The sequence below is a fragment of the Phaethon aethereus genome (assembly GCF_964289735.1).
Source record: "Phaethon aethereus genome assembly, chromosome: 16".
NCBI classification, from domain to species: Eukaryota; Metazoa; Chordata; class Aves; order Phaethontiformes; family Phaethontidae; genus Phaethon; species Phaethon aethereus.
The window spans coordinates 17480116-17541063 of record NC_138592.1 but is presented as its reverse complement, the minus strand read 5'-3'; the positions used below and the strand labels follow the sequence as shown (position 1 = coordinate 17541063).

Genomic DNA, 60948 nt, shown 5'->3' with positions numbered 1-60948 from the left:
TGCTGTTCTCGTGGGTTTTACCAGCGAACCAGCCGCCCCGGGGTCCTGTTTAAGATTGTGGCATCCCCAGGCAGCAGGAGCTTGTGGGGCGAGGCAGGTTTGCTTTATCTCAGGGGCTGATCCTGCGAGCTCTGCCCTGCCCGTGCAGCCCACCCGTGCACCACGGTCTGGCACGGACCCCCTCGCACCAGCCCCGCCATGCTCCCCGGCACGGAGAGGGGGATAGCTAGTGACTTAATTAAATGCTTTGGGGAATGATCCTTTCAAATGCTCCATCTCAACTTTTTCTCTTAGGGGAGCTTTCCTGCTGCGGCCAGAGCTGTCGCAGCTGCCTGCGACCTGCCTGCGCTCTGCCCCAGCCCTCCCGGCGCGCCGTGGGTCTGCGCTGGAGCAGGACGGCCCCTGACAGCCCGTTACCATGGGGCTGGCTGTGCATGATGGGGCTGTGGTTACCTCAGGGCCTTTGATTGTAGAGATGGGAAAATGAAGCTAAATTTGGGAGAGTAGGCAACTGAAACTATTAGTGCCCGTTGTGTCTTGTGCCTTGAGGAAAGGAAAGTTATCTCTGGATTAGGGTGGGCGCCTGTGGAGGCCAGACACTTCAGCTCCTGACTTTCCCGTTGATGCACCCCGTGATTTTCTGGGGACTGGTCTCTAAGCAGGCGGGTGCTGGCGGAATGAGCACTGAGCTCCCGTGGCGGCAGAGGTTGAGACTGGTTTTGCTACTGTCCAGTGAAAGCTGCTGCCAAGTTTTAACAAAATAAAAAGAGGTTTTCCGCTCTCTGTTTTGACTGTGTAATTTATCATTTAATTTAATTTATCCTCACTCGAGGATGAACTCCTTGCGAGGGGCTCTCCGACAAGCCCGCAGAGCGGAGGGGAGCGCTCGGGGCCGGCCGGGCAAGGCGCTTCGCAGGGCTGTGCGTGCTGAGCCAGCCCGCGGTGCGGCAGCAAGCCCCTTCTGGGCGCTGGGGAAATCTCTGCCTGCCTCAGTCCTCAGCCCGGGGTAGCTGCCTGGGTGCTTTGCTGGGTGACGCTCCCCTTGCAGCCGGGCTGGGGCCACCGGCCTCCCCCCACCTGCCGTGTGCCAGCTTGCGGCATGGCATGCGGGTCCCGGGGCGGGGAAAGATGGCCAAGGGCCACCGAGAGCACCTCCAGCGTCCTCCCCGGAGAGGCCGGCTCGGGGTACAGCGCAGGGTGCGTCACCCTGAGAAGCTGCGCGGTGATGCCGGGGTCAGCCTTGGCTCAGCGCTTCTGCCGGCCTGGGAATGCTGCAGGCAGAGCTGCCCCAGCTCAAAAAGCACATGAACCCGCTCCTGGCCTTGCACCCGGCCAGGGCCGTGGTGGCCTTGGGGGACCGGAGCCCCCCATGCCTGCCACAGGCTGCTGGGTGCTTCCTGCCCCTCTCCCTCCCGCCTGGGGAAGAGCAAACAGCAGGAAGCCCTGAGGCATCACCAGCGGGTGCCTGGCAGCAGCGGGGTTTCATGCTGCATAATAAACTTCCTAAATAGATAGATATCTTTTGATATTATATTAATAAATGGGCAAGCGCTCCAGGCAGCTGCCAGCTTTCAGACTGCAGGCAGGGAGAATTGGCGCGTAATGACACCATGGCTCTGTGCTGCGGCACTCAGGGCTGTCCTGGGCGCCCTTTGCCAGCCTGGCCCGGGGAGGATGGATGCGCACGCGGGTCCCGCGGGAGGGAAATCCCCACCGCGCTCAGCACGGAGCAGAGGAGAGAGCTCGATGGGCCAGTTGCCATTCATTGCCCAGCTGGGTGTCAGCCCCTCTTCATTGTTGTTTCCCTAACTTACACTGTTATGCTTTAATGCTCCAGGAAAGTGGGGTGTCTGGATAATTTAATTGTGAGTGCACTGGAGTGTAACAGAAAGGCCGTGGCTTTGCTATGGTTGCAGCAGTGACAGGGTCTGGGAGGCAAGAGCTGCCTTCGCTGAGCCTGCAGCTCTCGCTGCAGTCGGAGGAAACGACTCTGTCACGTCTCAGTGCCCCGAAACCCTCCGCTCGGTGCTTCCAGGGGAAGCCAGGAGCCCTCTTAGGACACAGAGTGGGCAATCCTCGCCGACCTCGGATTCATCGTGGCGAGAGGCTCCTTGAGTCTCAGCCAAGTCCGTTTTGAACAGGCTGTCCCAGCTGGGACCCAGCTGGTTTAGCTGCAGCCTCTCCCCCCGGATGGATCTGGGCGCAGGGTGCGCGTGGAAGGGATGGACCATAGCGGTGGGGGCTGCCATCCCTTCTGCATCCGGGGCTGGCAGAGAGCAGGCTGAGCCCACAAACTCCAGGGGATCCCACCCATGGGGAAAGGCTCCCCTTGGTTTTTCATTTTCTGCCTTGTGGAGCAGATGATGTACCTCCCAAGGCACCTAAGAGGAAGCAAAAGGCACGGCGGTCCCACAGTGCACCGATACGGGCATGCCTGAGCCGCAGAACCGCGGCAGGCGCCCGGGCCAGCCGCCCTTCCCAGCAGCATTGAGGCTGGAGAGGCTGCTTCGTTATGGGGGAGGTCTCAGCTAGAACTTGAGCTGTTGGAGAACTGGCACATGCACGGACCAAGGCTCAGACCCGTCGTGCCTCCCTGCACCCTTCCCATGCCATATTGCCCAGAGTGGACGGGGCTTCACCGGGGTCCGGGACCACTCGCAGGCTCTATGCCACCTTGGTCAACAGAGCCATGAACTTGGCGCTTGCCCTCGAAGTGCACCCACGGCAATGTGCCAAGCAAGGCAGCACACAGCTGTCCCCTCTCCCTGCATCTAGCTCTTGATGGCGTTTTAATGCCCTTTAATGTCTCTGGACCAAAAAGCATTTTCTCCGCATGAATAATATCACTCTGCACCTTGTGGCTGCCATCTGTCTGCGCCTCTCTGAGAGCTTTGCAGTCATTAATAAAATTAGTGAGTCCTAACCTTCCTCCTGAGCTTGGGAGGAATGTGTTTCCCCAGGGGCAAAGCAGTGATGAGCGTAGATGTAGCAGAGACTCACTCAGAGCTGGGATAATGCTGTCCTCGTGCTGCCCCGCTGATGCCTCAGTGCTCGGGGCCAAGACACAGCCCGTAGCCAAGCGCTTTGTCCCCCGGCTCCTTGTTAAGGTCCTTGTAAAGGAGCAGTGGTGACATGTGTGACTGTCATCTTCTGGGGCTGGAGGGTGGCAATGGACCGCAGCTGCATCAGAAGAGCATCCCTGCAGAGGTACACACGTGCAGAATGACAAGAACAGTAACGACTTTCAGATTTAAACCAACCTCAAGCAGGTATTGGCACAGGCAGGGCTCGAGCAAAACGCTAGCAAGGGCTTCTTGGGACCCCGCTCGAGGAGGGGAGGGCGGCCACGGCCGTCAGTGGGTTGGTGGTGGGTGTTAGGGATGGCTCGTGCCACCGGTCCTCGGAAAGGACAGCAGCATCACACCCTTCGCCCTGCCCTTCCCACGCAGCGTGGTGCCGCCAGCCACCCTCGGTGCCCGTTCGGTGCCAGGGGAGGCAGGTCCCAGCCTGACCTGGGGACAGTGTTTGGTTCAGCCCCCGCCAGCTCCGGCAGATGGACCCCCCCGGACACGCTGCCCGTGAGGAAGGGGACGTGATGTGGGGCTCGGTGCAGGCGGGGGGCCGCAGGGCGCAGGCACACAGCCTTCACTGCTGCTTTCAGACCTGGTGTGTGATGCCCTTGGAGATGCCAGCAGCCCACGGCACAGACCTAGTGCCAGAGCCGCTGTTTCGCCGTCCCCTCCGGCCCGCCTGAGCCCCCGGGAAGCAGGAGGGCCACGCCGCCAACCAGTCCCAATGCATTACTCCTTTTTCTTTCCCTTTTACAGGCCGTTGCACTGAAGCCAAGTGAAGAACCTCAGAACAGCACTACACACCATTTAACTCGGCTACGCTTTTGCTAGCAGCAAAGAATCTCCGCCGCCACTGAGACCTCGAGTGCTGTTTTTTCCCTCCCTGCCCATCACGCCCATCTCCTCACCTGGAAGCCGGTGCTCAGCAGTAGCTCTAACACCGTCCATCTCGCTGCACCGCTCCCCACCATGTTTCAGCGTCTCACCAGCCTCTTCTTCAGTGACAGCAACACGCCGGAAGGCCTGGAGGAGCCCAAACCCTTTGTCGAGGAGGAGGAGGAGGAGGATGGCTGGCTCATCATTGATCTTGCAGGTGAGAAAAGCAGGGAGGACTGGTTTCCCGCAGCCTCGGCTGCACCTTGTCTCGCTGGAGCTGGGCAAACCCCTTGAGTTGACAACAGATGAGCGTGATCGTCTCTGCCCTTCATCCCTCCTCCCCTGCCCGCCCCCCCACCGGCAGTGCCCAGCCCTGTGGTCCTCCAGCAGCCCCCAACCTGCTCCTTCCTTTTTCCCTTTCCCAGTGGTGGTTCCCGACTTTCCACCAGCGTGGGCGCAGCAGCAGCGGCACTGGTCACTCAGGGTTTCGGTGCGATCCTGCCCGACGGGGGCTTGCTGGGGGACCCCAGCCCACGCGGGCTGTCTGCCCACGAGCGGCGGCAGTGCCGTGGCCTCCGCTAAGCTGTGCCGTGGGCAGCCTGGAGGAGCTGGGCTCGGCCGCTCCCCACAGCGCCGCTGCCGAAAGCAAACCAGGAGCCCATTTCCCTGGGGGAAGCGCCAGTGCTGGGTGCTGGTGGGGGGCCGGGGTTTTCCCCAGGCGAGGGCTGGCGGCGGCGGCGATGCCTGCCTGTCCCAGCCGGCGATCTGGCCGTGCTTGGGTCATTTCAGTCCGTTGGGGAGCAAATCTCAACTCCAAGGGGCTTATCTTCCCAACTCGTTCCCGGTGCCTGTGCCAACAGCACTCGGACAAGGGCTGTTTGGCGCAAGGTACCTCCAGATCCCTCAAGGGTTCCCTGTTCCCGGGGACGGTGACAACCCCCTGGAGCCCTGTTTGACACCAACCAGGCGGGGCAAACTCCTTGTGTGCCCAGAGCCTCTCCAGCTCCATTAAGACCTTGGCGTTGCTATTGTAGGGTTGATGACTCAACCAACTGCAATTATAATTTGCTTGCAATCGAGCAGCGACCTTAGCCAAACAAGCCAGCCTGTGCGGGACCTCCTCAGTGGCCGCGGTCTGCTTTCGCAGCCTCTGGTTAGTTGTGGTGCCCCAGCCCAGGGGATCACAAATGTATCCTGCCGGTTTAGGAGCAGGGTTTTGTCTTCCCTCTTGCAGGCATCTGTCCTCCAAGCAGATGCTCCCTGCCTGTCCGTGCACCGAGCAGAGCTCGTTTTCATGATGCAAGTTGTTCGTTAGGGTTTTCCCCCCATGCAGTGAGCTGGAGAGGGGACCTGAGCATGGACAAGCCTGGGATGGGGGACAGGGACAGCCCCGTGCCTGGTGGGAGCACTATGGGGAGCTGGTGGAGGTGGATGGGTGGCATGGGCACGGGCAGCCATGGGGGATTCCCCGTCCTCTGGGCTCTCTGGTGACTGTCCGGGGGGGTCACAGCGGTGATATGGGAGGGGGCTGGTCATGAGGAGGTCCCTGGAGCAACGTGCAGCAGCTGCCACGTGTTGGGGCCAGCTGGCAGTGGCTGCAGCACGCCCAAAGCGTGCCAGGAGGAGCCAGGAGTTTCCCCAGACACAGAAATGCTGGGCTGTGCCCTGATCCCCTGGGTCTGGGACTGCAGCCGGCTCAGCGGGGACCCAGGGATGACTTTGATGCAACAGGCTCCCACGTTTTTTCCAATCAAGCGGCCAGGCTGTCGGTGCAGAGCCGGCTTTCAGCAGTGTGTCTGCCTGGGACCTGCCACCCCACTGCTAATCCCCACTGGCACCGCCGCTGCCTTTTCCCATAGCATTCCCCGGCCGGTCAGGGACCTATTTATTTCAGCCCTATTTCTGAGGCTGGAGTTATGCAAAGCACGTTAAAAACTAAACCCGCTGGCTCCAGCCCCCCTCCTTCACCTTTGAGCCACGGTGGCTGGGAAGCACCTCACGGTCTGGCTCCCTCCCAGCAGCGGGGCAGGCTAACAAGCCTCCGAATTTGTTCCCTCTCAGCCACGTCTTTGACCCACATGTTGCAAAATGCATCCAAGTGAACCAGACCTCCCAGGAGCGTTTCAGATGCCCCAACACCCAGCCTGGCTCCGCTCAGCATCCAGGGAGGGCGCAAAGGGCATTTCCCGGTGCTGAGTGATACAGCTGTAGGTCACCCAGGGATTTGGGGACCACGAAATACTCCTTGTGACATCAGAACGCACCTTGGCAATGGATGGGGACAGGTAGCCGTGAACGGCTGGGGCAGGGTTCAGCTGCACTGGGTCCCCTGCTCCCCGCACCCGCAGCCCCCCGTTGCGGGAGCACTGCCGGACCGGGAGCGTTCCGGCAGGGCTCGATGGCCGTCCCCGGGCTGAGAAACAATCTCCCGGCCGGCACGCCAACAACTATTAATAACTGGATATGCACTGACCTGAAGAAAGACACTCTCATGTTCACAAGGCTAATTGTGGCCTGCCCTAAGCCCGGGGCTGGGGCATCGTCTGCGGGGGGAGCCGGTGACGTGCCGGGTGGCGAACATCGGCCCCACGCTTCATGTGCTGTATTCCTCCACCGCAAGAACATGTTCACCTCTGATTTCTCCTGCAGCCTCACCCAGCCACAGGGTCACACGTGCCCACATAGGTACTGCACCGAAACCGCCCTGGGACCAGTTCCCTCAAAGCCCCCCGATGAGGCTGGGAGCGGGTCTGGGCATCCCGATGAGCCCGACATTAGGCACGGGCTCCCTTCCCATAACACAACCAGTAATTCTGAGCACGGGCACATAAAGCACCAGCCCAAGTGCTTTTGCCAGGCGGAGGTGAGGAAAGGAAAGCGAGGAAGGCTGGGGGTGTCCGCGGGGTGTGGGGTGGCAGCTCCTGGCTCAACCACCCAAAACTTAGCCTCTAATGGACTGAAGCTGAAGGTGCAGCGAAAACCTTGGCTGAAGAATTTATTCCCCTGATTTCTTCCAGAAAAAAGGTGTGAACTGTTTTTTTCCTCTGTGTGTGCTTGATCTCAATGTTTGCAAAGCACCGGGCGGCGTTTGCAACCGCAGGCGGGCTGGCGTTCCTCCGGAGCGGCGCAGTGTGGCTCGGGTGCCGTAAGAACAGGCAAAAGCAGCGTTTCTTTGCGGCTGAATTTCTTCCTTCATTTTGAGAGGGGAAAAAAAACCCACTGCGGTAAACCCGGCTGTTTTCCTGCATTTTTTGGTTGAACTGCCTGACCAGAACCGTTTCCATTGCGTGCTGGCTTAGCAAAGCCAGACCCCGCAGCACCGGCAGCCGCCCCGATGCGGAGGGTGCTGGTTGGGGTGCGGTGCGGGGCACCGCTGGCGTCTCCCTCCCCACGAGGTCCCGTTGACGCCGTGCCTGTCTCTAGCAGTGATGATGGTGGTGGGGTGTCTCTTGCACTAACGATGCCCCTTTCTCTCCCCCCTCCCCTCCCCACTGTACATGGTATGTGTGTGTGTCCCTGCTGCGCCCCGCATGGCTCTGCACCCCCGCCACCCCCAGGCAGCCGTGCCCGCCCCGGCACAGCCCGGCGAGTGGGTGCTGGCGGTACTGGGCGCTCGGCGCGATCCCGCCCGGCACCCCCCGGTCCGCCACCACTGCCAGCCGCTTCCCCGGCCCCGGCCGGTCCCTGCTTGATGGACGAGAGTTGGTTTGTCACCCCTCCCCCCTGTTTTACTGCAGAGGGGCCCGGCCCCGACGGCGTGGGGAGCAGCCCCATGGAGGACCTGCTCATCGAGCACCCCAGCATGTCTGTCTACGTCACCAGCACCCTCGAGGTGGACGTGGAGGGCCCCGAGGACGATGCCGCCGGGTGAGTGTTGGCATAGGGGTGCTCTCCGGGGGCTGCTGGCCCCAGCACCCGCTGGGGGACCGGGGTGGACGGTCAGTCCCGGCATCCCAAATCACCGTGTATGCCCGGGAGCGTTTTGCCCAGGCTGCCCACGGACGGAGTGGGGCTGTAGGGGACCTCGGTGTCCCCACATCCCGCTCAGGGAGCACCCTGCACACCGGGCAGGGTGACCTGGCCGGCGCCACGCAAGGATGGCAGCCTCTGTGTCCTGAAACACTCTGCCTAAGGGGATCTCAGCGCCATGTTGAGACGGCCATGGGTGCCACTGGGCTGCGGCGGGAGAGGCTGCGTCCGCCCCCCCTGCCCCAGCAGGGTCTCCTGGCGCGGCCGCCTGTCACCCCACCGCCCTTCCAGGGGCGTTTGCCAGGCGGGGCTTCAACATGGGGTTTTGCACGGGTACAGCGCAAGCCAGGCAAACCTAAGGGGACAAGGTGGCCTTTGGGCACAGCCCCTCCAAGGCACCTGGCTCCCTCAGGCAGGGGGGTGCTGCAGCCCCCCCGATCCCTCTCTTGGCTCCGTACGGGCCCGGCACAGGGGTGTCCCGCCGCCGTGGGGGAGCGGGATGCCACCAGCCGTGGATGCGGACGTTTCTCCCCGCCCCAAAGTCCATCTTAGCCGGGGTGGGGGGGAAGATTAAACAGAAATGCCCCAAATGGCCGCACTGCCCTCTCCCCCCCCAGGATCTGTGGGCTGGAGCCCCCACCCTCCTGCCGTGGGGCCACAGCCTTGCTGCAGGCACTGGGGAGCTCTGCCCTCTCCCCATGGCTGCCCTCCGCTGCCCCGTGGCACCGGGAAAGCCCTGGCCATGCGCACACGCAGAGCTGCCGCCGGCCGAGCCCCGGGTCCCACTGTGCCGCAGCATCCCCGCTGCCCCCAGCCCCAGCCCTCCAGCATCATCCCCCGGATCCCCTCACCGGGGCCGGGGAGGAGGCAGCGTCCCCCGTGCCGCAGCGTGGTTATTTACCCGCCGCACAAGAGTTTGGGGTGAGCCTCCACCCGGGGCTGGGGACACCGTTCCTTCCAGGGCTTCTCTCCTTGCAAAGTCTCCCTGAGGGCCACGGCTCGATCCCAAGGGCTTCAGAGGAACCTCAGCGCTGGAGGGCGCAGGAAGGGGGCCGGAGGGAGCTCGAAACGGGGCAGGAGACCAAACGGGTCACAAGCGGGATGGAAATGGGATGGGGCTTGGCTCCCCTCCCCTGGGCTGAGGGGCTTCGCCCCTGTGGGGATGGCCCCGTTCCCGGCGGTGTCTGAATTTATCCCGGGTGTCCCAGAGCCCGCCTGTGCCGCGGCTCGGCAGGCTGCTGGGGCGGGAGGAGCCCGGGCCCATCCTGGGGGGGTTGGAGACCTCGGTCCCCTTCTTGCCCGGGTGGTGGGGGCCGGGGGCCGGCGGCCACTGATGGCCCCTTTCTCTGCAGGGAGGTGCCGGAGCCCCGGCTGGAGCGACACGTGCCGCACCACAGCCGGTCCCTCTCGGTGAAGGCTGCCATCTTGGAGAAGGTCGGGCAGGTGCGGCGGGTGCAGCGGGCCAAGCAGCTGGCGGAGAAGCACTGGCTCAGCCAGAAGGCGCTGCAGCGGCAGAACCGGGCCCACCAGCGCCCGCTGCGCCACGCCAAGCAGCACGCCGGGACCTTCGTCCACCAGCCCGGCCAGCGCCACTGCAACTACTGACCTCGCCGGGCCGCCACTCCCCCGCCGCCGCTCCCCCGGCGGAGGGAGGCCCCTGCCCCTGCGCCAGCCGCCCCAGGGAGCGCCGGCCCCCACGGACACCGGTGACGCTGGGCTGCGGTTTCACTCCGCTTCCCCCGCACACCTGCATGCCCAGCCCCCCCCACTCCTCGTCTTCCTCCCCCCGCCCTCCGCTGCTCCCCTCGCCCTTCGCCCCCGTCGCCGGCCGCACCGGCAGCCCCTGCAGCTCCCCCTTCCCCGCCCTTGCAGCCACGCCAGCCTTCACGCGGGAAATCGGTATTCCCAGTGAAATCACCCGTTTCCAAAATCCGCGGCGAAGCCTCTTTGTCCTGACGAGCCTGTGACATCAGTGCCTTTCTTCATGACGTCATGACTCCACGTATAGCCAGACTGGGATGTCACAAGCAGAGACACCGAGCGGAAGTGGAAAGAGCAACGAAGCGACAAGATTTGGGACTTTTAGGAAAATCTCATCGACGACACTAAATAATGCTTCCTCCCCCCAAAACCAGCAAACGCCTCTCTCCCTCCTTGATTTCTTCATTACGTTTTTACTGCGATAAGACAAAATCCCCACGGAAGAGGCTTGTCATGGGGAAGAGCTGGTGGAAACCTTCGTGGCAGGGTCAGCCGGGCGACTCATGGTGCCTCGTGGTGTTTTTTTAAAGACAACCTTAAAAGCAATCTCAGGAAACAAAGCACCGTCCCAGCGCCTCGCCGGAGCCCGTGGCTGCCGCGCCAGGAGGGGGGGCCAGCCCGGGGCCAGCAGCAGCACCCCCGTGCCTGGTGGTCCCGCCGAGCGGCTGGCTGCCTCGCCCGAGCGAGCCCCCTCCTCCTGGAGCCACTCATCTGCCCACGCTGCACCTATATACCTACGTAAAGTACATACGTGTGTGTGTGTGTGTGTGTGTGTGTGTGTGTGTGTCTCTACACCCGTAGACTTGGAAGAGGCACCGTTTAAGCCCAGGAGCATCGGCTGCCCGGCGCTAGCCCCCGGGCGGGGCGCGGAGGCAGGGAGCCGCGCAGCTTCCCCGAGGTGGTGGCACAAGCACGTCGAAGCTGGTGGTGAAGGGATGCCGAAGAGGAGGCTGGCAGGAAAAGGCTGAAGTAAGGGCACAGGTGGACTGGGAGCAGCTGCAAAGGAACAGGCTGGGGCGGCCCCGGCCAGCGGGGCCAGGCCAGAGGGTTGCTGCCGAGGAGCCGCAACGGGAACGCCTTCTTCCCCCACTAAAAATGGCATCCTTTCCCGTGAAGGGCCAAACTCCATTGTGAGCAGCGCTGATTTTTAATGCAAATCCCTCCCCTCCCCATGATGGGCTCGTTCTGCCTCTCGAAGGACGCGGTCCAGCCTTTTCACCAGCTCCAGCACCGGCTGGGATGGCTCCAAACCCAGCAGAAACTTGCTGGTCCCCCCTCAGCTCCCTCCCTGCAGGGACTGGTTTTGCGCCCCGTGCCCCGTCGCATCCTGCTTGTGGCCAGCTCACAGCCTGGCTTCCCACCCTCTGCGACAAGAAATACCCCCAGCCACCCCCACAAAAAAAGCTGATTTTACAAGAGTTTCTTCCATGCACCATGCTATATCTCTCAGTATCAGCTTGGGACCTGGGTTGAAGGAATCGTGGTAAGCCCAACCTCGGACAGCTGATATTTATGAATTTTTAAATGAGATTAAAACCAAAACAAACCTTCTTAGGAGCACCAGCCACCCTGCTCTGTGCCTGGGACCGCGGGGGAGCCGGCTGGTGATGCTCACCTGCAGCATTTATCTTTTGCTCCGATGAGACGGCGTTCCCAAAAGCACAGAAATGACAAAAAACCCAATGTCAACTATCTCGTTCCCGTCTTTCCATTCTTCCAGGCTAGTTTCTTGTTTCAAGTCCTCCTGAGACCCAGTGCCCTCCTCCCTTGAATGATGTGATACATCCACGGGGGTGAGCGTGGCACTGGCTTACCGCGCCGGTGGAGACACCGGGCTGTATTCTGCACCTCCCACACTGGTGTGATCTGCTGCTTTTTCAGCCTTTCTGGTAAGCGTGGTGGCACCGGAGCTGATTTTTCACAGCCAGTGGTTTATCAGCAGAGAAAGAGTGGGCTTGGGAACCCGGCGTTGCCTCCCGCTCCTTTGGCCTTGCCACAATCGCCGTCCCTGGCCGCCGAGCTCGAGATCACCCCATTTCACCTCTGGTGTCTTCTTGGTGAAGAGACTGACAACTCCTTGACTCGAGAGGAATGTTTACATCCTTTGGCTTCCTGAGCTTCACATTAAATGCCTTTTTTTTTTTCCCTGAAGTGATGCCTGGTGAGAGCCGGGCGCATGGCTTTTGTAGGGATGCCGGCTCAGGTGCTTGTGAGGACAAGCAGGGGCTGAGCCCGCGCTGGCGGGTGTCCCGTGGGTGTCCGATGAGGCGCTGCCTTCCCCGTGCCGCTCCTCCTGTGCGGCTGGACGATGTGCCCTGTGGCCACCGGGCAATGGCGTTAGAGGAAGCATTTTCTCTCTAGCCCAAGTATGCATCAAGAAGCGGACAAGCCAAGCAATGTCCTGCCTCCCAGCCCATTCTCCATTTTAAGTTCTCCTCCTGCGCATCCGAGATGCCGCCAGCCCCTGCGGAGCACTGCCGCAGTCGGAGGCTGGCTGCGACACCGCCGCCCCGCTGCCGCTTCCAGGGCAGGAGGGGCCGGAGGGCGGCGAGGCTGGCTGCGAGCCGTGGCCCCGGGGCGGGTCCTGCCATGTCTCACCTGCCAGGCCCTCCCGTGCCCACCCGTCTGGCTGCAAACGGTACCCCGGTAGGAGAAGCCCCTCATCAAAATCCTCCTCTGTGTCTCGCTCGTCCATAGCCCTGGGCCGTGTTCCTGGGGGGCTCGGCGCAGCCGTGGTGTCAGCGCCGGCTCCCGGCGCCCGTTTCAAATGGCTGATGCTGTTACTCCGTCCTGGTTTTCAGAAGCGAATGCAAACTCTTTTCTTTTCCTTTTTTCTTTCCGTGCCAGTCTGAGACACCTCTCATCATGCTGTGCCCAGCCAGCACAGGACATGAAGCAGAACTATTATCACACTTTATATCAAGAGTATGTTTATAAAGGATTAATAAATTATTAATAATGTTTTCATGAAGAGGTTAATCCAGAGTCCCTGCATCCCGCAGGTCAATGGGGCACGCTTCCCGCAGCGCGTACGGCTCCTGCAGTCCCCCTCCCTGTCGTTTTCACACTTGCTCGCGTATTAACGTCTGCTGACCACCCGTTGACCCCTGCAAGGCGACTGTCGATCCACCAGTGTGACTTCGCTGCGGCGAAGGTCTGTTTCCAGCTCGGCTTCGCGGAAGCCCTGCAATGCGCCTGTCCTGCCCAGCGGTGAGCGCCAGACCTGGCCTGATACCAAATCTCCTGCCCAGTGTTGCCAGAGCAAGAAAACCCCTTTACACTGCGGTTGCGAGTCTCCTCGAATCTTAAAACAAATGAAAGGTGCTTCAAAACTTAGAACTTCTCCTCTGTGTGCACACGTGTGCACGTGTAGATATTTCACAACACTATGTGGGTGTTCGGTAGGTTGTTTTGGGGTGCGGGCTTTAGTTTTTTCTGGGGTCGTCGGGGGCTTTTTTTGCACCCAGTAGGTTCAATTTGCGACCAGCTGCGTGATGCTCCCGATGGGAGGGTGAGGCAAACGCGGCGCTGGCTGGCGGGGAGGCCCTTGGGCTGGTGCCCTGCGGGAGCGGCCGGGATGAGGCTTGCTTTGCTCTACTTGTGCGGGGGGAAGCTACAGCATGGACTCAGGGACAAACAAATACGCTGGGGTCTTTAGAACTGTGTTTTTTCCGGGCTTCTCTGTTCGGATGTGGGGTTTTGTTTCTGGTTGTGAGGCCTTCGGTGGCGCGGTCCCGGAGGATGCTGCAGGGGTGTGGCTGGAGCCTTCGGCAGCACGTGTCGGGGAGAGGCCGCGCCATGGAAGACCTGCAGGGTTTGACTGCGGGGACGCGGCTGGTCCCTCCTTGGGCTTGTTTGCGAACAGCCGGGTACGGATTTTAAGCCATGAGCCCCCCGGGATTTGGGAAGCAAAGCAGAGCTGTGCTTTCGGCGTCGGCCTCAGCTGGTCTGGCTCCCGCCGCACCCCCGGGATCAGAAGGGGAAGCCGTCGGAGCAATCACGTGGAGAAGTGCTGATGCAGGTGACAGGCAGATCTGTGGGAGGGAACTTTTGTATTTCTTGCAATGAAAACAAAACTAAAAAAGGAACAATTCCCTGGTGGAGAGACCTGGGCAAACCTCGGCTCAGCGAGCACCAGCTTTGCCTGGGCAGCGCGGCAGTGCCGCAGCCATGGCTGCCGGGGCCAGAGCCAGCCGCTCACCCCAGCCCCGGCGGCCGCTTCCCAGCCCCGCGCTGGTATGGCAGCGAGGAGCGGGCGTGGACGGGCGGGCTGGGGGGCGTCGGGATGCTGCGGGCAGGCCGGGGCAGCGCCGGCGGCACCGCCTGGAGCTTGTGGAGGCAGCGGACCCCTGTGGTGGAAAGATCCTTTCCACCGCTGAAAGCCCCCGTGGTGCAGGGGATATTCTCCGAGCAAGGCACGAGAGGTTTCCATCTCGGTTGCCCTCTTTCGGTACGGGGCAGGGCAGCCTGGCTCCATCGCACTGCGGCGGATGAACCCCCTGAAGCGAGTGGCGAGGCTGCCCCAGCCATCGGGGCAAGACGGGAGGGGACAGCCCTCCCGGAGAGGTGCCACCTCTGCAGACGAGAGCCAGATCGCGCCAGGACGCGTCTGAACCGGCGTACCCCCGCGCCACCCGCCGCCCTGGGCGGCTCCCCGCTCTGCTTGCTGCGCCGTGCCGGGGCAGGCTGGTGGCCACGGCGCGTGCAGGACACCTTGCCGGCAGCCGCGTCAGCCGCCACAAAGTCCTTTCACCAAATTTTGGCTGTCGCCCGCACTGCAAGGCTGGGGGGACCTGCCAGGGGAGGTGGGGCAAAAGCCCTTGTCACCCGGTGCTCTGAAACTTGCACTCACAAATGTGCTTTCCAAAAATCTCTGCTGTAAAAGCTCCATCTGGAAGGAAAATGGTTCTTTCCATGGGATTCAGCGTTTCTTTTTCATCATGGATAACATAAATGCATGGCTCATCCCAAAGATCACCGCTGTGGGAATCCTCATTCTTCCTTTAGGCATGTTTCTAATCAATAGATGATTTTACATTTACGTCTTACTGATACCTTTTCCTCTTACATCCAGTCCCAATGCGGGGAAAAAACCCCACTAGATGTCTTGTCATACCAGTCAGAACAAAAAAAGATGAAAAAATACTCCAGTGAGGTTCCAGACTTGAGTCACACAGCTTTGCAATCACTCCTGTGGGGGATAAGTACCAGCTCCAGCGCCCTGCATAAAGTGGAAATTAAATTTCAGGTGAATTTATTGAAAAACAAGCCAATCCCCAAAGATTAAACCATATAATAATTAGAAAACAGCCAGGAAAAAGCGATAGGACACCTCGAGTCAAGAAAAATGGTTGTCGGCATCTGCCTGTTGCTGCCTGCCAGAAAGCAGCGCCGAGCCCCGCTCCCCTGTGCTGGGCATGGGGCGATGGCAGTCCCCGAGTCTTCCCTGAGTGTCTGGGTTTAAGACAAGAAGCCACCCACGTCTGGCTGGTGCCACGGGCACTCCTTAGCCACCGGGGGCTGCCAGCAGCCGCTCTTCCTGCCGGGGCCGCAGGTGTCCCTCCAGTTTTGCTGCGGCTCCGTCGCTGCCTGCACTCGGGAATAGCTGCTGGTGGCAGGGGGGACGCGCCGGCACCCCAGCGTGCCCCCACCCTCGTCCTCAGCGCTTCCCCCCCCACCTTCGTCCAGCACAGGACTGTGTGACCTCAGCACAGCCGCTTGCAGGGACTGGAGCCCCAGGACAGGCGCCCACCACGCTGGCAGCCTCTCCATCGCAGCGGCTCCCACCGTCAGAGCAGCCGAGGACATTAAAGGGCCTTCAACGGGGCTGACCGCCTCAGGGCTTGCCTTCTTCAAGGTGGAGCTTTCCTCCTCCGCCCGTTTCTCTCAGATCTGCTCAATACAACATCAAAGCCATGAATAATTTCGCAGCGTCCTCAAGGGCTCAGTCCTCGTCCCATTAACATGGCCAGAGCGGCTGTCACAGGCCACACGAATGTGGCTGCAGAAGCTGGATGAAGCGGTGGGAGAGGCTTTGCGTGGTTGGCAAGACCCTCTTTTGGCGAGAGGCATCCTCAAACCCGACGGAGATGCTGCCTTCTTCCCCGCTTGACTCTGGGATGCCAGTGGTGGGAGCGCTCGTCAGCCACGGGCTCCGGGCAACCAGACGCGGCTTGGGCAGGAGGTCTCCCCATGGCCTCTGGTTTCATGCCGCTCATCGATGCGTCATCAAACGGCCTTTATTTCTGCTTCTTAAAAGAGACCCGTGTCACTAACTGAACCCACAGCTCTTCCCTTACAAGGGCGAGGATGACGAAGATGAGCAGCTCCGTTTAATAACGAAGATGGCTTTTATGTGTGGTCCTTTTTAAAATTCTTTTTTACAGAGAGGTGACACACGGGTGTGTCCCCCTTACACTCACTCTGAGCTAACACCTCCTGGGCTGGTTGGGGAGGTCCCTTTTCCAGCGCAAATGCAAAGCTCCGTTAGAAGGATGCTGCCACGTGCCCCAGAGCATGGAAACGCTGCCGCGAAGCTTTGGCTCTGTTACAGCTAACCACAAAAATCCCACTCCGATCGTATTTTATCACCGGGGGCGGAGGGAGAGATTTTATTCCTTGCAAATGGGGGGGAAACCAGCACAGTAAATTGTTAAGAGTAGCTTAAAAATGGGTTGCACAGAGGACCCTAAAGTTTCTCCACTCTTTCACGTTCACCTTGTGGATCCACGTCAGGGAAGCCGGGAGCAGCTATGCCCAAGTCTCACTGAAATCTTATCCACGGCTTTGCATTGACACAATTATGCTTTGGGAAATCTAGGCCTGAGGGAACAGCACAAGGCATAATGGTAAAATAGTAATATTTTCTCTTGTATCATAAATATATCCATACAGAGCCACTGAGCACTGCAACATTTGATTTGTATGTATCAACCCTAAGTATTCTGCTTGTAAAACTCATCCACATGCATTATCCGTCTCCATGCTGGACTGACTACATGTGCCTTTCACCATTTTTCATGGTTTGTCATCTTTTTTTTAACACAACTGCAGAACTTGAATAAATCAGTGAACTATAGTTAAAAGTCCTATGCAAGAGATGACTGGGGAGTCAGTTTTCGATATTTCTGTGTTTCTATGTTGTTTTAAAAGTGGATGCTGGGATTTTCAGAGAAGTCTAACAGAATTAATGCCCTAAAAAGCATTTAGAATTTTTTTTTTTTTAATTTTAGCTAAAAAGCGTTTAGCATTTTGGATGCTAAATCTCTTAGGCAGCTTTGAAAAGCTCAGCCTAAACCCCAGTTCCTCACTGGTTTGTATGTGGAGAGCGAGCAGCAGCGGCAGAACGAGCACTAGCGCTTCGCCAGGACAGTCGGCGTGTTCAATAGCCGGTGTTTCCTTCTAAGAGAAAGTGCTATTTGGTTGGAAAAGGCTGCCTTAAGCCTTCCCTAAAATGCGTTGGAGAACGTTACCCTCCCCGGCTGGCGGCCCCGCGCCCACCACCGCCCCGGGTTGACCTGGTTGGGCTGCAGAGGACCCGCGCCAGCCAGCAGATGCCCGCGCAGTAGTTCTCCGTGCTCCGCTCAATGCCTTACAACCATGGGACAACTTCCACACCGGGATTTTGAGAAGTGGGAAAAAAAAGCCCCACATTTTTCTACATCACCTGTGCTGTAGGACTGAAACCTTGTCCGAAACTCAAAGCTAACAAAATATGTCCTTTTTGTGTGTTACATGTTAAATCGGTGTAAGCAAAGTTAGTAGAGAAAGGGTGTCTACTTCTCGTAGGACGTTGTTTAAACATTTGCCGTGTGTCAACAGACTGAAGGACACGACTGCCTGGAATACATTATGTAGTGTGCCTGTGTGTATGTAACCTGGTTTTGGTTGTTCGGCTGTAATGCTGTCTTTTGACTGAAAAAAAAATCTAATATAAAGAAAAAACCACAAGAAATAATAAAAAAAATTTAAACTATTTTATGTGCATTCCTCTAAAGCCAGCAATTAAACCCATTTGCAGAAAGCTTTGGTTTTTAGAATAAGCTTTTAAAAGTCGATGCCATAACTATCAGAGACAAGCCAATAGAAAAAAGACCCCTTTGAAGACAAGGACGCACAGGGGAGGGGATTTTTTTTCCCTCCCCATTACCAAACCCTAAAACTCAGTAGCAGTTGCAAGGGCTAAAGCAGATGCTGGTTGCCCTGAGAAAGATGAGTCCCACATCAGCCGATCTCTACAGCGTCAGCCGTTCCTCCACACAACAGCCTGAAACGTTCTTACCACCCACCTTACAACTGAAAGGCAGAGAGAGGCCTCTAAGATGATTAAGGGCTTGGAGCACCCGACCGATGAGGAGGGGCTGAGAGCTGGGACGGCTCAGCCTGCGGGAGAAGGCTCGGGGGGATCCCATCCATGTGTGCAGATACCTGAGGGGGGGAGTACAGAAGATGGAGCTGGACTCTTCTCAGCCCAGGGGCAGGATGAGAGGCACAAACTGAGGTCAGAAAGAAAAGAAATTCCACTTAAACATAAGGAAATTTGAGTAGGGAAGTGACTGTGCCCCTGTACTCGGCACTGGTGAGGCCGCACCTCGAATACTGTGTTCAGTTTTGGGCCCCTCACCACAAGAAGGACGTTGAGGTGCTGGAGTGTGTCCAGAGAAGGGCAGCGAAGCTGGGGAGGGGTCTGGAGCACAAGTCTGATGAGGAGCGGCTGAGGGAACTGGGGGTGTTCAGTCTGGAGAAGAGGAGGCTGAGGGGAGCCCTCATGGCTCTCTACAACTACCTGCAAGGGAGTTGTGGTGAGGTGGGGGTTGGTCTCTTCTCCCAAGTAACCAGAGTTAGAACAAGAGGAAATGGCCTCAAGTTGTGCCAGGGGAGGTTTAGATTGGATATTGGGAAAGATTTCTTTATGGAGAGAGTGGTCAAGCATTGGCACAGGCTGCCCAGGGAGGTGGTGGACTCACCGTCACTGGAAGTGTTCAAAAAACATGTGGACGTGGCACTTCGGGACATGTTTTAGTGGGCATGGTGGCGTTGGGTTGATGGTTGGACTCGATGATCTTAAAGGTCTTTTCCAACCTTAATGATTCTGTGATTCTGTGAAACACTTTTTTACTGCAAGGGTGGCTGACCACAGGTGCAGGTTGTCCAGTGAGGTTGAAGAGTCTCCATCCTTGGAAATGCCCAAAATGAGAGTGGACGTGGCCATAAGCAACCTGCTTTGGAGCAGGGGTGGGATGGGGCTTTCCAAGGGGAGCAGCCCAGTGGCTGCGCCAGCTCCTCCAGCAGAGCAAAGCCAAGGGGTGCTCTGGGTGTTACACCCACTGTCCCTCAGCTGCCCGGGAGCAGCACTTCAAGGAGTTGTTAGGTTAGATATCGGGAATGAAAAAATAGGTAAGAGCAAGCTTTGATAAACCTTCTCATGGGAGAACCAAATTCAGACACGGGAGACAAAGCACGGGGTCATGCGGGCTGGGGTGGACCTCAGGAGGTCCTCAGTCCAACCTGCTCACAGCAGGGTAAATACCGAATTCAGACCACGTTGTACAGGGCTTTGTCCAGCCGATTCTTGAATATCTCCAAAGAGAGAGATCCCGCCACCTCTCTGAGCCCTGGTCCAGTGCCCAGATGTCCCCAGGGAGAATCTTCTGTTCTATCCAGCCAGAACCTCCTCTCTTTCCGTTCATTCTAGTGGTGTCCCCTCCTCTCAGCACGCACCTTCATAAGCACCTGGCTCCATCTTCTCCAGTACCTGAAAGGGTGATGAAGCCCATCTCCCTCAATCTCTCCTCTTTGACCAGGTGTTCCCAGCCCCTGGCCATCTCGGTGGCCCTCTATTGTGTCCCCTCTATGCTACCAACTTCTTTCTTGTGTGTCTATGGGGGTAGGGGTGGTGGAAATACTCCAGATGTGGTGCCAAGGGGAACCATCCCTTCCCTTCCCCGCTGGCTACACCTCTGCTAGCACAGCCTGGTACAGCAGCCCATCTCGCTTGCATTAAGCCGGGCTTAGCTTCCTCTCCTGGAGGCCTCTGACTGCAGAGCTGCTTCCCATGCATAGGATCTTGCATTTGTCCTTTCCCGAGGTCCACGTCCCTGTAAATGGTGACCCTGTCCCGAAGCGCGTCTGCTGCCTCCAGCGTGGCATTTTCTGCAACCCCGAGTGCTCCCCGTCCCTTCCCCTCATTCACTGATACATGGACCTTGCCTGTGAAGATGACCTTCCAGTTTTGTGGACTTTGCCCAGCTCCTCATTCTCCAAAACCTCCCACCCGACCTGAGCAGCAGTAGCAGTGGCGAGGACAAGCCCGGGGCAGGGTGGACGCCAGGTTACCTGCGCACTCGCCCCTCGCGTTTCGGGGAGACCCAGTGGGTAGGACATCAAACAACACCACCACAGCGGGGCCTCCCCCACCCCACCAAAGTCTTCTGATGAGCGTGGGGTGATCCCGCCTTGTCCTTCGCACAAGCCGATGCGTGGAATAAAACCAATTTTGTGAACTGAAGATGAGGGTTAAGAAATGCAACGTGGAGGATGGAAGGAGTAAAAATGAGCCAGTTCAGAAACTGCTTCCTATCGACGGTGCTCATGTGTGTGTGAGTGCACAGCGAAGATAATACGTGCAAATAAATGTGCATGTATGGATCTATAATCCTAAAGGAGTAGATACTTTTTGTGGAAACCAGCTTCATACCACCCTCCCACCCGTAAAGCAAGAGCAGCGTGAGCACCTGGGGGAGAGCGGGGGTTTCAGGGAACGGGGGCTCTGGGGGCGCGGAGGGAGGCGGCGTTCCTGTGCCGACAGCTGGCTCTTCCCACACGAAAGACACAGAACACCCAAACTCCGATAGTGAGGACCAGAGACATTCATTAGCCTCGCTCAGCGTCTATTACCTTGTGCACAAATAGGTAATTTACGTCATTCTAAAAAGTGACAACATATATTTAATGACAATTCATATTTAATAGACACAAATATATTTTTTAAATCATGGAAGAAAAGAAAAAAGGTAAAAGTATCTATTTGTGCACAAAGCAACAAGCAATCCGACAGAGCGGCTTCTCGGCTTCCCACCGTGGGAGCTTCCTGGAACACAGGGGCTGACCCACTTTCCACGGCAGCACACAAACCAGCCCCCGCTGACGGCAGCGTAGTTATCCAGATAAATATACTTCAGGCTACCCCATTTCAGACGGCCTTCAAACCATTTAATCCAGCATTTTCGTCTGCTGTGTTTTCCTGCCGAGAAGCTGTATGTGTGGGGAGTGCCGTCTTCGGGGTCTCCTCGCTACGGACTCGCTGCGCGCACCCCGAGGGTGGCAGAGGGGCCTCTGTGTGGTTTGTTTCCTGCTTTGCAGGAACAGCTGCATCAGTTAATTCGTTTGTGGTTAAACAAATTCCTTTCTAAAGCTCCATATAAGGAGCTTGCAGGCCCGGAGCTCTAAATAATCCCTTCAGTCTTCCCATTTGGAATGATGCTGCTGGTGCTGCTAATAATAATACAACCCAAATTATAGGACAATAACATTTATTTAGAGCATGAGGGATTCCACATTATACAAACCCTTAAATTTTTTTTTTTTTTTGTTTCACTGGTCCATTTCTACAACAAATACATCAGATCTACTATATAATAAAATTATTTACATTTCCAAACAAGATCAGGTTTGTTTATAAACCCTCTTACTGCTATTCACATACAGTACTTAAACAACAGCACAATACATTATTTTAATACCTAAAAATGACAACCCTGTATTCTAATTTGTTTATGAAAAGTGGAAACAAATAAATTTACAATTGTCTTCCCCTCCCCTTCCATTTCATACAAACACATTAACCTAATGTGCTAACCCTGGACTTCGCTTTGTAAATCCAGGGGGTTTTAGAAGAACCCAGTTTTTATTATCTATTTATCTGTTTTTTAGAAAAAAAAATCATTTACTGGGAACAGTATAATATTAAAATGACTTACTGTACAGAATTTTATTTAAAAAAGAAAAATCACAGCTCAAAATTGCTATTGGTAAATTCACACTCATTTACAAGTTTCATGTTTCCATGCAGTAATTTACTTGGATTTTCTTCTTTTTGACTGCATTGCACTGGCACTCGTTTCTGAAATTAAGAGAAGAAAAAAAGCATGGATACGAAGTCGGTAAGCCATTCACCAGAGGTGCACAGATTGCCCTTTTATTTTTCCGAAATCACACCAGCGTGGAAAACCTCTGAAGACCAGGATTTCCACGGAACCGGGACTGACTCTTCGCAAGACGTGACACAAATGGACCCTCTGCCCTGACGACAGCCGTCAGCAGCGACACAACACAACGTTCCCCCTTGCTTCTGTTCGGACACTATTTCCGAGTGTTGTGAGTTTAACATTTATGAAGTCCTAATATAACGGCCTTAAAAACAGGAGTCGTCTATTTTTAACTGTTCTTTAACTTTAGGTCCCCACATGCCACAACTTGCTCAAGCCGTACCACAGAAGGAAGTCTCCGTGAAACAGCCATACAGCGCCGGGCACAAACTGCTCAGGCAGCCCCAAGCATCATGGAGACGGTGTTATAAAGAAACTTAGGAAGGTATTCTGGAGCCTGTCATGCAAGTTAAGAATCTAGTTGTCTGAGTCCTTGGAAAGTCAGGTCATTAGAAAAGTCGTCTCTTCAGTGTACACTATGACTCACAGAAAAACAGCTTATGCAGAAAGATACAAAATACTATATAGCAGAAGCGCTTGCAGAAGCTACAGTGAAAGCATATGACATTTTCAGTGCACTTACCAAGGCACTAAGTTTCCATTTCAAAACAAAAAAGAAGAAAAGAGTACGGACCAAGTGTATTTGCATCTTTAGATTTTTTAAAAATGTGATTTTAAACGTTGGCAATGTATCTTTGGCTACGTACAATACTTTCCAAAAGCTATTAGAGCTGTGTGTATTTTAAGAGTCAAAAGGGAAAACATTTCCAAGACATCTAAAACTAGAAAAGCAACCGTACAACTCCATGGCTGTTAAACGTTGTATTAAAAAAAAATAAAAATCAACAGTTCAAAATTTAACAAACTTGTAGCTACAGTAAACACTGAAACAGCCCTTGCTGGAAAGGTACTCCAAAAAATGAAAATACCAATACAGTACCAGTTTTCAGAAGTGAAAGATCTTAACAGGCACGACCTCCAGTCACTGCAGCTCCCTCCAAGCAGCAACGCTACTTTTTGGTAGCTTGGTCAGCAGCAGCGTTGGCTGTAGCCATCCCTGCTGCCGCTGAAGTCCCTGCGCTTGGGAGAACGAATGGGCCAGCGGTCAGCAGTGCTCAGTACCTGTCCCAGTCCCTTGTGAGCATCACCAGCATCTTGTGAGCATCACCAGCATCTCCCTCACCTGCTTCTACTCAAAACCTGCACACTGAAGCGTGCCGTGTACGTATGGACAAGGGCTGCCTTTCAGTCTGTCCTCTTCTCTTCCAGTTACCCGTCTGCTCCTCCTTCCTGACGCCTAGCAAGGGAATTCTTACATGAACTGGTCAAAGTCTGCTTCTCTCTCCCGGCTATATTTCAGTTTTTCCTAATTGCCATTTTTATAATGACCTCAATCGGCCTCTATCTCAAAAGGTAGCTCCTCCCAGCCCCACCCCCTCTTTAACATAGATCAGCGAGTTTCTCAGGACACCGATAACGCAACCGGAGATGTCTAAGAGGAGCCCAGGAGCATACAAAACAAACATCCTTTCTTAAGCTATGATTCACTAATAAACATGTAGAACAGCGTAGGCACAAGTGGCAAACCTCGTCGCACTTCTTCAGCTACCTCACTAGTCCTCCAGCCTGTTCTCTTCCACAAGAGAGTCTTGTTTTGCTCATTTTCTCTACAGCTTGAAGGAGGCAGTTGCTCACTGGGAGATAACGTAACCAAAGCCCAGGGCACTACACGGTTTACAAGCAAAACCCATAGATACTGCGGCAGTTTCAGATGCATGTTTTAAAAACAATGATTTTACTTACAGAGGTAAACGAATAATACAGTCGGTACAAAACCCCTAAGTGAGTTCTGGTATTATTTAAAATTGAGGTACTTTCATGTTCCCAAATTTTCAGAATTTGACTTGCCACTGGTTGTCATCTTTAGGTTTATTCATTACAGTGTGTGGGGCAGGTCATACGTTTCAGATCCCCTCAAATTCAGGAAGGTATCACCAAATCGATTTTACATTGGCTTCACATTTTTCAAACTTTTCTTCACAATCATTAAAGATAATTTATTTTTACAATACAGACTTAGATTCTTCTGCACAATCCTGCCACAAGAAGTGAATTTAATTAAATTCAGCAGCCACAAAAGTGCAGAACATATAGGTCCCTTCATGTAATCTTTTAGAGTTATTGCACAGTTACATATAACTGGAAGTCTTCTCTGAAACTCTTAAAATGCAAATATTCTTACCATCAAACTTTAGTATCTTCAGTATGGAAAATGGTTGCTGAATTCAACTTGACTTCCTTTTATAATAATTTTATATTAATACCTCTTTGTTCTGTATGTTAACTTTTAAAATATTGGTCGAATGTTGCCTCTTGACGGTCTCCCTCTACCCTCTCACGCAACTTTTGTCCACCAGAATTTTTCTGACCCTTAAACATAAGGAGCTGACACAGTTAGCTTCTGAAATGCAGAATGGCACCGTGAACCGTGCATTCTGGTAATGACCGTGTGTTATCACACAAATGCTGCATACCTTGTTAAAGATTGTAACCTGTGTAGAAATAAGGCATGTCAGCAACTGCTAATGCCATGGGTTAATATCTGTAACTTCAGGATTTCACATGTTCTTGGAAAGAACAGCTGAGGCTCTGTGTGCTAGCACACAGCACCCCTCGATGCTCCAGGCTGCCATCCAGGCAGCGTTCTGAGCGTGCCTGAACCACAGCATTTGGCTTCACAAGAGCTTATCGTGCACTTGGGAAGACTTAAGCATTTGTCTTGTGTCTTTCAGGCTTCAGGGGGAAAAAAAAAAGTCAGTTTTTTTACTTGAGTACAGTCCTTTTAATGGCAACACATTCCTGCCAAGAGAATTCAACTTCAACTAGGCAAGCTTGCTGAACACTAAGTCGATGAGTACTGCAGAAAACCAGTTCCACAAATTTAACAATGGGAAATTCATACAAGATTTACTGCCAGTACAGATGTCGGTAAACACTTCAACACCAACCTGTGTCTAAATCGTTGAAACTAGAGTTAAAAGCACACAACGTTTACAAGCTGTAAACCATTGTTATGAGCCAGTTATTGAAAGGATTATTATTTGGGGAAGTATGTTACTTCCCGCCCTCTCCAGAGATATGATGGCTGTGCATTTTACCTTTTGCAGTGCTGGATGCAGATGCTGGTCTGGAGGACCTCTTGCGTTGTCCGTTCTCTACAGTTTCCTGTGAAGCGGCAGAATCCTCTGTTCTTGAATTTCTTCTATTTGGAGTTTTAGACTTTTCACAATTCTCTTTTGTCTCATTACTAATAAAGTGGGACAAAATATTTCTGATGAAGTGTAAGAAGAATTATGTTTTCCTATGCAACTCAGACAAGCTGGAGGATGGACCGACACAGGTACCAGTTCCGGACTATTAGCACTGAAGATATGAAATGCTAGAGATACCAGAAGTTTTATCAGATGAAGAATGACCTGAGTAAGCCAGAGTATAGTCCATTTCTATTAAAAATTATCAGAGGATACAGAATTGAGAAGTCCTCAAAGAGAATATTTTCAACATTAGAAGCCCAAGAAATTAGATGCATTATAAATTGTCTGCTCTGTTTTCCACAGGTGCCACCATTACTGAAGTCTAGGAAAAGCAAACAAGTTACATTAGAGACTGCTACGATATGGGAATACAGAGTTGAAATTGCAGATGAACATAAGGAGGAATTATGAACTCTCCAGCGAGTATGCCAGCTTTTGTTTTCACTAAAAAGAGTCACTCCATTGATCCAAGTGATTTCTTCACATATTAAAAAGCTTAAGGTTTATTTAGAATTTTCTTCAAGCTTTGAAGCTTGAAGTTAAAATCTTTTTTTTTTATAACAGAAAGCTTTTTCTGTTATAAAAAAAAATAATTTTAGGTAGTGTGGAAATCCATGTTTCTTGTCACTGAGACAATAAATGGAGCGCTACATTTTATAATTAAAGTCTTTTTATTTTATCACTCTTAACCCTGTAAACTCATCCTGAGATTTGGGTGTTTTTCCCTTAATGCATTAATGCCAGACAATTTCTGATGACTAAATTGTTTCTGAAGATTAAGCTAAACTTATCTCCTATGAATTCAAAGGTAAGTAATTAATCAAATAAATCATTCTGCTGATAATAGAAAATGAGAAAGAAAACTCATTTCATGCCCTTTGGGTGATACTTGCAAGATTTCAAGAAAGGCTGCCTTAATCAGAGAACTGACTGAAAACACCCAGAGCAGACCTGTGCGTTACAGAGGTTCCACTAAATGTCACTGTTTCAGAGGAAGCCCTGCTTTGACAGGAAAAACCACTACAAATTCTCATAGTTTTAAGTAACAGATATCTGAAATAAAACACAGTTTGTCAATGAAAGGAGTGACAAACATTCTCAAGCAAGAAAACACACAGTAGAGGAGAATATGGAAGCACGTGGATTGTCTCAGACACAAAATACACACCGAAATCTATTTCCCCGCAAGTCAGTATTACGGGCAACCTACAAACCGAATCTCCCAAGCAGGTCACAAACAGGTCTTCTGCTGAGTAACCTGGGCAGCTGAAACAACAGCCACCTACTTCAGAGGATGCCTGCAGGTAGGCAAACAGGCATCACCAGCTGAAGTTCAGTTATTACAGATAATTTTTACAGATTCCATAGCTTGGATTGTCTCGTAGGAACCAACACATCACTTCTCTCCTTTTATCGGAGGAAATTAAGTTGGCCCAAGTAAAAATATTTCTAGTGCTTTGTAGGTTGCAAGGTTCCTCTAAGGTTTGTACCGTGTGGCGTTTTAACTCCCAGAGCTCAAAGCTGACTGCTGTGGTATCAGCCATCGCTAGATTCAGTTTGCCTGAAAACTTCCCTTCTTTTCCAGTCTTGCTCAGAAAAGCACCAGTCCAGAAAAATCCAAACAGAAATGCACCTGCAGTAATTTGATGTGCTGAATGAGTTCGGAGATCAGTCATGCAAGGACACTTCATTTGGAGAACCTGCTCACCTGCCAAGTGTTGCACCTTCAGCTTTTTAGAAAAAATCTACCCTAAAAAGAACTTGTCGTGAAATTTCAGTTCATCTTTGGTACAACTAGAAAGATCCCAATGCACATGCAGGTAAATATAGTTAAATATTCAATTCAGAGTCATTCCTGATCTGAGAAAGTGTATTGCGTTACCTCCCTGGCAGAAGGAGACACTGCCTCATTTTGTGACGAACCAAATGAGTGAATGGCACCTCTTGCCCTGGCTTAGGGGATCGCTCCGCTGACGAGGGCAGCATCAAAAACCCGGCCAGTTGCGCCAGCACGGTTATCCAAAAACCTTACGAAGGTCTGTCATTACAGCTGCCTAGACTGAGTTTAAGAGCCTGGTGCGTTTAGAATCTAACAGAAATAGATCCTGTAAACCATATTTTCTTCTGACAGAACACAACCATTTGAAATTTGATCTTTTAATTACTGAATGTCTTAACTGGAACAAGATGAAGTTTCTACCTGGCTTTCCTATTAGGTTTCAGCAAAGTGTCAACAAGCAAACACAGGAGGAAATCTGGAGAAAAGAGTCACGAAGGCAGAAGAACAACAACCTTTAGAAAGATTTACTTTCAGCAAATAAAAATTCACATGACAGCTCTGGGGGTTTTAGTTTTGATTTGTTTTCAGAAAATATCCAACAGTGGAACCATCAAGACCCTTCCAGGATGTGAAACATTCAGGCCCGAAGGGATAAGAGGAAACACTGCCCAAAGCACGAAGACAGACTCAGAAAAAAGTTACCTCACATTCTGCATTTCAGCAATGTTTTGAAACATTCAACTAGCCCCATTTCTTAGCAGAACAGAAAGAGTATGGACAAGAAAATGAAAAGCAGTAGCAGAAGTTGTGCGATTGAAGCAAAGAGAAAGGGCCTTCCTCCCATGACAGCTACATCTATCTGAATCTACACAAGCTGTCTCCTTACCTTTGACCAGCAACTACTGGAGCATTTGTTTCAAGTTCTACAAGAGAAAAAGATAATTTTAAAGTCTGTTGTAGAAGTACACACCCGCTGACAAAGCGTGACTACCTCACATTTTTCTCATGTACAGGTCTGAAGAACTTCTCTCGTCTATCGTTTCTCTCAAAGCCAAGCCAGCTAACGTATCAAACCAAGTACCACATCAGCCAAGCGCTCTTTCCAATTGTGGCTTGCACCAGCTAAGACACAGGAAAGTTAAAAGGAACCCTGCAGAAGAAAGCTGTAGAGAGACTTCCTGACGAGGGCTACAGTCCTTTTTTAACTTCCATTTCAGACAGTTTATTACTTCTAAAACTTCTAGGTTTTATTAATTTTAAACCTTAAAAATACTAACCTGGATCTATCATGCTTGTAAAATTTGGCCTTCACCCAACCTCCTCTCACAGCAATATCTTCTAATGCAAAGGAAGGTAATTTTCTGAAGCCCAGTTATACTTCTGAATTGGGAAAAAATCTCTCGGGGAGATGATGTAAAGAGAGGTCTGACCTGCCTTCTTTCTCTCTCTCTGTGTCATTGCGATTTTACACATACAGATCAGGTTTCCTTTTGAGTCTTCACCACAATAAACAGCTCTCCTTTTCATCATATAAGATTTCTAATCTTTTAATTCTCCCCATAGTCACCAGATCCTTTGCTGAGAGGGAGTATCTATATGTAAACACAGCACCTCTGGTGAGAAACTGCCAGTGGTTTAGGGATTACCATTAAAATGTAACGTATTAACTCACTGTTCCTTTGTCACGTTGCCTATAGTGTACTTCATCTCACCCTTAAACACCCTACAATCTTGGGGCCAGCAGTGCACAAAACCATGATCTTAAAGATCAGTCTAGTACCTGAAGTTTGCTAGAGTGTGCACAAGGAATAAAGGTGTAAAAAAAGTAAGAAAACAGGTAATATCTGTTCCCTTATGGTAGATACCCCTTACAATTTGTACTGTCGGAACATCAGACTCTGCAGTGGATTGTATATAGCACTGTCTGGGAAAAACAGGCGTCTTGGTAACAAGAGAAAAATAGACTGAGCAACACAAGGAAAGAGTTCCTTTTCTTCCTACCACAATTTGAACAGGGAGAACAGCCAATAGTAAAAATCGGTAACGTCAGCGCTTCCCCCCAGCAGGAACTCCCTAGTGCAGCCACATCAGCGCTGGGGCAATGAGTCAGATGTAACTCGACAGGGTGCATGAGCATCTCTGTTTAAGTGGAAGTTCAAAGAAAGCAATTTAGTATATTTTTTACTTTCCGAAAACTCTACTTCTAATCATATTAGACATGGCAAATTGATGGAGAGTGGCACTTCCCATGCACAAGTCCACATCTACCCTTTTTCCCCACTCATCTTGGAAATTACTTTTTTAAAACACCACAGAGTTGATGGTGAAGCACCATGAGAACAGACGGCAACAACAAAAAGTCATCTGACAGGGCTCCACCCCTGAAACGCTGCTGAGGGTGCATTAAAAGCTGAACAGAAAAAAAGGATTACCACTCTAAAACTTACATTCCCCCCATGGCTTTTGAAAATATTTTCATAAGTGTCCCATATAAAAGAAAAACCCCTATTTGCTCTTAATAAAACTTCAAAACCCAAACACAAGAGCTCAGTCCCTCCAGCTTATCACCGAATATCTAAAAACTGCCTTGGTGATTTTTTCATTTGTTTTACTTGAATCTCCGACTGAATCGTACTGAATCTCCGACAAGGCTTTGGAGACTTCTAAAGCACAATGTATCTAACAAAGAAAAGCAATCCCAAAAGCACAAATAAATAAAAAAACACCCAACCCCCAAACTACCAAGCATATTAGTGACCATTAAAATATGCATTAAAATAAATGCATTTTCAGTTACAAACATAAAGAGTTTAGTTCACCTATATTCCACTTTTCCAAAGGAAGATTTACCTGTTCTTTGAACAGTACTTTCTGATGTTGCAACTGAACTTTTTTTCTGTGTTAAATGTTGAGAGGATGCTAGAATAAAAGTGGAGGGAAAAAGCATTACTTTCAAAAGGAGTCACAAGAATTTTCTGTTGTGCAATCGGGCTGCTTTTACAAAATGCTGTATCTTCCAGCTTACTGCATGTTTTCATTCACAGATGCCATTTTTTTAACCTACCCTCTACTTTCCCCCCACGACACACACCTTCCCCAGCTTTAAAAACAAACTTTGGCAAAACTAGCCCAAGCAAGTTTTCTCGAACTAGAATAATAACGAAATTAAGCATCATAAAACACATTTTGAAAGGTAACAGTTTTTCACCAGACTGAGAAATTAAAGAAAGTCCTAGAAATTAAAGAGATTAGTCTCTCTCAGTTTAATGCTCATTTCAAGAGAAGTTCTGGGGAAAAACAGCGTCTTTGTTAATGAATCAATGTCCTCACTCTTTCAATGAAGTATGCTCCAGAGGCTCCCTTGAAGTCCTTTGGCAATAAGATGATGTGACTTAACATTTCTTAGGTTGCCAAGTTAAAAAAATAAGATGGAAAAACAATTCTTGTTGGATTAATGCCTTCTAGTCTTCTATGTGATAATGAACTTAGGAAGAACATGAAGACAAGTTGTTAAACATTCCTGCTTAAATAAAGAATATTCACTTCCATTTTTCTCCTAACAAACCAGAATTCCTTCTCTGAAGCTCGAAGTAAAGATTTCCATTTTCTAGTGGCATACAGCTATGACATGCATCTAATAGCCACATGGAAAGTCACATTCAAACTGAAGTTTTCAATTCTACTGACTTCTGTGGATTTTATCTTCCATGATTTTATCTTCTGTGTCTAAATTCATGATGTAAAGCACAACGGATATTCAGACAGCCTACTTCAAGGGTGATGTTTTATTTCCACACCATTTTCAATAGATTAAAAATGGCATCAAGAAATAGCAATGTCATAAATCAAGTCTGTCAGATGCTCAAATTAAAATAGTAAAGGAGAAAACAGTTCAGATGCGAAGGTATTTTATGTTTCTAAGTGGGTGCAATTCACTTATAATGACTTTTTCAGGTATTTCTCTGAGATGAGCATTTTAATTTTTCCTGAGATATAAGGTGTTTTTTCTGGAGATTATTCAGCTCTTTTCCTAGAGGGTTAAAGTTATTCAGAGAGGGAACTAGTATTATTAACTCGAAGTATTGTAATTAGGTCAATAAATGGAAATAAGTTCCAAAAATAAAAAGTCTCTGTCAAGATTGAAGCAGAATACCAGTACATCTACCAGTATAAACGACATCTTAAGTATTACTTTTGTCATTACCGATACACCCACTTTATCTCCCCACTTCTAACAGTTAGGCGAAGTCACTCCTCTATTACTGCATCATACGTTCGTGAACAAATACCCCATTTAAGCAGTAAATGGAAACCGAAATAAAACATCTGAAACATGGATCTTAGTGAAATACAAGCCTGGGTGTCACTCAGATATTGGAAATAAAAAAGCAGCTGTCAGCGTCTGAATTTTATTACGTGGGTGCAAAAAGCACCTAGGAAGTTTACAAAAGCAATCGCATTTCTTCCACTTAGGCAGGATAGCACCGGACTCACCTGCACTTTGTAGCAGTTCCTGATGTACTCCTGCTTTTTCCTCCGCCACACCACCCCCAGTTTGCTCAGCCGGTAAACTGCCGTGGTTACTACCGTTAGTGCTTGGTGCTGCAGGTGCGAGGTCCGGGACTGCGGGAGCGGTGACAACCGACAGTGCGCTCGTAGGAGGAGTGCTTGTTGACGCGCTTGGAGACGCAGAGGCAGGAGCAGCAGCCGCAGCGCTGACGCTCGAATTGCCAGGCCCAGAAGTGCTCTGTTTTATAAGACTGGGTGCTGGAGGTGTCACAGTTTTGTTATCTAGTTCTGCTGGCGATTGCTCTGTGCCCAAACTACTTGGGACCAACGTTTCTAAACCCTGACCTTCTGCTTCTCCGTCCAAAGCATATTGCTCTTCCCCTTTCTCAAGGGAGCCAGTGACTTTCTTGCATGCTTTAGTCAGCAAGAGTTGGCCAATCTTGTCTACTTTTCCCTTTCCCTTACTCGATGAAACAGGACTGCGTCTGTTCCCAGATCCTGGACTACTCGTAAGAAGAGGTGAAACAACAGGTCCAGACTGCATTGCTGTAACAGAGCACTGGTCACTCGACCCACCACTTTGAGAAGAAGTCTCCTCTGGGCTGAAGTCTTTGACTTGCTGAGCAGGAAGATGTGAAGGAACATTGGAAGAAGTTGTAGCGGGAGAAGGCAGCTGAATAGGAGGTGCCAAGGGATTAAGAACCAGTGGCCTGCTGGTGGGAATACTAGAAACAGGGCTGCTGGATGATGTGCTGGGAGGAGCAGGCCCAGAGGAGAACTTTATATTCTGCGGTATATGCAAAGGACCAACAACTGCGACCGACTGAGGCATTAGACTAGAGTTAGAAGTCATTGGGGCTGCTGGAATCGTACTTGATTGAGAGCCCTTCATAACCTGAATTATTGACGATGAGTTTATAAAAACAGGTGTAATAAACTGTGGCCGGGCATTAGACTGAACTGCTGACTGTCCCTCAGAAACCATAACTTTGCTCCCTACGTTGGGCATTGTGACAACAGTCGACACTAACGCAGGTTGCAAGTGAGATGGCAATGGTGCTGATGTATTAGCAGAAGATGTTATAGCGTTTGAAGTTACAAAAACTGTGATCTGGTTGGGGGGTAAAGGACCTGAAATAGAAGAAGAGCTGACAGGCCTCTGCATTACTGGAGGAACACTCTGTGCAACGTTTGAGTTTATTTCTCCCAGTTCCTGGTGCCCTGGATTTGAACAGGGCTCATTATTTTGAGGCAAGCTAAGCGAATTAGATGGCTCTTTGCTCGAGGATGAATCTTGCAGCGGAGGAATGACAGCTATCTTCTTCAGCTCCTCACCAGTGGTGACTATTGGTGCCATTTCAAGACCAGTCAGACCAGGAGGCTTAATGGTTACATTAGGAGCTCCAGAATTATCAAGAAGTTGACTTAAAGAAGTTGGTGCTTCCCTCATAGCTGGAGATACCATGGTTTTACTTTCCTCCAAGACTGGAAGCTTACTGGTGTCTAAGGCTTGCCCATCTTTTTTTGATTGTTCTTCTGGAACCAACATTTTCATTTCTGGAGTAGGGATACCTTTTAGTTCAATACTGGGCTGGTCTTTGCTACCTTGGACACCTTGTGCACTTTGACAGTCGTTATCTTGAGGCACACTAAGGCTCTCTTTATTGTCTTCAGGAATGCCAGTCATAGCAGGTACAGAAATTGCAGGATTCTGATTACTTAGCAAGTTATTATTTTGAAAACTTGTAGTCACAGGTGTTGGCAAAGTAGAGGGACCAGCCATCATATTTCTTTGTAATTCCATGTTCTGCAAGAGAGATGGATTCTGCTGAGTTGTCAATGATAACTTAGCTGCTTTTGAATTCTGTCTGCCAGGGCTTGGTGTAGTTTTCCTACTGGATCCAGGACTGGACCTTCGACTATTGCTTGGACTCGCTCTCTTAGTTCCTCCAGTGTTGGTTTGTTTTCCTGAATTAATGACGACACCTTCCAATTTGTGTGACTGTGGAGCAGCAAAACTAGACTGACTGTTAATTGTGAGATTTGATGGGGCTTGTCCAATGGCCTTCAAGGTAGTGGGATTAAGACCCTGCTGATCAAATCCTCTACTGAGATTAGGCCTGGGAGGTAAAGGAATATTAATTTGGGGAGGGAACAGACCAGCTATAGAAGCATTGAGTCTCTCTGGAGACAAGCTAATTTCTGATGGTTCTGTGCTAGGTGGACGGTTATTAGGAGTCTGAGGATAGTATGGCCTTGGGCTTGCTCTGTTTGGGGTTTTAGGCCTTGAAGTTTGTGATGGGGTGGCAACATTTGGAAAATGGTGTGTAAGAGCACTAGGCAGAGAATTAGACTGCTGCTGGGGACTTGCACCCTGGGCAGTTGAAAGTGGGGATGGTCCAGGTTTGGGTCCCGGCATCATTAATTGGTTCTGTGAAACTACTAAATGAGATGTCAAATTATTCTGAGCTCCTGATGCTGGGGGGCCTTCAGCTCCACCTCCTTCTGGAAGGGAGGATACTGATGAAACCTCTCCGAGGGGTGAGCTGGAAGGATTCTGTACATTATCTTGATAAACCATTTTTCTTGCATTATTTCCCAGAGGAGGATTGCCTGGCAAGGAAATTCTTTGTTTATCAGGAGATGGAGGCACTGATCCAGGACCTTGGAGGTTAACCATTACCGGCATGTTACCACTCTGTTGCATCGGCATTCGTTGAGCATCTGGATTCAGAGGCCCTCTAGGTGGGTGAACTCCTTGTGGTACAGGAAGCCTGACTGATTTGGGGTCCTGCTGCATCATAAGCATCATCATCATCTGCTGCTGCTGCTGTGGTGTCTGTGGTGGTGCCTGGGCTTGCTGTGGTGGTGGCTGTGGCTGCTGCTGCTGCTGTGGCTGTGGCTGCTGAGTATGTGGCATGAGTTGAGGTGGCATCTGCTGAAGTGGTCTTTGTTCCACTGGCTGAGATGGATAACCTAAACCGACAATATGATACATTCATTAAGACCAAACAAAGATCAGAGAAAGCAGAATTTCTGTAATGAACAGGATCAGATAGAAAGTATAGCCAGAAGCCTGTTTATCTTCGGCGAGACCCACATTGATGGAACTTTACAAATAAGGACAAAGATTTTACTTAATTCTTAGAAATATTTTTACTTAATGTATGAATGGCTTGCATGACATTTAATTGGAGATCTCTTAGGGTATTGTATCAGCTACTAGCTATTACTCAAGATTCACATCACCTGAAAAGTCACTGCAACTGTCCATGGGCTTGCTTTCACTTACAAATGCAGAGTTGGGCTTTCACTAATTAATAATCCTTAAAACAAACTTAGAAGTTTGTCAGGCCCCGTGGGACAAGGATGAGCATATCTGCTGCAGATCTGACATTCTCTAGTGTATGAATTAGAATCTGCCATGTATTACTTGGCCAAAACCGGTGCTAGAACCACCCATGTGGCTTATAAATTCCTTGGCCATGCAAAGGATAATTCCAATGGCAACCTCTATTTCTTAATTATGAAAAAACAGCTATAGGTTAATACTAAATTTTCAAGGCACCAGTCTGTGCTACAGCTAGAAATACAGAGTTTTTTATCAATTATGTTATTGCTGAATAAGTCTACAGTATTCAGTATGATACTTGCAGGATGATACATGAGAATGTGGCCACCTCTTCATTTTGAGCTAATTCAAAGAAAACACTTAAACAAGTAGTTACTAGGAGGAAAAAAAGCTTTGGACTTGAATGAATGATAACACAAATAAAATAGAACTGTCACAAAGTTCAGTTAAAAGCTCTGCTATAGTCATTACATTCAGATAATCCACAGAAAAATCCTACTACCTGGTGGCCTACTTGCAAAATCTGAAAGTTTAGGGCCTGAATTATCTAAATTCATTCCTTGTTCCCCAGACATTGACGACTGATCACCCTCCTCCAGGCCAGATGGACGTGGTTCTGAAGAACTGAAAGAAAAATAATTGCAATTAAGATCCAGCCCTCACATCAGTAATTAATTCCTAGCACTTTTCACCGACCTGCAAATAACTCACTAAAACGCCCCACTACGCCTGGTGCAACACGACAAACCCGAACGCAGCGCCCAGGTCTGCACCTTGCTCCCGTGCCTTAAACACTACCCAAAAGGAAATAAGTTGCCTGGTGCCCTATTGGTCTTAACCATGTCTTTCCTTTGTCTCTACCTTGAATCTGAGTTTTATAACTAAGAGAATGCCAACAGGTTTTCCAATTTATATAGATATGTATTTTTGAACTAAATAGGCTTCCCTCTCATACTGCTGTGACATCTGTATAGATAAGCATCATGGGTAGACGCACAGAAAGTTGCTTTAATGGCACCACCATTTCTCCCAGTACCGTACCCAGAAGTGACCAGCTCAGGGTGTCGGAGATGCACTGACGTATCAGACATTGCAAGTCACCCACCAGAGCACAGAACTTTGTGGGATACTGAGGCTCTGTAAGCGATCATAGAATCATAGAACAGTTTGGGTCAGAAGGGTCCTTCAAGATTGTCTAGTTCCAGCCCACGGCCATAGGCAGGGACACCTCCCACTGGACCAGGTTGCTCACAGCCCCATCCAACCTGACCTTGAACACTGCCAGGGATGGGGCACCCTCAGCTTCTCTGGGCAGCCTGTTCCTGTGCCTCACCACCCTCATAGTGAAGAATTTCTTTCTTGTATCTAATCTAAATCTACCCTCTTTCAGTTTAAAGCCATTACCCCTTGTCCTGTCGCTACGCTCCCTGATGAAGAGACCCTTCCCATCTCTCCTGTAGGCCCCCAAGTACTGGAAGGCTGCTAGAAGGTCTCCCTGGAGTTTTTTCTTCTCGTTGTGCTGCTTTTGGCTGGGACAGAGTTAATTCTCTTCATAGAAGCTCGTATGAGGCTATGTTTTGGATTTGGGATGAAAATAATGTTGATAAGACACTGATGTTTTCAGTTGTTGCTAAGCAGTCAAGGACTGTCCAGCTTCTCCTGCCGGCCTGCCAGCGAGGAGGCGGGGGTGCAGGAGAAGCTGGGAGGGAACACAGCTGGGACAGCTGACCCAGGCTGGCCAAAGGGATATTCCATAGCATACGACGTCACGCTCGGTATATAAAGCTGGGGGGAAGAAGAAGGAAGGGGGGACGTTCGGAGTGATGGCGTCTGTCTTCCCAAGTCACCATTACAAGGGATGGAGCCCTGCTGGCCTGGAGATGGCCGAACCCCTGCCTGCCCATGGGGAGTGGGGAATGGATTCCTTGTTTTGCTTTGCTTGTGTGAGCAGCTTTTGCTTTCCCTATTAAACTGTCTTTATCTCAAACCATGAGTTTTCTTACTTTTACCCTTCCAATTCTCTCTGCCATCCCACCGTGGGGGAGTGAGCGAGCGGCTGCGTGGGGCTTAGTTGGCGGCTGGGGCTAAACCACGACACTAGTTTAACCCCCCCCAGCTCTCCCAGCCTGTCCTCCCAGCAGAGCTGTTCCAGCCCTCGGAGCGTTGCTGGGGCCTCCTCTGGCCCCGCTCCAGCAGGTCCGTGTCTCTCCTGTGCCGAGGGCTCCAGAGCTGGATGCAGCACTGCAGGGGGGTCTCCCCAGAGCGGGGCAGAGGGGCAGAATCCCCTCCCTGGTCCTGCTGGCCACGCGGCTTTGGGGGCAGCCCAGGAGACCCTTGACTTTCTGGGCTGTGAGCCCACGTTGCCAGCTCATATTCAGTTTTTCATCCATCAGTACCCCCAAGACTTTCTCCAGGGGTACTTGATGCTCCAGGAGACTCTCTAGTCTTTTTATTAAGAAATTTAAAATTGTTCCGATTCAATGCCCAATACTTCCACTGAATCAAGACAGCTTTTGCAGACTTAGAGAAAACCAAGTTTCTATAGCTATCTATACATGGTCAGAGATTGTAACGTAAAGAGGGATGAAGAGTAAGAGACCATAACTGCTTATCGGCTTCATGACTATATGCAGGCTGTAGGGAAATCTACATAATAAAAGGTCCAGGTTAAAATTAAAGACATCAAAATAAGTCCACTGCCAACGAAGAGAGGCAGAATCACACAGAAATGCCAAGGACAAAAGAAATTTGTAGCAAAACAAGAATTTGAAGTATATAAAGGTGGAGAGATCTATCTTATTTAATTTTACTTGAGAGTAACAGTTTCTAGCATCCATACAAGCTGATACAGAGAGACCCAGACCTGTCCTAACGTTCTATTAACTACCGAAAAAGCAGTGTGAGACTTGAAAGTTGCCGAACTTCCGTGGGTCAAATCTGGGGAGAACATAAACCAAGAGAGAAGAAAGGTAAGAAATGGGGCGAACAGAACGTTCCAAGCACTGCTGCTGAGCAGGCAAGCATTGCCAAGGAAAGTATTTGGAGTTAAACCTTTTTTCTAATCCAGCGCACTGGCAATTTTTGTTATGCAGTTGTTTTAGGCTTACACGCCTCCATCAATAAACTGGATGAAAATTGGCAAAATGCATACGCATGCCCCAGCAGCATTATATTAGCAGCCACAAATGAACAAGAATTCTGGCAGCAAAATCACCCAGAGGAGATGCAGCCTTTGATGTAGGTGCCAGCAACGTGAACTGGAACAGCTGCCTAAAATTGTGAATACACTCTTAAATTTGTAGATTTGCCACTTATGATTTCTTTATAATGGTGGGAGATTAAAAATGCTACAGTGAAAGATTATATAAAAAGCTGATGCAGAGCGTCATTGCACAACCAGGTTTAACCTAGAAAACAATTGTGGTGCAAAACCTATTCTTAGAAAACATCTCCTGCCAGATGGGTCTAATCGGGCAAAGCCGTACAAACCTTGCAAAACAGGCATGAGTTTTGTTTGGAGCAAAGAAGAACAGTTACTGTAGGAAAGACTGCTACTATAATTGCTGGAAAATTTAAGCATAACTTGAATTCTGAATGTAGCTGAAATTCACTGGGCATATTTAGCAACACCACTCACCAAAAAAACCCAAATTCCGAATACAAATAACAAGCACGATGATAAGTTTGTGTGAGAGGGACAAATATTTGTTCTTCTTTCCTATTGCTCTGGATGTGGAAAAAACCCAACAACTGTACATTAGGTACAGTATGGATTGTCATAATAAGTGAACCCTTTGCTCCACCCGCTGCATTCTCAAGCATAACCTTCAGATACAAAATCCCTTGTCAGAGTGGAGAGAACGCCAGAAGACGACAAAAAAAAAAAGACCACCCAAAAAAAACCCCAAAAAGTTTGCTGAAATAAGGTGTGCAAAAACAAAATTACAGTGCAGATGCAAGCAGAACCAGCTCTGCTGACACCGTACAGTGCTCAGCAACAACTTTTGCTTTTATAGAAAGGCACTTGTCCTTTGATGCTAAGTGAGTTTCATTTCCCGTGTGTACAGGGGGACTGTGACCTCCAGACCTACGGTTAAAAGCTCTTTGAATCTAACTGAGAAAAACTTCTTTGTCCGGCAGTGCTGTTCACCATCTGCACATCACACTGGATACTGCAAGTCTGAATGTCAGCAGTGATTTTACCAAGCGTATTATTTCTATTCTACCAGATATGTGATGTTTATGGCCTGGGCACAGGGGAACATTAAAGAACTGCTTGTTTGTGCATGTATTTAATAGAATTAACTAACACGTTTTATCTACAATGACATTTCATCTAGCATCTTTTTCCTCAGTTTACATCCCATTATCTACAGTCTTCAAGTTCAGAAAACAGATGCAATCACTTCTAAACAACCTGGTTTTCTGAAATGTCTTGGTTTTCATTCCAATGCTGAGTTGCTCAGTTAAGCAAACCCTTAAAACTAATTTAGACTCAGCTGAATAAACTCTTTCAATAGCTTACTTATCCTATTTAGATTCCAATATGGCTTAGTCTACAAACCATATTAGTAATGGTACTTATGTTACTCTATTATTAGATCTCAGAAACGTTTTCTAAGAAAAAAACCCAGAATCTTTTTTAGTGTTTATCAAATTAGCTGCATTTCCACACAAGGTTTGCTGCTCTGAATTCTGAAATTTCTGAGGAAGAATGAAAGAAGAAGCCAAGATGAAAAGCATCCTATTTCCTTCCAACGCAAAAGAAAGTGATCCAAATCAGATTTTAAAAAAATCAGCAACTCCAAAGCAGGAAAATGCTGAGCTTGCCTAACGATGCTAAGGAAGCCGAGAGCAAATGAGGCAGGAAGGCGTTACAGCCAGTCTTCCTTGCAGTCGCCCTCCCTTTGCTGGAGAATAATCTCAAAAGCATTTACAAGGATAGCTCCCTTCTTAATGCTCCTGCAAGGATAAACTGATTAATATATAGCCCATTAAGAAACAAAATGCTAATCTGAATCAGGTGCCAAACCAGCATTCTGCAGGTAGCAATGGAAAGGTAATGGTCACCGAAAATTTAAGTGACAGAATAAGTACAAAGTGGTATTTCCTTTGTTAAGTACACCGAAATCTGAGTAAAAGCCTTTATTTAAGAGCTAGGGATTCTTTCGAGTTTTCACAGCTCAACAGGAAAGCTGTAATTTAGGTTTCTCTTCTTGTGAAAAACTTTTTAACAAGCAAATAGGCTTGTGGGGCTTTGTAAGATCAGAGGAGAGCTTTATATATCCATTTATTGATATTCCCAGGCCACACTGAAGCTGGGTGATCATCAGTAAGACCAATGAAAACAAAATCCTAACAAGGCTTTTCTGGAACATTTAATGGGTTTTAATTTTCTTTTCAGAAGAGTGTGCCAACTCGTCTGGTCCCCCTGAACCCTTTGTCATTTCCATGGCAAGACAGCTCGCTACAGTAGTGGTTACTATTATTTTATTGGAAACTATTTAGAATCAAAGATTTTTTTTTTTTTTTTTTTCTTCACATAGCACCAGATCTCTCCTACCTAGGAATACAAGGCCATTTTTGTCTTTGATTTGGGGCATTAAAAAAACAACACAAACCAAAACCACACTTCCCGTGAAAGATGCACATGACTAATAGTGACACAAAGTTTGCATATTTTACTTTGCTGCAAATTATCATCAGTGCCTACCGGTACTATACAAATTGCTGTTGGGTAGTGGCTCTGCAACATCAATGTTTTTGATACAAAGAAAAATAAGACATTGTTAGCGTTTGAAAGACATCTGGATAACTTTGAATGTCAGGTGAACAACAAACAGGAAAATATCTGCCCGCTATTCATTTGAGACTCTCTGCAGGACCTAATGTATCAGAAGCAGGACGATGCACGTTCTACAGTTATGCTACTACTATTCTTCACAACTGGACCACACGACACTACCTTGTGCAACATACTGTTACAACCCATTCTTGCCAAATTACTTGCACTTAAAATTTCTGGAATGGCAAAATGAGCACACCTACGTGCCCTCATGTACCTCCCTTCCATGTAGCCAAAGACTACCAAAGCTTGAAAGCTCGGCACGTCATCACCCACGGCCTGCGCCGCTCCTTGCGGCAGCACGCAGCGGGATGGATGTGGCTGTCTGCGACCACCCGCCTGGGCACGGAGCAGCCCTGTTCTACGCGCTTCAGAAGCTGACGAGGCATAACGAGTGAGGCACTGCAAGAGAAGAGCTGGTGTGTCAGTTACGGTTTCCAAGTCACCCTAAAGTCGCGGTCTACCCACACGCTTGGCCACTTGATCCTAGCTGAATTATGTTAACCAGGTTTTGACAGCTGGCCATAGACTGGGGTACTCCTTCAGATTTAATCTGAAATCACATGGCCTGTTTTGCAGCAGCGCTGAGCTGGTAGGCCATACCATGACCATATATAATTATATATCAGGTAAGTGAAAGACTTTTTTCAAGGCCTATTAAATTACCGTGCTTTGCTTTACCTTTGCTAGGCAGCATTTCTGCACCACATAACAGCTCCTGCACTTTATTTTAGTATTAGTTAAGCCAATTAACGATTGTCACAAAAGATCATTTGCTATAGATGATGCGAGTCATTTCAGTCCAGAACTAAAATGTCCATGAGAAAATTAATTCCATCTTCACGAAGGAATCTTGACATTGTGCAGAAAATGCAGGTTGGGGCTACACATTGAATAACCAAGGGAAAAAATAAAATATTGAACAGTTGCTTAGTACTTGAATGCCATCCACTCTTTGCACTGAACTGGACATCTGTCTCTGGAAAAGGTAGCATAAACTTCAGGTTAAAGACTTATAATGATTATTCAAAGGAGTGGGACTGCTAGAACCAGAGCCACACCAGTAGCTTAATGTGCCACTGCTACCTTTTTGTTTGTTTTTAGGAATTTAACTTTGAAATTTGGATATTCCTGTGTTATAATTTTCTGTGCAAAGTTTTTCCATTTTTTTCTAAAACTAACTGGAAACAATCCCCAGGTGTTCCATCAGGTGGATTCCTGTCAGTGACCCTGTGGCTCATCTGCAGCATTAAAATAATTGGATATAGCATATCTGCCTTTACCACTTCAGCTGGATAATGGTACAACAGCAGTAGTCTACCACCCTGTGCTGGTATTGGTAGACTGCCAACAGCAAAAGGTTACAGGACAGCTGGGCAGTGAAGAATATGCTGGCCAAAGAGGAATGAAGAGATTCAACATCTCATATTTCCACTAAACAGGTACATTCATTCATTATCTCCCAATATTATCCATTTGCCTCTTCCCTCTCAAGAGCTGTGGGGTTTTTTCCTTCCTAATCTCTCCTAGGCCAGGCAGACCAGCACCACTTGGGCTCGTTATCCTCATACCCAGAAAGTACCAGATTCTTCCTTCCAAATTCTAGCTGCAGCTTCAACTAAGAGAGAAGTCCAGCTCAATTCCAGGCAGACACATGTCAGGATATACATATAATACAGGAAACAACCCCCAAAAGGTCCCTACTGCACATGTTACATAGAGGCTTCTAATTCTTCTGAAAGTACTTCCCAACCTTTGGTCGTGGCTGTCAGACTGCTTAAAAAAAGGCAGCCGCCTCTTCCAAGGGCTGTGGCACCACGTGCTACATTCTACACTCCCTTTACCCACTACATGTAAGGAATGGTGCTGTTATAATTGGGTTTATATCTGAGCTGGGATGTTTGCATGCGGGTTTTTTTCAATCTTGAATGAACTTTCCAGTGGCAAACTTGCCAGTAGGTTATTGTTTAACTTGAGAGAAATTTCTAGAATGTGAAATAATACAGGTCCTTTCTCACCCCATACTTGCTGAAAAAATTTTGTCAAGTTGCCTGTGGAGCTTCCCCATGCCCCTTATAAAAACAATGTAATATTAAACCTACGTTGTTTGTTCTAGCTGTTGATTATTTTTCTTCTTCCTTGGAGGCTTCTTCTTCTTCGGCTTGTTGGCATTCTGATTATTTTGTTTGTTGTTCACACCAAAGTGTCCTGCTGATATATCACTTTGTAGAAGGTTAACCAAGAGCGGACTTGTGAGCGTAACATCTTTATTGACAGGAAAAACAGGATTCTGCCCACAGGAAATCTGATTCCCATTTGGTGTTCCACTAAACCCTGTATTGAAAGGCAGCCCGTGGCCAGAGAAATGACTCCCTGAAGCACTGTTGTTTCCTTGCATTGCTTGCATATGAGAAGGCACCATGTTTGGCTGCTGCACAGGAACATCAGGTAACATCTGTGTCAAGTTCACATCATTATTTGTTGTGGTAGTAGTATCCCCAAGTTGCTGAGATATGTGAGGACCAGGTCCAGTGGGTCTTAAAACTTGCCCTTGAATTCCCATAACCTGAGAAGGATTACCATTCACAGGGCCTTGCTGTGCCATCATCTGCCCAGTGAATTGCACCATGTTTCCTTGCATGTTTGGGGTTGGTCCTCTCATCAGTTGAGCTGGCCCCGTCATAACATTGGACTGATTTTGAGTACTAAAAGGCTGTTTGTTTCCTTGCATCTGAGTGGTCATCATCTGTTCCATCATTGAGTTTTGCTGCAACAAGACCTGGCCCTGAGGTCCCATCATCTGATTGTGTGTAGACATCATCTGTTGTCCCTGTTGGGGAATCATCTGTTTGGGTGGGGTCATCCTTTGGGGAGAAGGACCAAGATTTTGGTTTTGTGGTGTCACCATCATTTGGCCTTGCGGCATCAGCTGAGTTCGAGAAAGTATCATCTGGTTTTGAGGGTTCAGCGATCCCTGAGCCTGAATGTTTACCATCTGTCCTTGAGACGATACAATTTGCTGATGCATTCCCATAAGCTGAGACTGTGGTCCTTGCTGAGTCTGTCCCTGTATGTTGCCCATGTTAACTTGTGGCACCCCACTAGCACCAGCCTGCTGGTTGTTCATATTTCCATGAAGTCCCATTAGATTGGTCTGCATCATATTTGGTGGGCCATGAGGTGCTTGCATCTGATTTTGAGGAGGTCCGGATCCTTGTCCACCTTAAAAAAAAAAAAAAATGCCAGTAAGAAACTGATTGGAGTGGTATGAGAATTTCACAACTTTTGATGTTAGGTAAGTACTCCAAAATTGTTTTCATCCCTTTTCCAATGAACTGGAATATCTGACATACTTGCAATCTTGTGATGTAATGTTTGATGCTACAGATACATGTTAGTTGTCAAAACCATCCTTCTCAAAATAAGCACTTAGACTAGTACTTCCCATGTACCCCACTGCAGAAGATATAACAGAAGTTTAATTTCAGTTATTATCTGTACTTAAGTTTGAAAATCTTCCATAATATCACCTAACTCAACAGAATAATTCTTAACCAAAATAAGCTTCAAACGTTGAGATTCTTTTGTAATGGGTTACAAAATAAATACACATGGAGTACTGATGAAATGACATTATCGGAGTTTCCATGATCCAGAGAAAAGACTAATACTCGAATTGTTAAATGGAGACATTTGTGAATTGAAGATTTAATTTTTACAGACTGACTGTAAGCAGACTTTCAAAGCTTTCAAAAGAACTAATAAATAATCTTTTCAAAGCAAAACAAGATTATTTTGTTGTTCTGCTTCTAAGATAATAGCATTTCTTTTTTTCTGGACAAAAAGATACAACACAAAAGGAACTTCATTATCCCTAGCCTCCGAATTTCAGTGCTACTTCCATTCAATTTCTTAACAGATACTTCTGGATCCTAGTACCATAGTCCTAACCAATAATAGTTGAGTGGTTTGAAAAACACAAGCAGCCTCCTGCTTTTCTTTTCCTCATTTAGCAACACACACAGAATGCCCCTGCTTAGCCCCAGTTAGCTAACTCCTCTTAATGACAAGAATGCAATGTTTTGGTACCTGTGTTACACAAGTAAAGGCGTAATTTTCTACAAAAAAGCAAAAATGAGGAACACCACATTCCAGACAGACCTGTGTGCTGCACGTTTTGGCTAGTTTGCAGCTGCGGTGCTCCGCTGTTCACCGGTGTTCCTGGAGCTGTGGAAGGCACCTGACCTTGCATGAAGTTCTGGTTAGCCTGGCCTGCAGGGAAGCCTGGGGGGAGGCGCTTGGGCATTCCTGAACACAGGAATTTTTTTATTAGTTAAGTATAGAAAACAGGAAGGAAAAAAAAAAAAGAGAAAAGCTATAATTGGAGTATGATAGGAAGAATACCTTTGAGTCTGTACTGTCACGTTACAGGTTTAGGCAGAAACTGTTTTTTGCCAATATATGAAACCCACTGAGGGCATTCATAGCTCTTATCTGTGCAATAATTCTGCCTAACATGCTACTATGACTCAGTTCAAACTGTAATTTAAGTAGAAAATTTATCCCACAGAGAAGGCAAAAAGTCCATGTTTGACTTTTTAGAAACTAGAAATTAAAGTAACATAGTTTGCTGTTTTCTTCTTGGACATCGGACAGAGACGCATCAACTCTGATCAGGCCCTTAACTTACTCCATGTACGCAAAAACAAACTACTTGCGTTTTTGTTACAGTGATGTGCTCCTCTCAGCAACAACTCTCACCATAACACACCAGGTACACACTCCTTAGCACTCCTTTGCGCTGCTGCCGTGTGGGTGCACACTCAAAATAACTTTTCAACACAGAGTGGACGGAGTAACCTCATGAGACAGCACGTCCAGAGCCCAGAACGGCTACTCGAATAGTCAAGTAACCCCTGCTATTCCTGCTGCAAGAGCAAGTAATTCTATCAGGCCCCTATCTGGCACAACGCCCTCACTTTGACGTATCACAACATCACTGCTGCCCTGGGACAGCGAGCAAAACCCTCCCTCTACCTACCAACGTGAGCAGCAGCACAAATGGATTTAACAAAACGCACATCTTCCTAACTCAGTCAAACAGACGATACCACAGGCCTAGAAGCAGCCCTGTCCTCCCTTATTTTTCTGACCCACAATACACAGCCAGAATTTGACTTTGGTTCCTTCCACAGTTACAGCTTTCTTGCACACTTAATTGTGTTGCTTGTGTTAATTAATCTCGTCTTAGGCTGGTAATTCATATTTCAAGATAATGACGTTAAGGTCAAACAGTAAGCCACATCTGCAAATATGGAACATACACGTCTTGAAACATCACACCACCAGACTCTAGTTTTAGTTCTGCTAAACCTTTACGAAAGTTTTGCATGTAGGCGTGCTTGAACTGAGGAAAAAAAGAGGTGTTAACTTGGCCTATTCCAATTCTAATATAAATTCTGATTTGCCAAATTAACTAGCTGAAATGGGAAGTGTTTGAATGTATTAATTCACACCAAACCTTTAAATGCAAGATGGCTTAAAAATGGAAAGATCCATAATTACAACTTAACATAAAAATTGCAGCAAGGAATGAGCATGCACAGAAGCCAGGCAAAAATCTCAGCAAGTGGAAGCAAAACAGCTTTGCTGAAACCAAACAGCTCTGCTGTCTTTTTGTATCAGCTGAGGGTATAGCTCACAGCAGGATTACTGATTTTAGAAATAAGTGAGTTCTCACTGAGAATACAGTGAGTCCAAATAACACATTTTGCATTTTGACACTTTACTTGGGGTGTCATTTTTAACTCAAAAAAAGTAGGGTTTTGTTTGTAGTAGGTTTACTTAGAAAGGAAGGAGAATGCAGAGGTCATACTATCTGGACATCATGGATGTGCTACCTAGAGGAAATGATTCCTGATGGGGACATATGGCTGGTGAGGCAAAACTGTAGGGAAATGTGACTATAATAAATAATAAATAACTGCTTCCAGATGGAGACAAGGTAAGATATACCAAGTATAGGGCACTGGGACATCCCAAGCACAGTCTGGAAGAGGAGAACCTTGACTCTCAGACAATTCATTTGAATCAATTTCATCTGAATTCAAATGAGACCCACGGTACAAACAGCAAAAACAAGCAGCTTGTCCAGATCAGCAGACCAAGAAACTGGGTACACCTTGCAGCTTTTTGGACAGACTTCAGACATACAATGTGAGAATGCAAGAAACTAGAAAATATATATATATATGTGAGTGTAGATGGACAAAGAATATAGCTGATATTTTATAAGTACAGAAAGAAAATATTTCAAAGGCTTAAGCAAGAGCTTGTGTATGAGTATCTGAGAGCAGCTATTCAAGAGAAAGATGAACAAATGAGTGAGTGAAGTGCTACAAGTCTGGTGCACAGCTACAAAAGGCTCAAGGGGGAAAAAAACACCAAGGGCACAAAAGAGATCTTGGGATTGGCAGATGAACTTCCTTCACTATTAGAGAAGAATTCTAGGAGTAGTAAGTAAAAGATGTGAGTGCAGAGGTCCAAGGAAAAAACTAAAGACAACACAGCCAAAGGGGAAGTTAGAACATCCCCAACCTCATAATTTTAGAATAGGGAGTACAACAGAATGGCAATAATAGCTCTTTCCTCTTTTATATGGGAAGAAACTGATGACAAATAAAGACAGGGTCAAGAAGAGACATCCACAACTTGGAAAGGAAGATAGAAAATAATGTCTCACTTCTATAGTAGACAATTAAATGGTGACAGAGGAAGCTGGAGAAAGAAATTGTTCATTTGTTCTTATTATACTCGCTCTCTCTCACCACCCCTACCGCCCCCCAAAAGAACAACCTCAAACCAAACCACCCACACTATCTCTGAATAACCTCAACTTGCTTAGGGGCAACAGAAGAATTGTCAAGAGGACAGCTGGCAGTCATAACCACCAATTGCATACAGCAATTTCTTTCTGCAGTGGCCCAGAGTCTACCCTTAGGCTATCACTGACATCCGGCAGGACAGAGATAGGTAGCAGAAATGAAGTGATGCTGATGCTAATTCACTCATACCCACTTCATACCCAGTCTACGTCTTTATTCTATCGTTGAAATGATCTTTTCAAAACTAACAGCAACATTAGTTCTAGCCATTTTATGTTTCTTTTCTTTTTAAAATAAAAGAAGGTCTCAGTACTTCTTACCTCCTAAACCAGGGTGTAAACCTTGTGGACCTTGGTTCTGCTGCTGCATCACCATGAAGTTGGGGGGTACATTCCCCTGTTGCACCATAGGATTACGACTAGGAGAACTGACAGGCTGCTGAAATCCCTGGGGAAGCGTGCTACTCTGGGGAGGCCTTGGTCCCATCTGCTGCTGCGTCTGGTTAACTGTTGGAGATGATGCAGGAGATCCCTGCTGGAAGGAGGAAGGAGAGGAAGCAGGAGACTTGTTGGTCAGGTGGGGTTGTTGTAGTGGTGTAGGAACCCGTGAGGGCCCTCCCTGAAGGCTTTTCATTTGAGGAGCAGTAAACTGGCCAGGATTGCTCATTTGGGGAAAGTTTGAGTGAGCCTGGGAAGTTTGCTGGCTTCCAAAAGGATATGGAGGTGGCGGATGAGTAGGAGTTTGTACTGATGCTAGAGATGGTCTTGCTTGAAGTTGCTGCTGCATTTGTCCAGGCAACGGGGCCTTTTTCCAACCCTGGTTTACTGTCAATGTACCCAATGCTCCCTGGGTTGGAGGAGGCTGAAGTGCTCCTGAAGGAAGCTGGTTCCAGCCAGGGGGAACTGGAACCTGTGCTGGTGAAGTAAATGAAGGTCGAATACCCTGCTGTGGCTGCTGATGTGGCTGGGGAGGACGTGTCTGCAACTGTGGCTGCTGCTGTAGCTGCTGAAAGTTGGCTGAGTTCATCTGCCTGTTTACAGGAACTGACTGCATTGAATGGAGCTGGGAAGCTAAAGATCCAGAGGGATGGTTTTGCTGCTGAATATTTAGCCCAGATAAGAGTGGGTCCATTGCATCTATTAAAACAGCAAAGAAAAGTAAAAAAATAACCTACTGTAGACAAAACCCAACCTAAAACAAGAAACGGTAAATTTCTTGCTTGCATTTGCTTACTCTGCATAAGAATTTATGCTCCAGTATTCCAATTCCTCCAACAGACACAACCGGCAATACTCTAAAAGTTTTCAAAATATTTGGGAATCCTGAGAAGCCAGGTCTTATCAATTTATAACCTCTACAATAATGCACGATCGCTCCACAGTTCTCATTGCTAAAGACTAACGTAAGCTTTTTACACACTTGAATTGTAGAATCAACAAATATTGCAAGTTGGAAGGGACGCATAAGGATCATTGAGTCCAACTCCCTGCTCCTCGCAGGACTACCTAAAACTAAACCATGTAATTACAAGTGTTGTTAAGATGCTGCTTGAACTCCAACAGGCTTGGTGCCATGATCACTCCCCTGGGGAGCCTCTTCCAGGGACCAACCACCCTCTCAGAGAAGACCCTTTTCCTAACACCCAATCTGAACTTCCCCTGATGCAACTTCATTCCATTCCCTCGTGTCCGATCGCTGGGCACCAGAGAGAGGGGGGTCAGCACCTCCCCCTGGAGGAAGGTGTATTCTGCGGTGAGGTCTCCCCTCAGCCTTCTCCTCTCCAAGCTGAACAAGCCAAGTGACCTCAGCTGCTCCTCATAAGTCTTGCCCTCCAGACCTTTCCCCATCCTGGTCACCCTCCTCTGGACACACTCTCAGAGTTTGATGTCCTTCATATATTGAGGCGCCCAAAACTGCACATAGCACTGGAGGTGGGGCCGCACCAGTGCAGGGCAGGGTGGGACAATCCCCTCCCTCGACCGACCAGCGATGCTGTGCCTGATGCACCCCGGGGCACGGCTGGCCCTTCTGTCTGCCAGAGCTCACTGCTGACTCCTATTCAACTTGCCACCAACCCAAACCCCCAGATCTCTTTCTGCGGGACTGCTCTCCAGCCTCTCATCCTCCAGTTTGTATGTATAACCCACTTGTTGGGGCTATTATCCCTACCAGTTAAAAAAAAAAAAAAAGTGTCATAATGAGGAATTAAGGCATTAACAAACTCATATTCTCAGAATATTTAAAACATCTATGAAAAATGCTGTCTGTGACAACAAATAACGCAGAGATCTACAGAAGTTGGCAAGTACTGCCATCATTTTATGGATGGACAAGTAATAACCCACTCTCTTCTTCTGTAGTCCCAAAATGCAAGTAACTTGTACTGACAGAATTGTGAAGAATAAACCCTAAACATTCACACCCCCGAGATCCCCAATCCTTAAACTTCCAGTCTACCTACCCTCCTGAAATGCACTTGTCTCTGGTAGGAAGCAAATGCACCAGACTGAGCACATCTGCCTCATTCAACCAATCCTTCTCTTAGCTTTATCTAAACATAAAGCTCAGTCACAACAGTTCTACTGCAAAAATACCACTGCCACTGTTCAAAGCATTTGAACAAAATACCAAGCAAGCTGGTGACTTATTAGGCACACAAATTATTTTAAAAGTTTTACCAGATTAGTGGGGGCAGGCAGAGTTCCACAGAAGGAGTAACTCCCATAAAAGGGAGGGGAAATACTCCAAGACAAATCTGGAGTACTCTTATGAGTACACGCTCAAGCCTGTGTGCTGAACGATAAAAATTGAAGAACATTTTCAGGTCAGTACTGTGACTAAATTTTATCACCTGGCTGTGAGGAAGGCCGAGGTGTTCTTGGCTGCAGCTCAGCACTAGCACCACTTGCCACCATAGAGGAGGGCACATTTCCACTCTGGGACATCATGACAGCTGCAGCATTGCTCATTCTTATTAAACCTTAAAAGATGAAAATAAAAATTATCAAGTCTTCCAGTTTTTACATAGAGAATAATTTTAGATTTTTTTTTAAGAGAAAAAACTGTATTTGTAAATACAACATTTCTTTAGACTTTAAGAATTGTTTATTGAAATAACCTGAGGATACATATCTCTCTCTGAAAGTTTAGATTCCCTGGTATAAAACAAAGAAGTTTAAGTCATGCTGAAGCTTTTCCTGTAGCACCAAACCTTTAAAACGTCTATAGAAGGAAACACTACCGACTCACTAATTACTTGAGCCTGACTTGACACTAAAGTAACCAAGTGACAAGCTTGTATCGAAGTTATACACTACTGTGGCTTTTGCAAAAGCTGATACCAGAAAGTAACTGAGGTGTTTTAAGAGAGAAAAAAAATCAATGTTTCACTTCCACAGGCTGCTATTTTGTAAAATGGTTTATACTGTTGACCTGTTGGTTATATTGTTGTTGTATTTATACTGTTTAGATTTATATTGTTGACCTGCAGGCAGGAGATGAAGCTCATGATTATCACAGTGAAGATTAGAGCAGCCACTTTCAAAGTAAACTTCTCTTTAAATGTTTTACATCCCTTGTTAAGCACAATGATTTAACTACTGTTTAATCAGGTTTCTACAAAGGTGAAATGTTCTTTCCATTCCTTCTCATCAACAGCCACACAAGCATCTTACATTAACTCTGACAAAAAATGCTCCCAGCTTTTTAAATTGCTTTAAGTCCCATTTACCAAGATACTAATTAGTTTATTTTGCTTTATGATTCAGCTATTAAAATAAATCACATAGTGACTTTCTTTTAACTCTTCATAAAATCTGACTTTTGTAGTTAAAAATTAATGATCATGCATATACAATGCTCTAAAATGTAGAGTTTAATAAAACTATACCTCTCCATGAAAATTAATTCTGTATGATCTGACCTCATAAGTTTATCAGAAAATAAAAAGAGAAACTAAAAATGACAGTATCCTGTCCTTCCCATAATTGTAATGGATTTAATCTAAAATAGTTTATTATTGTACACTGAATAAAGGCTTATGGTCATTTTCATAACAGTAGCCAAACAGAAAACTGTGGTAATTTGTGCACATTTCAAAATGAATTCACTAAACTAGACTCAGCTACTTCAGCATTCTTGACGTTAAAAAATGAAGAAAACAACCACAAACACCAAATTCAAAACAAAAAAACCAAACCACTAAACCCTCAAAAAAAACCCCAAACCAACCAACCTGCCCCACCCAAATCACTCCAATGTTTGTGGGACAAAATGCAGCCAACTATTTAGTTTACATAATGTGGGACATGGTTTGGCAGTACAGAAACAAGAACACACCTTAATTAAAATGGCAATTATAATTCTGCAAACAATAGTTGCCATAACCAGTGACATTTTATGATTAGCTTAGTAACAAATTTCCAAGTGTATAAAGTTAAACAAATAAAAACCAAAGGCATTTACCTTGTCCCCCTTGCATGGGAAACCCGGTTTCCATTCGCACCGAGTTGCTTGCTCCCAGGGGCCCATTGATTTGGACATCTTGGCTTCTGTTTTGAGCTAAGGCTAAATTGATAGCACCTTCCCCTAAAAGTAATAGACAATTTGGGTGAACTGAATGATACACAGAAAAGCAGAATACAGCCATATTTAAAAGATGTCAAGGAAGAAAGGACAAACTTCACCTATAATGCGTACATTAGAACAACAGTTATGCATCACACTACTCTTACCTTCTGGATTTCAATTTTAAGGAAAAAAAACACCATGACAAGTATTAAATGCCCTTGTTTTCATCCTGAGTGTGCTCCTGGACAACTGTCCCAAATATTTTTTTTTTTTTTTTGGTATTTTAGTTGTGAAATCCATTGAAAACTTGGTTTTAGTAAAGCCTCATATGAAACAGTTAGGGGGAAAAAAAAAAAATTAGGGCACATTTTGCTAGCTAACACTCAAAAGGACGTTTCCTGATGCTCAGAGGATTTTCAGCCATCAATTTTATTATTAAACCTATTCTTGAATGAATAAAAGTCTTGAGCTACCAGAATGACTGAAGTCATTCTCCAAATGACTAAACTAGAAGTTTTGCAGCATTAACCAAGTACACGAAATCATTTGCTGAATATACTTAAATTTTAGCTTAATGCCTTTGGAAGCATTTCACTTAGGTGTGAAATACCTTCAATTTGAACTGACAGAATTCCCAGGTCACGAAGTTGTTGGTTATTATTCTGAGCCAGAACTCGCAGCCGCTCAGCAGCTTCACGGGGTATATTGAAGGTAACGCGGACACTGTTCCAAGGCTCTATCTTCTGCAGTTTTAACTTGTTGGACTCTTAAAAGAAAAACAGTCAGAGTCAGTGCAAAGGCAGTTTTCAAACACATATGATGAAACACCTTGGTAATAATCTGAAAAAACTGAAACAATTATCTGGCTTTGAAAATTATCAGTGGTTAGGCTTAGGTACAGGAGGTTTCTCCAGTACAGGTGTACAGTGACCCATACTGCCAAACCAACTCAGGTATTTTCCAAAAATTAGCAATATAAAGACTATCCAACTGATAACCAAGACAACGGCCAACACAATCACTGATAATATTACTCAAAAATTGGAATATTCTGTGGATAAACTACTTTGGAAAAATATGAAAATACCTAATAAAACAGGATTAGTAAATCCGTTAGTGAACCAGATGGATGTGTGGAAAAACTGACTACAAGAATGAAACCCTCATTCTTGAAATGTTTGCTTTACAAATGCTTGTGAAACCATTTGTTTTTTCTTTTCAGAAGGCCAGTGCCAACAGTCTCAGCAGTATTTCATTAATTTCTATCAAATTATTTAGTTTTTCTGAATAGGTATGTTCAATCTGCTGCAAAAAAAACATACTAAGGTTGTGCAAAATACTTAGTTGCAGGTTTTTCTGACAACCTATTCTACAGGAGTCTTTCTACGTAGATCAGTTGTTTTAAAAGTAACAGGTGGGAATTATCAAACAGGTAAGGCAGTCACGTTGGATAAATTTATCTGAAGTGGTACCTAACTAAATTATTGCTACAAAATGCATTTAAGGATAATTAAAAATTTATTCCTAATACAGGTTTATAAGCTTCCAGTTTCTAGCTTTCTGAAAAGGAACCCCCTTTGAAAATATTGGCCCAAATGTTAATCGGACAGTTCTTCCACTGTAACATTCAGATTTACTAAAAGTTTGCTAACTTTTTGATTCTGACAAACATGTCATTTAAGGATGCAAATAACTCCTTCTTATTGAGGAATCTCTTGTCCTTTGCTAATTTACCAAGTCCTTTCTGCTGCTACAGTAATGGTATTACTAAATTCATCCTCTTTCTACCTATAAACATGGTCTTGGCTGGAAACATGACAGGAGTAGTTTTAAAACCTCCACAAAAGAAGGTTTGAGCAGTCTTATATTTACTGTTATTAATGTTTCAATATTTTACATATAAAAACTGCATTATCAGCTTCAGTATTTCTAGATGTTAGTACCAGAGTTTCTCTTTTTCAAACATTGCCTCTGCTAAGTCGAAGCAAATGTTATTTGCTAACTTGACATTCTGAATAGCCTATTTTGCTCTGAATCAGTTTAAATAACTTGTCACACAGATAACTTTCAAATTTGATATCGATTTAAAAAATTTGCTTTCTGCTCTCTCAGCTGAGGTCTGAATCATGTTTATTAATCCTGACATTAATATTTATAACAAACCAGCATGCAGATGCCTCTGCATAACAAAGGCAACTCCGTACAGCTACAGATGGAATTTGTTACCATTCAGAAACTATGCAATTCATCTATGGTGTTAACACATACCCTTTTACACCAGTAACTATATATTAGTTTTATGTCTACTTCCAACTGCTTATAAGATACAGCTCAAAACAGCAGTATTTCTTCATAGTATTTTTGTCTTATCACAGCTTTTTTATCACCCCGAGAGACAACAGCAAGGACCCCAGCAACTGATGCCAGACCCAATTGACTACAACTGGACAAAATGGAGAGAAAAGAACAAAATGACGATCAGTTTGGTTATTCAGAAGTCATAGGTTATTTTTCTGAAAAGATATTTTACATTATTAAAAAAAAAAACAATGCAATGAACATTTTAAAACCAAATCTAGAAAATTAGTTTTGTTTAAACACAAAGACTGCCTGCCTGAAGAAGAAAGGTGGATTCTTCATTGCACAGTGTTATTTCAAAAGACCATGCAGCAGAAGAGCAGTGTGCTGGGATGGCGATCTACAGTCATCAGGAAAAGCTTGGTTCACAAACAGCAGAAAGAGGGAGACAGAGAGCGTATGGGCAAGTAGGTGGCTTTTAGATTGCAGTTATATAGAATCATAGAATCATTAAGGTTGGAAAAGACCTCTACGATCATCAAGTCCAACCAATATGACACCATGCCAAGTCAAATCAGCGCTGCTGTGGTCCCAGCCTCCAAGGCTCTTCTGGTTATGTGTTCCTGCCACCGCACTTAAGGCAACCCACCTGGCTTTAACTGTTTCTATAGCAAACTATACTAATGGCAAGAAATTAAGCTGTTAAGCTGACCATTAAAGTAATATCAGATGAGAGGCATTGCTGGGGAAGCTGGCGGGGGCAGGAGCATGTGACTGATCCAAGCGCACCAACCCAAACCATCACAGCACTGCACCCTTGCCAAGGGAGGGCTGCCTGTTAAGAAAGATCGTACTTGTATAAGCAAGACTACGTAGCTGAGCAGCTATAAGCTATAAGACCCTTTGCAAAGATGCTCAGACAGCGAACAGATGTCTTTTTCCAGATCTAGATGTCTAGTAAAAGATGTTATTGTCCCAAAAGCCTGTTACCACTCACTAGCTTCGTAGCTGTCCACAAACCTCAGCTGCATACAGGGGTACGTGAGAGCAGTACACATCCCCCGGGGTGGGGGGGGAGAAAAAAAAAAAGAAAAATCAGGTGGTGTAGGTCAATGTAGCAGCAAAGCGGCAGTAACGACTTAAACTGACACAGTTACTTGAGAGTGAGCTATTCTCAAATGAACTGTGGTGGTTTAAATTGGATGGTCTTGGTAGTAAAAACACATCTCCTGTATGGACAAGGCTGGTTTCACTTTCACATAACAACAGCAATGTGTAATGGAGGGAAATGAAAGAGGAAAAAAACCCAAGTAAAACATGGGAACTGAATAGGAATAATGAACTCGCTAATGAAATCAGTTTTAAACAATAAAACAACTGCAGAAACTTGTACTCTGTGTCTCTCAGAAGAGCTCTCAAATTCACTAAGAATAACCCCAACAAAACTGATTACAAGCTAAGTAACTTGAAAACAGTATCATCTATTTCTTTGTACAAGCACCTGACTATGCAAATAAATATTTTAAGGACAGCTGAAAAGTGACAAGAAGGTACATTACCCATGTGTAAAAGGCCAGGCACATTCTCCAATATGGTATCTAGTTTCTGCTCAAAGTCTCTGTCACTTATATTTCCTTTAAAAGCTACAAAGATTGTGGAATCCTCAGGAGCAGCCTCCCGTTTCAGTTCATCTTCCTCCAGTCCTGAATCAAAATCCACCTCTAAATCTTCCATAGCTGAGGAGTACAAGGAGGCATATGTATCTTTTAAGTTAGGCAGATCATCCAAAACCATTGTTTCCAGCAATGGGAGCCTGTCAGACGTTAAGATGATGCTTGGAAGGGAAAAAAAGAATTATAATAAGTATAAGTGTGTAAAGACATTAACAACTGCTTTCAACAGCACATAAGATCATTGACAGAAAAACCTACCGGGTTACCCAGTGCTAGGGACTGCGAGACAAACTGTGCGACACTGAAAACGGTGGCCATTGCAGTATCCAAGCTGTTCGTCCAGTAGAACAAACAGAAGTGGTTTCCTGACAGAATCCCACTGCACGTGATTTGAGAAGTATTCCAGTTGACCTAAATGATAGTCAGGTAGAAGGGAAGGTAAAGGGGAAAAAAAACCCCAAAAAACAGAAAATCAATTACATTCATCTCCATACCATACAGAGGACAAGCAAGCACCCAGCACCAGTTCTGCAGTGCCTGACTGCCGGGAAATTATAAGACTCACAGCAATACTTTAATTGTAGAAAGATAGGAAAAAATAGTTTTGTTTTAGGGACTGCAATAGGCACTCCTTTGTCCAGAAAAGCAGTAGGAAAGCCATGGCACACTTTTATCAGGAGAAATTTAGCATTTGACAAATATTTTACTCACAGACAGGGAAATCTCAGGCATACTATGCCTTCTTTCTAAAAGTCTGTAGAAATTTAGGTGTTTTCAGCTGCTTATGCACAATGCAACCTGAAATTTGCCCCTGTTGAGTTTGGATAAGAATGAATTCAGCAAATCAAGTCACACGCCTGATTTTTTTACCTTATAAAATGTCTAGACTTTGCAATAAATTTTACTTGATATTATGATAGTAACCTAAGCTGCTATGTGTACAGAAGTACAACCTACGATAAAAGTCATCCCTACATCTACATGAACGATACCAACAGTTAGTTAAGATACGCATTTTTCCACTCCAACACAAGCTGTTACAGGGGCTACGGCACTAACTCCTCCAGGTGAGACCTCTATTCTCACGCTCAACGCTTTGCAAGCAGGGCTAAAAGATTAAAACCATCCACAGGCTAAAAGATTAAAACCATCCACACTAACAGACAAAGCTGATGTCAAAACCAAAAAAGGGACCTGTTCCTGACCACCACTGTCAAAAACAAATCAATTCAACAGCCAGGACTGTCAAGACCTCGTAACTCCAAAGCCGTTGTTATTCAGCACAACCCACCCAAAATGTTCAGTTCAGGACAGCATACCCTTGAATAGGATACAGACTGGGTTTTTGGCAGACGTTCAAGTTCCCAACACAAATTAAAACCACAGCTCTGAGATTAAAGGTGAGCTGCAGACACTGGCCAGAAAACAGTCTTTTTTAGTAAAAAAATATAACTATGTTAGACAAGCTTAAGATTCAGCTCCACGTTGTTCATGCACTCACATAATATTGCTGAAGGGACAATACTACAAATGAAAAAACAAAGACTCCGACAAATTACCCTCAGTTTTTGGTCGGGTCTCTACACACACTTACTATAATTTTACAAAATCTTTTTTTTTTTTCCTCCCTTGCAAACCCACATGACACTAGGCAGGCTAAATGGCATTAATGAATAATCACCTATTTTACATATAGTTACTCTCTTCATACTGCAACACCAGGCCTTCGTTCTCAAACATGACTCAAATCTTGGATTAAAAACAAAGCTAATTTTGTCTCACGAGCTCTTCTGCAGTCCTGCAACAGAAAGGAAGTAAAAATGTTTCACAGTCACTGATCTATTTCCATAGTGCTTTCTCAAGCTACTTATTATTATGATGGAAATTTTAAACATGGGGAATAGAGACAAAAATTTTAAAAATTCATTACCAGGTGAAAACAAAGACAATTAAATCTTCCCCCCCCCCCCCCCCCCCGACTCCTTGCTACTCAGCTTTGTATCTAAACCACAGGTCTGAGTGTTTGGCACCTCCATGAAGTTAAACTAGTCCGTCTCATGTCAGGCGCCCAGAAAATGAGAATGACAATTAATAAGCAGCTGTGAAAAGCTGTTTTAATTGATTTTCATGTATAATTTCTTGGATGGGGAACTTCCTTATCAGAGCCGGCTTTACACCAACCAGGAGAGAATTCCTCCTTCTTCTTCATTCCTACATCATTCATTACACATATACCAACTTCAGGGAGAAAGGAGCTGGGAGTCCTACACAAATACTTTTTTTAATGATGAAGCATAGTCATTCTGTGCACTGAATGAGGCAAGCATCCTGTGAAATATAAGTACTATATTTTGAAGAAAATTACATAGAAAATTATTTATCTGAAAATCTTTAAGTTTTTCAGGGAGAGAAATCTCAGCTCAATATACAGGTCTTAAGTGTTGAAAAAGCACCATTTCTTGGAAGGGATGGAATGTTCCACCTGCAGCAAGAAACATGAGTACTTCTGACAAGCCCGACACCAAAGAAATTAAAATTTCCCTATAAGAACACAAATATTTCAAATTTTTTTTTGAATGGGAGTGCCTGAAGCATCCATCTTCTCTGTGGAAGAGCAGAAGATTCCCAGACTGCTTAAACCATGGTTTTAAAGACTTCGTGAAAATGCTGCAGTTTAGACCAGATTCCACCAACCTCAGCTCAACGTGCCCAAATCTGACAGGATTTGCTGAAATTATGGCCCTTCACTATTAAAATATAATTTGCTAAATCCCGAATGACCACAGGCCTTGTTTCATTTGACTCAGAAAATCACAGGACTGCAGGGAAAGCCTGAGTTAAGAAAAAAACACCAAGATTGAGCTTTAAATTTTACTTTCTGGGTAAGAACATGTAGCTACATCTCCCTTTTTGTTTTCCCCCCAACATCACGCTCCTCAAGGATCTCTGCTACAACCGTCTTCCCCCTCTCCCTCTCAAACACAGGCAGTTTAGTCCGTTCCTATATTAATGTATAATTTATCTCAAGTATGACAGGAGGAAGTAATGATTTGCGAAATCTTCCTCTTCAGGCAGAGCACAGCACGCCGTCCATCTCAAACCAAATGAATCCCAGCTGCGTCCCTCGTCCTAACAAATTCTGTAATCTCCTGGTTATAGGGTTGACTTCCATAAATCACGAGCCAGCACGTTACCATAATTAGCGTGTACTTTCGCTCAACACTCTTCCACATAAACACAAAAAGCCTTTTGCATAAGCACAGACAGGTAAAAACTCTGGTCATTCAACAAATCCTTTAAACTAGACAAAGTCCCAGTGGGCTATCTCTGGGAGAGAGTTATTCTGATAACTCAGAGTTATCTCTAATGAGTAAGAACCGTACCTGAATTGACCTGCATAACCACAGCACATTTCATGAACTTGAGCCTTCATGCTAACATGGCAGCACAAAAAGGTCTCTGAATATCATCCTCCATTCAAAGAATGCGCATGGCCTCCTTCCTGCCCCTGCACCTTGTTGTTTTAGAATTTCCAATTTAATGTTTCCCATTACGTAATTGTTTCCGGAAACTCAGAGCAAGTCCAGTGCTACCACATGGCAACCATCTACCCATGAACCTGGCCTGAGACAGGCTACAGAGCAAAAACAGCATTATGCCTGTTTATAATAAGGTTAGTCTTATTCAGTATAGTCTAGTTATTAAAAATATGTAACTGAAGTAAGAGAGGTGGGGACAAATATCCAGATAACAGACTAACAACCAAAATGCACCTGCAGTATCGTATGGGGGCAGGGGATGGCAGGGGACAGCCCATGAAGACCGGAGGTCCAAACCAAAGGATACAGGGCACATCCCGGGCTGCTGGAGACTGGAGCTCCTGCGTACACTTAGCGTATGGATAAAACAATGGACCGACTAAAACATGCAAGATGGAGACTCTCCAGAGGAAGACTTCACGTAGGATACAGCAATGCCACAGTCTGGATCTGGGCTGATGGCCAGCTGGGTCCCACCACACGCCACGGGGAACCCAGAAGGCAGTTTGTCATGCCATGTATTGTTCCCCTGCAACAGCCCTGATAGTAAAAGAAAGCCTGGACGACAAACCCAGCGCTATATGACTGGGCAATGCTTAGAAAATCCCATCCAGCCCCTGAGAGAGATGGGATTAGAGCAAAATCTGAAACAGTCAGTTGTCACTAACTGGGGAGCAGCTGGACACTGGAAAGCCAGCAGGCTCTGGAGTGCCAGCACCGCCAAATGGAAGTGCTGGTCTCTGGGGTTAAAAAAAGAGAAAGAAAGAAAAAAAGAAAAAAAAAAAAACCAAACCGGTATCTTGTCACCCTCATCCCAAGATCCGCTCAACTGATCCAAACTTAAGGTTATGTCAATTTGTTTCTTAAACAGACCTTGAAACCTCTTGTGCTGCTTTCTTCTAACCACTGCACTACACAAAGCGAGTAAACCAAAACAAGGCTTTGCCTAGTAATTTGTCCCAGGTTTTCTGCAACACAGTCTGTTGATTTACAAGCTGTTTACACATTTCAGGCAACTCAGAATAAACACTTTCACAACTTATGTCACACTAGAACATGCACCCTCTCAAAACAAATATGCAGGGAACCCAATTAAAAAAAAAGTACTAAAATCCTGCTCTACACCTGAAAAAGTACTCTTCCAAATTACACAAAAGATTGGAAAGGGTGAGAGCAGAAGGAAGAATGGACTGATGTCCTTCACTAGCAGATGGCAGAAGTTAGCACTGAGCAGGGTCCTCATCCCCACACTGACCATTATTTAAAGCTGCAACAGGGAAGAGGAAATAAAGTAAGTCCAGA

At 47.1% G+C, this 60948-nt stretch overlaps 2 protein-coding genes across 2 annotated transcripts; one reads left to right on the top strand and one right to left on the bottom strand.

Annotated features, from left to right (window-relative positions):
* Positions 1-4040: 4040 nt before the first annotated feature.
* TP53INP2 (tumor protein p53 inducible nuclear protein 2) lies at positions 4041-9919 on the top strand (the record flags this gene model as incomplete). The annotated part of the gene is made up of 3 exons (XM_082007058.1): positions 4041-4164; positions 7685-7814; positions 9269-9919. 3 exons carry the CDS (start codon positions 4041-4043, stop codon positions 9519-9521), a joined length of 507 nt encoding a protein of 168 aa, XP_081863184.1. The 3' UTR covers positions 9522-9919.
* An 11832-nt stretch (positions 9920-21751) lies between these two features.
* Positions 21752-56243, bottom strand: NCOA6 (nuclear receptor coactivator 6; the record flags this gene model as incomplete). The annotated part of the gene is made up of 13 exons (XM_082007227.1): positions 55994-56243; positions 52747-52902; positions 52032-52154; positions 50419-50547; positions 47888-48703; positions 44845-44991; positions 42786-43905; positions 35341-35462; positions 31472-34462; positions 29828-29896; positions 27864-27900; positions 25042-25190; positions 21752-21798 (listed from the first exon to the last, which is right to left on the bottom strand). The coding sequence occupies exons 1-13, from the start codon at positions 56226-56228 to the stop codon at positions 21752-21754; spliced, it is 6141 nt and encodes a 2046-aa protein (XP_081863353.1). The 5' UTR covers positions 56229-56243.
* Positions 56244-60948: the final 4705 nt, after the last annotated feature.